The following is a 72089-nucleotide window of genomic DNA, read 5'->3' as shown; positions in this document are numbered from 1 at the left end:
TAAAAGCAATTTGTACTTTAAAAAAAATCCTGGGAACCTAGAAAAGTACTGCAATTTCAAATGGTTCCTCTTAAATAGAAGCGACTGAATTTGGAAAGGATAGTTTTGAACAACTATGGAAAACATCCTGTATTATTGTCTTATAAAAACAAAAAGATACATCAATATTTTCTCACTTTTAGCAAAATACATTTACATTTAGTGTTTAAACATTTTATTACCACCTAAGAAAATAAAGCCAGTGGTAACTGAATATGAGGAGCTAAACTTCAAACTTTTTAAATGCATGTCATTTTGTAATAAACTCCATTAACAGGCTATTAGTCAATTGGGCTGCCATAACAAAGTATCACAAACTGTGTGGCTTAAACAGCAGAAATTTATTTCTGAGAGTTCTAGAAGCTAGGAGTAGAAGCTTAAGGTTCTGGCAGGCTTGGTTTCCTCCTGAGGGCTCTCTCCTCAGCTTGTGGACGGCTGCTTTCTCACATGGCTTTTACTTTGTGTACATACATCTCTGGTGTTTCTTCCCATTATGAGGACCAGTCATATTGGATTAAGGCCCCGCATTTATGACTTCATTTAATCTTAATTACCTCTTTAAAGGTCCTATCTCCAAATATAATCGCATTGTGGGGTACAGCCTCAACGTATGAATTTGGGGGAACACAATTCAGCCCATACCACATTTTAGTATGGAATAATAGCACTTAATTAGAAATTGGTGTGGGCTATTTAGATTGCATGGAAGAAGATTTTAAAAAGTGAAATGTAGAAAAGCTTTTCTGGTTGAAATAAATTTTTTAAGACATTTATTATTCTATATTTGCCAGTCAAAATGAATTAGGCTAATGACATGACCTATTATGCTTTGGGTTAGCTAGAACATTCTATATTTAATTTTTTTAGCAAATTTCATTTGCTAATTTCTATTTTCCTAGAAATTTAACTATTTTATTTTTATTCTAAAATTTAAATATTTATTTTATAATGAAAAGATTTCTCATCTCGTTAATTAACTTATCCATAATCTCACATATTTATCTATTTTATTGATAACATTTAAGTTCTGCTCTCTTAACAAATTACAATTACACAGTTCAGTGTTATCAACTATAGTCACTGTGTTTTATATTAGATCCTCAGACCTTATTCATCTTATAGCTGAAACTTTATATCCTTTTACCACCTTCTCATTTTCCTAACCCCCAGACCTTGGCAACCACTTTCTACTCTCTATCTAATGAGTTGAACTTTTTTTTTTTTTTAAATTCTACATATAAGTGGCAGCATGCAGTGTTTCTGTCTGGCTTATTTCATTAGCATAATGACCTCAAGGTCCTTCCACGATACAAACGGCAGGATTTTCTTCTTTCTAAAGGCCAAATTATATTTTATTGTTCATATATAAGCCACATCTTCTTTATCTATTAGTCTGTTGACAAGCATGTAGGTTTTTTTCCATCTCTTGGCTATTGTGAATAATGCTGCAGTAAACATGGGTTTGCAGATATCTATCTCTTAAATATCATGTTTTGGTTTCCTTTGAATATCTACCCAGAAGTGGGATTACTGAATCATACGCTAGTTCTATTTTAAGTTTTTAAGGAACATCTGTACTGTTTCACATAGTGACTACACCAATTTATATTTCCACCAACAGTGCATAGTATTCCTTTTTCTCTGCATCCTCACCATTTATCTCTTGTCTTTTGATGACAGCCATTCTTAGCAATGTGAGGCAATATCTTGTTGTGGTTTCGATTTACATTTCCCTAATGGTTAGTGATGTTGAGTACCTTTTCATATATCTGTTGGCAATTTGTACATCTTTAGAAAATGTCTATTCAGCTCTTCTCCTCATTTTGTAATTGCATTGTTTGTTTGCTATTGAGCTGTGTGAGTTCTTCATATATTTTTGATATTAATCTATTATTAGATAGATGGTTTGCAAATATTTTCTCCCATTCTGTAGGTTACCTTTTAATTTTGTTGATAGTTTCCTTTCCTGGGCAGAAGCTTTTTGGTTAGATGTAATCCCACTTATTTACTTTTGCTTTTGTTATCTTTGTTTTTCGTGTCAAGTTCAAAACTCATTTGCCAAGGTTGATGTGAAGGAGCTTATCTCCTACGTCTTTTCTAAGACTTTTACTGTTTCGAGTCTTATGTTCTAGTCTTTAATCCACTTTGAGTTAATTTTTGAGTATAGTACAAGATAGAGGTCTAGTTTCATTCTTTTGCATGTTCTTGTCCAGTTCTACCAACATTTTTTTTTTCCATTGTATATTCTTGGCTCCTTTATCATAAATCTATTGGGTAAATATGCATAGGTTTTATTTTTGGACTCTCTGTTCTGTTTTATTGATCTATGTTTCTGTTTTTATGCCAATACAATGCTATTTTGATTACTACAGCTTTGCAATACAGTTTGAAAATAGGAAGTATGATGTCTCCAGCTTTGTTCTTCCATCTTACAATTGCTTTGACTATTCAGTCTTTTGTGGTTCCATAAAAATTTTAGGATTGTTATATTTCTGTGAAAATGCCATTGGTATTTTGATAGGGATCACATTGAATCTATAGATTGCTTTGGGTAGTATGGACATTTTAATAATATTATTTCTTCCAATCCATGAGCACACAATATCTTTTCATTTATTCGTGTCTAAAATTTCTTTCATCAATGTAAAGATCTTTAAACTCCTTGGTAAATTTATTTTGAGATATTTTGTTTCAATATAATTATAAATGTGATTATTGTGTTAATTTCTCTTTTGATAGTTCATTACTAGTGCATAGAAACACAACTGATGTTTGAGTTATCAATTTCTATCCTGTAACTTTACTGAATTTATTAATTAGTTCTAATGGGTTTTTGGTGGAATCTTTAGGGCTTTCTATGGATAATATCATGTCATCTGCAAATAGATATAGTTTTACATCTTTTCTGTTTGGATACCTTTTACTTATTTATCTTGTCTCATTGTTCTGGCTAGAATTCCTATACTGTGTAATTGGAGAGTGGCATCCTTGTTTTGTTCATAATCCTAGGAGAACGTCTTTTAGCTTTTCACCACTGGATTGGTATTAGCTGTGGGCTTGTCATATATGGCCTTTATTATGTTGAGGCCTCTTTACTCTGTAACCAGTTTTTTTTAGAGTTTTTATTATAAATGAATGTTGAATTTCTGCATCTGTTGAAATGGTAATATGATTTTTATTCTTTGTTTTATTTATTAGTATTTAAATCATTGGCAAATGAGTCTTTTGATAATGTAATTATTTGTATATATTACAGATTTCCTAACAACTGTATTTTATTTTAGTTTTCAGTACATTTATTGGTTAACTTAACTAACATTTTGTATTTTATTATTCTCAGATCATTGCATTTCAATTCACATATTATTACCATCATATTCTTGTCTTGTGGTTTGCTATTTTTTATCTTCATCTTTGGTTGCTTCCCTATTTTTCTTTAGGTTATAGCTGTCTTTCTTCTTGTTTTCCTTTGTTAAATATTTAAATCCATGCATTTCATTTAAAAAAATTAAAACAACAAAGATATTTAATACTGTCATTGTTATTCAGTATTCAGGTTTCTGTATATCCCATTAGAACTAATATTTAGTGTTTTACATTTGCATGTGTGTTTGTGTATACATGTATGTGTATATTCTATACATTCTTAATTTGATTCATGAATAATTAATATTATTTTCAGTGTTTTCAGTGTTATTACACGATAATTTTAACTTCCATTTTTTAAATCTGGTTATGTTATTGGCATTTTAATGTGACTAGTTATATAGTCTTGTCTTCACTATTTTTATATTTCAGAAATTTGTTATAATTGTGCCTTGTAAGACTACATGTAATTTTTTCCCTATGAACACTTAAAATAAACATTGCTTTTATATTTTGGGGGTAATTTTATTTAGTCTTGTATTTTATTAGAAGATTTTTCTTTATGAGAACTAAGCTGCTATGGGTGAAGGGCAGTTTATCAGGACGTTTAAACTGTAGAATTCATAGTACTATTCTCTCTTCTTTTACCAGCTCCCTTAGCTCACTCTCTTAGCCCTTTCTTCTCTCCATAAATCACCTAGAAACACATGCACGCAAATTAGTAATTAGATATGCTTTTCCAATGTCAATCTATACCTGAAAAAACAGTGAATTTCACACAATGACAATTCCTAGCTCAAAATAATAATTAAACCTAATGTAATTTTACACACTGATATCTTTAACTAGAATGGTTCATTCTGGTGCTTGATGTTATATCAGTAGAAAATTCTTAATTTTCACAAAAGTGTATTATATTTCTGGATTTACAAACAATAAACTAAGAAATCACTTTTTTCCCCCTAATCTTTGGTAGAAGTTAAAGAGTTCTCTATTCATGGGTAGAGAGCAATAAGGACAAAGGTAAATGAGGGAAACCTGTTTACTGGCATTTATTTAGGTCCATAGATAGTTTAATGATAATGACTTTGTTAGTTGGTGGATATAGTTAGGTTATTGTGCCAATAAACTCAAAATTAATGATCCTTTTTTAATTTAAAAAATGTTCAAGTTTTATTTTTCATCTTCCATTTTCTAAATGCATTGAACTTTGTTGCAGTTAACATATTCTTTATAGAAACAATTTGGTGCAAGTTGATTTTTCTTTTATGATTGATATAAACACTTAGATTGAAGAAGCAGCTCTCTCCACCAACTTTGATTTAAAAGGAACATTTCACAGAAGACATTAAGTGAAATGGAGAGTGTGATCTTTATAAGCTTTGTGATAAGCGTGAAAGTGTTCACAAGAACCTGTTTGTCACAATATTTATTTGCAAAACATGTTGTTTTTAGATATGAGACGGTAGCTGAAAAAACTAAAACAATATTATTGAAAATTAATATTTACAAGTTTAATAGTGACAAAATACCGAACATATAGCCAGTATCTTTTTATGAAATATAAGCACCAAACTACAAAAATAAAATTTCCAAAAATAAAATTTACACACTAATCAATTTCCTAAAATATATGTCCTTTTAAATTTAGGAAAATATAGATATATTTCTTTTAAAAAATTGTCAAGTTAGGTAGGGAAAGTATAGAAGTCATAAAATTTCTCTTTATTCATAATTCCAGTTGGTTGACTTTAAGATAAAACAATAAAAGTACAAAAGTGAAAATAAACTTTCTATTTAGGGAATTGAAAGAAATCTCACACTTTTCTTGCCACAATGTTTGATCCTCTGTCACCAATATGTGCTCAAAATTTTTTTTTTTTAGTCATGGTTATTGTTGTTCTTTTTTCTCACATTTATTTTTCTCTTCCCAAGACTAAATATATTGTCTCTAACTTAAGGGAAACATAAGACAAACATTAAAAAAAAAAAAAAAAAAAAGGAGTAAAAGCTTTGGAACTCTAAAAATTACAGCAGGTCCTTGAATAATTCTCTTTCAATGTTATTTTGTTATAATGTTGATGAGATGCTGCAGGAACTTAATTCTTGTTTATACCAATTAGCCCGTGGTAAAATTGGTTTCATTATATGTTCTCATGTTAGGTAGCTAGTCAGACATGAGAGATGGGGGCCAGCCTAGAGACAGCCCAAAGAATACCCCAATGATAGTGGAATTCTGGGTATGCACATGCGCACTAGGCAAAGAGTTATATAGCAGCCAGGTGTCAATCAAAATGACCTCACTTGCCAATCACTTTGGAATGCCTTTGGAACCACCCATCACAGCCTAAATATAAGGCAGTAATTCCCACTTCTGGCTCCTCTTCATTTGTGATCCTTTTCTTTTGTGGCCTTTTTGTGTTGGTTACAGTGCTGGGACCATGTACCTCCTTGGGGCATGCTTTGTCTTTCTAAAATATACTTTTAATAAAACTATTAAATCTCAATAACCTGTGATTCTTCTCTGTGTCATTTGAGGAAGAACTGAGGGAAAATGCTAACTACACTTCTCCTCCACTATTATCCCTCTCCCTCCCCGCTGCTGTTGAGGCAACACTAATCTCCTGTCTGGCTCCAATGATGACAGTTTCACTTAAAGTCACAGGACCTATTGATGTTTTTAAGTAAAGATTTACTGTATTTGTGCTACTGTTCCTTTAAAATTGGAATTGCATTGTATTATGATATACATCTGCCTTTCGCAGACCTAATTTACTATTATTTCCTGGAGTGGCATAATGTTTAAAACTTCACCCTTTGGAACCAGAATTTTGGTTCACACCTGATATGAAATATACCAGTTTTGTAACTTTGGACATGTCACTGCTTTCTGTGTATCTGTTTCTTATATATAAAATGGGAATGATAATATTTATTTCATAGTTTTATTGTGATATTACATGAGCTAAATCATATGACGGAACAAGAAAAAAATGGCCATTGCATAATAGGCCTGCAGTGATGGTCAGTGTTATTTTTTATATTGGTCTACATACTCTTCGGAGGCAGTGAAGAATAATATAGTACTGTTCTCTATTTAATGCTTTATAGACATTTTTATCTGTATGGCTATAATTGCTTTCAATTTCAGATCGCCTGGCATGTATAGCTCGTAACAGATTGTATATATGGAAGTTAATATTAAAACTCAAAGAACGATGCTATTGAATTTTGATGTTTGTAACATTTTGTATTTGTTGTTTCAATACTATCTAGAATTTCAGGTAACATTAGTAGATAATTTATTTTGAGAGAGATTTTTTTTTAGGCTATCAGTCAATGTAAAGAAAAATAAAGAAGTTTTTATCATTAATATTGAACAGACACTATTCTATATTATAAGTTCGCTATACTCTAACAAAAAATTAGAAAGTTATATAATGGCTACTAATCTGGCAGTCCTAACAGTAATTAGGTTCTAATTTTCATAATTGATCAAAACATACTTAGACTTAAATTCCCAAATACATTCTCTGAAGAAAATATATTTCGAACTTAATTATCTCATTAATGAGTCAAGGGGAAGAAAAGTTTCTTTGAGTTAATTTAACATTATATTCTATGATTTCCAAAGATATCAGAGCTCACTACTTTTGGAGAAAAAGGTAGAGGAGTTCTAGGCCCTTATCTCAGCTTAAAAAAAAAAAAGTAAACGAGTATTATTTTTAAATATTAGGTATTTACGTATATTTTGGCGAGGAAAAGTTAACATGGGTAAAAATATTTGAAAATAGATAAAGAATTTCTATTCAAATAGACCATAGATGACATTGTTATTTTAAAATAATTGTGTTTGGTAATGTGCTTTGCCAGTTTTCAGACAATAGGTGACTTACCTCAACATTTTTTACAGCATCCACTGGTTGATTTTAGGAAGCTATAGATAGCAGATCATACTTAAGGTCATAGGATTTGACTTGCAAATTCTGCCACTAGGCAGTAGTAGACAGGGGAGGTTACTTAACCACTAGAGGTTCCAGTTGTCCTGAGATAATTGTCTCAAAACAGCAATGGAGAAAGGAAGAATATTTTTCCATATGGGCATGTTGACCATTTTACAAAGCAATTCTTGAAATACGCTCAACATAGGCCTATTGTGTAAAAATAGTTTTTAATTATGTGTTATCAATTCTTATTTTGATTTATTGTCAAAGTAATGTGAAAAAATAGGTTTTGTATACAGAGTTAACTTTGGACTAAGTTTTTATATAAAATGTGAAACAAGGACAATCTAAAAATAACATAAAGTATAATTTAAATATAATTTTAAAAAATTTGGAGTTTGCTCATGAGTCAGGTTGTGTCATCTTGCCACCCCCAAATTCATATGTTCAAGTTCCAACTCTCAGTCCTCAGAATATAATCTTATTTGTCAATAGGTAGTTACAGATGTAATTAGTTAAGATAAAGTCATATTGTATCTTAGAAAGGGGCCTTTAATCCAAAATGATTCCTGTCCTTACCAAAAGGGGACATTTGGACACAGACACACACAGGGAGAATGTCACCTGGAAATGATGGCAGAGATTGGTGTGATGTTTTTATAAAGCAAGGAATGTCAAATCAGTAAAAGCTGGGGGAGAGGCATAGAACAGATTCTCCCTCACAGCCTTCAGAAGGAACTAACACTGCCAACATCTTTATCTAAGAGTTTTAGCCTCCATAACTGTAAATTAATACATTTGTGTTATTTAAGCCATCCAGTTTGCGGTACTGTATTATTGCAGCCGTAGCAAACTAATATAGGGTTAGATAATTTTGGATTCTAATGCTCACAAGTCTTTTGGATTATCAAAAATATAAATAATGTAAGCAGTGAGCATGTGGGGTTCTTAATATTCTTAATATCCTCAAAGGAAAAGAATTACTAATCCAATTAAGAATCTAGGAGAGTCATCTTCCTTGACTGAATGAACTATTCTGGAAGGTATATACATGCACTAGGGAGGAAAGAAAAATTTTCAGGCACCATTCCAGATAAACTACTTAGTGGGATCACCTATTTCACAGCTATATCACTATCACATGTACAAAATGAAATTAAAAAATTGCACATGGATTCACCAAGTTAGTCTTCAACTAATATGAAATTAGAAAATATGAAAGGTAACTTGAAACTATCCTTAGTGTTGATTCAAGAAATCTCAAGGTAGAAAACAACAAAATAAATGGCTACGGGTTTATCTAAAAAGAAATAATCTCTACTTTTCTGCCTGTTACCCACAAAATAAGGTAATAAGGGAGCATATTTTAAAATTACCCTAACTTTATTAATTTTATTCTGAAAAAATCAATTATTTTTCACAGATAAATTTATGATCAAACATTGGTAATCACTTAAATATGTAAGAGTCTTATTGCAAGACTAAAGCTTGTACACTTAAATACTACCAAATTCAGCCTTTTAAATTTAACAATTGAGTGGTTTTTGTTTTGTTTTGTTTTGTTTTGCTTTGCTTTGCTTTTGTATATTTCCAGAATTATGTAATTATCACCACCAACTAATTTTAGATCAGTCTTATTACCTTAAAAATAAGTCCTGTATTTACTAATAATCCATCTAGATATATCTCTCTGCTTGTTCCCTAGAAACCAATAATCGGTAATATATTTTTCTCTCTTTTTATTGTTCATAAAATAATATATTTTAGGCCTTTTCTAGACCTCTCATTTAAATGGAATCATACAATATATGGTCTTTTATGACTGAAATTTCACTTAATATAATGTTTTCATCCACATAGTGTATATCATTTTTCTTTATTTTTGTTCTAGAATATTCCATTTTATACATTGTATACACTTATTCATAAATTGATGAGCATTTGAGTTGTTTATCTTCTTTTGATTATTATAAATAATGCCTATATGAACACTTGTGTGCATGTATAGTTATATTTTAATTTTCCTAATTATATATATAGGGATGGAATTTCTATGTCATATAGTAACTTTAACATTTTGAGATACTGCCAAAGTGTTTTCCAAACTGGCTACACAATTTGAAAATACCAATAGCAAGGTATGAGGGTTCCCCTTCCCTATATCTAAGCCAGCTCTTATTATCTATTGTAGCCATCTTGGTTGGTATAAAGTGATATTTTGTGATTTTGATTTGCATTTCTCTAATGATTAATATAAAGTATCATTCCATATGCTTATTGGCCATTTGCATATTTTTTGAAGAAATGGCTATTCAAATGCTTTGCTCAATTTTTAAATGAGTTGCTTCTTTTTCTTGCTGAATTATAAAGGTTCTTTATAAATTCTAGATACAAGTACCTTGAATAACATTTAATTTGCAAATATTTTCTCTCTTTCCATGAGTTGTATTTTCTTGATGGTGTCCTTTGAAGCACGAGAGTTTTTAATTTTTATGAAGTTCACTTTATTTGCTTGTTCTTTTGTCATTTATGTTTTTGGTTTCAAATATATTTGATATCACACAAATGTACTATGTTTTTTTCTAAGAGTTGTCTCGAAACCATATGTTGAAGAGACTTCTTTCCCCCATTGAATCATCATAATAACCTTGATGAAATTAATTATATAATGTCAGAATTTATTTCTGGACTCTCAATTTTATTACATTGATCAATAAAACCAGTTTTAATCCTGTTCTCAAAGATTTTTTTGTGGATTACTCAACATCCTGATATAAAAGATCACATCATCTGCAAATAGAGATTAACTTTTCTTTTTCAATCTAATGTATTTTTATGTTTTTACTTCTTAATTGTTCTATCTAGAACCTGCAGCTCAATGTTGAATAGAAGTGTAAAAGCTGAATCCTTATCTTGTTCTTGATTTTAGGGGGGAAGTTTGCAATGTTATACCATTAGGTATGATGTTAGCTATGGGTATTTGATAATGCCCTTTTTCAGACTGAGGAAGGTCCCTTTTCTTTGTTTGCTGAGTGTTTTTATCATAAAAGGGTATTAAATTATTTTCAAATGCTTTTTCTGCATCTATTGAATAGAATTCATCTTTTTGTCCTTTATGTTATTTGTATGTTGTATTTAATTGTTTGATTTTCTTATGTTCAATTATTCTTGCCTTCTTGTGATTTGGTCATAGTGTATAATAGATGTATGCATATGCTACTGGACTTCATTGACTTATATTTTCCTGAGGGTTTTTTTCCTAGTGTTTTAAGGCAAAGGGTTAGGTTATCGATTAAATATATCTTTTTTTTTAATATAGCCATTTATAGCTATACATTTCTTACTAATGTTTTAGCTTTATCACATAATCTTTGGTTTGTTGTGCTTTTATTTTCAAAAAGTATTTTGTTTTCAAAGTATTTTCTAACTTCCCTCGTAATTTCTCTTTGGACCTTTGAATATTAAAATAATGTTGTTTATTTTTCATCTACATATGTTTGTTCTTATTTTTTTGTGTATTTTCAGTTTAATTCCTTTGTATTATAGAACATACTTTGTATGTTTTAAATTCTTTTAAATATATTTTTTAAAGGACCTGTGGGAAGAAAGGAGAGAACAGAGGAGGGAAGGAGAGAGAGAATCAATGATGATGGTATTTTAAACTTAAGTCTAACACATTCCAAATCATCTAGTCCTAACCAGTATGCTATCAAGTCCCTTGGATAGCTATCGAATATCATAATTTTTCTACTTATTTTCCATTCTGTACTTTATACTAGAATTGTGTATTTCTTTCTTTATTTTTTTCCTGTGTTACCACTTCCTACTTGATTCTCTGCCTTCCAGGCATAAATCTGCTTAAAACATATACATCAAAGCGAATCATTCCCTAACCACTAATTTCCTCTATGTCCCCAAATCCCCAAAACTCTCTTCTCTCTTAATGTTACTCAATTACTCTTAATTCCCTGGACACATGAAGTGCTTTCTTGACTAAATTTCAATGCCTGCAACACTTCGCTTCTTCATTATCACCTGGATAACAACATCTCATGCTTCAGGTCAAAGCTCTAACATCATTTATTTTCAAAAGCTTCCCTTATTTACAAAAGTCTTATCTGGTGCTAGTTTCTTCACAGACTCTGCGTTAGACAGCATCTAGCAACCTTGATACAAAATACAGATATTTAATCAAAATTAAGATAATATGGGATATTTCATGGAGAATAGCTGCCAGACATGGGGCACTTCATAATATTTTCTCATTTCAGGAATTAAAGCTGACATCTTTAAGTTCACTAGGCTTCCTCACTAGCAATTTCTTTTCTGTTGAGCTCAGATTTTACAGTATTTGACCTACAAACAAAATCAAATAAGGGATTTAAACAGTGTTAAGAAGAGAAAAATTGAGTCATGACTGTTCCATCATTATGGATAGTTTATTCTAGGCCTCCTTATTCTAACACACAGTTTATGTTAATTAATCATTCTTGACACCTGGTATTTTAAAATAACAGTCCATTCGAGAGGAGGTAGACATAAAAGATAAAATGATTTAGCTTCTTCATCCCTTCTTTCTCCATGCAGCAGTCCATAGTTCACAGGTGTGGTCAAGGCTTATTGCTGCAGTTTCCAAGGCTTGTGGGTCCTCTGATGAAAAGTCAGATACCTGCCTAAGTATTAATAGTGTATGCTTGATTTCAACAAAGCTCTCACACTGTCCTTGGGATGTGTGTCTCTCAGTAAGACAGGTGATATCATTTGCAAAGTCCTTTGCCTCTAAATTTGGCATGGGAAATACATGTTTTCATATATGGTTTCTTGATGTCAGAGATGGGAATAATTCTGTAGTTGACCAGCAGACTTAGATATTATTCCAAGTTAATGGGCCTCAATTCGGCATTTCAAAGAGAAAGCTCTTCTTAAAGGTCATGATGAAGAATCAGATATTATTGGATCATATTTTTGAAGGGCCACAGAAATAATGTAATTACTTATTAATCACACCTGATAATCACATCTCTTCCTTATAGGGCTCTCAAAAGACTAGTAAGTGAAGAAATAATGTTAACTACCAGACTCATGCTGATATTCCCAAAGCAATACTTGCTGGAAATTAGGCTTGGATATCAGCTTAGTTTGAGGAACCAAGGAAATCTCTTTCTTCATCTTGAATCATAAATCTTAAAATCAACCAGTAATTAAAGAGAATGAGGAAAATCTACAGTGGGTCAACTTTCAGAAATATGGTATTAACTAAATATCTGAAGCACATTATGTTTGAAAGAGGAGCTGTTAAGTTGAATCATGTACCCCCAAAAGATGCTGAAGTCCTTCCTAATCAACAGAACATCTGATTGTGATCTTTTTCGGAAATCATGTATTTACAGATGATTGAGTTAAGATGCAATAATTAGTGTGAGCCTATATCCAATGTGACTAGTGTCCAAAAAAAAACAAAAAAAACAAAAAAAGGTGGGGAGGTGGAATTTGTATAGAGGCAATTGCACAAGATTGCTTTGTGAATATTTAAGTGAGGCTGCCACAGCCAAAGATTGCCAAATATTTCTGGCAAACCACCAGAGGAGCTAGGGAGAGGCATGGAACAGGTTCTCCCTTACAGCCTTCAGAAGGAGACAGCTCTGTAGGCACCTTGATCTCAAACTTCTAGCCTCCAGAACCGTGAGACAATAATTTCTGTTAAGTTACACAGTTTTTGACAGTTATGACAGTCCTAACAAACCAATAGGAACTATCCATCATTTTAATTAATAAATTAACCTATTCATGAGTAATAGATTTAATTTCCATATGGATGATTATTTTAAAAAATTTATTCCAAATTCAAAATTGTGGAAGGATTCTATAAGAGACATATGCTACTCCTATTGAATTTATATAACAAATAAGCAGATCAATATGCATTGATGACTTGAATATTTTTCCTTCACAATTTATCATAGTATAGATTTATTTTAGAACATAATTGTTTAATACACTAAACCTTTGAGTCATTTCAAAATAGGCAGTAAAACTGAAAACAAATAAAAATAGCAAATGTTCTATTATTTGCCCTTGTCATAAGAGAATTAGAGTGAAACACAAAAAAAGTAATAGGAAAACTTGCCCTGAGGTTAAAAAGTGTTGCCTAATATATCATGTAGAATTTTTTGAAAATAGATTTATATTGTTAATAAAGTTTATCAATCTGTCATAATATGATAAACCATTTGTACTCAGCAATTTAAAATGTATTATATAATAGTAACAATGTATTAGGTAATTAAGTTTATAAAAATAAAACATACATGATGTTGAAAATCAACTTAATGTATACATTATTACACAAATAATTTATTATATAAATTATAATTTACGTAAATAATAATTTACTTTTACAGCAAAGGTTTTTTGGACAAAAAGACAAGTGCTAGTTTAGTGAGTATAACATTTTTAAAAATAAAACCTCAAATATAAATGGAAAGGAAAGTAATTTTCTATATTTCGAATTAATGAATGTTAATTATAGCAGGAGAAAGAAAGTGTAATTATAAAACTCGGGCATTTTAAGCATTTTCCCTACTTCCAAGGATCAGTTCTAAACACTGAAGGCTTCTCAAGACATGTGGCATCATTGAGTAGAAGGTGCCTATTTCTATGTCTTAATGTGTCTTGAAGTGGCTGTTAATGAGATATTAAAGCGTTCCTCTTTTTTCTCAGGTACCATCATATCTCCATGTTAGTAGCTGTTCAGGCTACTACTGGAATGTATATCTGAATAAATGGTTAAACAGTTTCAACTGAGGCTTCCCATCTTCTGAAAGTATAAGGCCTCTCAGTCAGTATCCTCTCTCAGCTTTCACACCATTTGAGCATGAGAAGCTTCACTTACCCTCCATTTTTTTCCCCCTCAAGGCTCTTGGAAAAATTTGAAGATCACTCCACTTCTCTTATTTCACAAAGTGGACTCTACTTTACCACTTTGTCACCCTTGAAGAAAACCATGTGTTGCACTGTGGCCCCTTAGGGAGAACCATGATGTCGGTCTCTTCTATATTCATTTCTTCAAATTTGTCTGCTACACCTGTGTCATTCATCCTCCTTGAAGCTAACTTTGTAGTCAGGGAGGACCTTTTGCTCAGAGATTCTCACCAGTGGCTATCTTCTTGCTTTCTTTCCACTTCAATTTTCTTTCACTCTTCCTACAACAAGGGTTCTTTATCAAATTTGGTCATTTGGGGGAAGTGGTCATTCAAGGTATTGTAGATGTTTAGCAGTAAATTCTCAATGTACCCCTTTTCTTCTCTGTTTCTATCTTTCTGCCATAATACCTTTCTCCCTGAGCAGAAGTGACTAATGCTAGATGCCTGAACTAGAGACATAAGCCTTAATATCTTAAAACAAACAACAAGAACAAACAGAAACCATCCTGAAGCATCAAATGAAATTCAATGTAGATTATTTTAAATATTTATTGGCACCAGGATAGCTTCCTACACACGTCATTTGTCTGGTTGTATAGAGCCCTGTGATCAGAAGGACTCCACACTTGGATTAATGCTCTACTATCACCGTCTTGAAATTCTTAATAATTTTTGAACAAGGGGCTTCACAATTTCACTTGAACTAGACCCCACAAATTATGTAGCTTCTCCTGTTTGGCATACCAGGAATTATAAAACAACAAATTAATTTTCAGGCCAAACTAGAATAAACCATGGGAAATTATTACTATAAGTAAAATAAATAACTTTTCCATTAAATGTGCAATTATTTCCTGAAACTGTAAATTGAACCCATCTAATGCATCGGAAATGGAAAACACAGTTAAAGATTGTAAATACAACATGATACCAACCAAAGTATATACAAAAAAACAAATAATAACTTTTATGGTTAAACTGTAAGGTTTACCAGCTCAGCTGCTCATAATCCCTAACCTGTATTCTGCCTTTATTTAGTGGCATTTAATTCAGAGTTTTTGTTCCTATACTCAGTTTCATTGTCCCTGGGAGACCTTAATATCCATGTAGATAAACAAAATATTATCTTGAGTCCTTAGATTTTGAGATCTTTATATCCTTAGTTTTTGAGATCTTTATATCCGGGAATATTTTTCACCATGTCATTTTAGCAGCCCATTTAAAACTAGACCTTAGAATTTATCAATTCCTGACACTTCTATTCTCAGTAAAATAATTTAGAAACAAATTTTTTATCCAAAGTGCCTTTTGTTCTCTTATGCTTGCTCAATTACCCTCTATTTATTTTAAAATAATTAACCAAGGCATCAAAACATACCCATCATTACACTAAATGCTCTTTAATTAAAATGTAAATTAAAATACAGTTTTTGAAGTGGATTAAAAAAAACAAATCTCAAGTCTATTGTGCATGTAAAAACAGACAAAACAATATGGTAAAAAAAAGTATTTATATAATCATGGGCAGAAGACATGAAGTCAATCAAAAGAAGAAAAAATAGGGATGATATTTTTTTCAAAGAAAATAGAATTTCAGAAAAAAATTAAACAATTAGAGATTTTTCAGAGTAATAAAATATATAATGAAAAATTATAAGCAAGACACCTATAGGTACTAAAGAACTAGAAAAAATTGACTGACTAATAAAAGTAATATTATTTCCAATTATTTTTGGTCCAATAGAGGCAGATATATCAAAATAAGAATGGTCAGAATTAAAAGAATCAAGTTAATATTAGAAGTTATTTGAAAATGATTAACTATCCCCTTTACCTTACCTTTAAACAACTGAACATTCTAGTTTTATTTAAAAAAATTCCAAACTATAGCTTTAGAAAAATGCTGATATTACTTATACAGAACAAGATAAGAATAAAATGAATTACTAAATATCAAAGATATTTTAGTAATACTAATGCATAATTATTAACTTAAAATATTAAATGTTTAAAACATGTTCTTAAAATCAGGAATTAGAGAACACTTGCTATTTCAATAATTTCTGAGTATTATCAAGATAATATAGTTAATTGAATAAACTGAATAAAATTGAAATGACTATAAGAAAGTCAACAAAGTACCTCTGACACTGGAAGAATATTTAAACACTTTCAGTTAAAACAAAATACTACAATTAGTAAAGGATTTGGTGATATGATTAAAGATAAATATTCAAAAAATAATTTTCTTCTGTTCCGATAATATGCACCTAAATAAAATAATAGAAACATTATTACCTTTTCACTAATCAAAATAACAACTCTATATCTTGGCTATAAATAAGAAAGACAAAAAAAATCCATATTAATAAAATGATCAAAACTTATTGAAGAAAAAATCAGAAAAATAAATTTAATTAACATATGAAGGATAAAATACAAATATGCTTGAGGTTGGATAGATTTAATACCATAACACAGTACTTCTCCCCTAATTTGCCTTTTACTATTGCTTTCTAAACAATATTCTATTAATATGATACAAATTGGTCAAGTTTAAAAGGAGTAAAAATGTACATGCAAAGGCAGGGCCCACTAGACAATAGACTTTACTCTTTAAAATGTGAAAATATGTCTGGTAATCCAAATTAGCCTAGGAACTCCCAGTAAGCAGACAGTTCAGTGAAGAGGTTGTAACTGCTCTGATAGTAGTAGGTCAGAAGTGTTCTCAACCCTTTGGATTCAGGAACCTGAAATCTCTTAAAAATTATTGACTCCAAAGTGACCTTGTTTATGTAAGGTATATCTATCAATACATCTATCAATATATGCTATCAATATAGCATCTATGTCTATCAATATAGAAAATAAAACTGTGATATTAAAAAATATATTTATCTATTTTTTAAAATGACATTTCTTAAAATGAATTGTATATTTTCTACAATTAAAATTTAGTATGAAAATTAGCACTGTTAAAAAGGAAGCATAGCCTAGGGAATGCAGTTAGTATTAATATGATGGCTAGGTGGAGGCCCAGTGGAGGGAGGGAGCAATCGGGGGGATCATTTTGTGAACTATATAGATGTCTAACCAATGTACTGTATACTTGAAACTAATTTAAATAAATAATTTAAAAAATATTTGTAACATTATAAAATGTCTGACATAATAGTAACCAGCTGGATTTTCATAATCTGCTTCTATATTCAAAATGTTGCATTATGTTATTTGTTTGAACTATATGGATAAATATAATCACAAATGACATTGAATAAAGGAGTATTTAAACAGCTTTTTAAAGTAATTCCAAATTTCATTTTAATACTATACAAAGACTGACTGGTTGTAGTTTCTTAAGGGTTAGTTAAAATGTGGAGTCTAAAACCATATCTGAGAAATTTTTGTACTGTTTCCTTAAAATATATTGATCTGTTTTGCTCTGTTAGGGTTTATTTTGTCTATACATGATTTTGTAATGTTATATATTCATAATTTGAAAAATATCATTCCAATGATCCTGCAGATTTTTTTAAATCTTGGCATATTTCATCAAACAACATAAAGATCATGTTCATTAATCATATCATCAGAAAATTCTTTAAGTGTTGAGAACATGTTAAGCTTAAGATGGTAGTTTCAAGTTTTCCAAAATGTTAAGTTGTACTTGAAAGCTCACATATTATCATTGGAAAAGTTGGTTGTTTTCCTTGAAATGATAGGCTCACTCTTTCATTTTCAAAAATATGCCTGCCAAATACCCAAAATCGGAATAATCATAGTTTGTCTTTTAGTTATTCTTTCAAAAGTGCTTTTCCTTGATACACTGCTGTACATGAAACAGAAGTGCTTCATGTGTATTTCTCATTTTATCAGATGGGGTTTTAAAAAACATTGAGATTTAAGAAAATTAATATTTACTGCCTTACTAGGGACATTAGTTACTGAAAAAGGCTTTTAAATTTTCTTTTTTTTCTGTATCTAGTATTGAAGATTACAACTACTTGGTCAGCTTTTTTGTGATTTTCTTACTTTGGGCACCAGTTTTACCTCCCATTGCTTTGCATCATCAAACCAAATTTTGACGTAGAGATGAAGGCAAATAATACTAATGACATCTCAGTATCATTATGAAGTAGTGTCGGTTTCATAGACACTTGCCAATCTAGATACCTAAGAATAATCACTTTGTTTTTCTCTTCTCCCAGTCCCATGACCTGCTTGATTCTAGTCTCACAACCTGTACTTTATCAGGCCTTGAACACTGTTTATTCTAAAGGCCTGCCTTCATCAATAATATCCCAAAGCAGTTATAAAATGCTCAATCTGGTTTCTAACTAGAAGTGTGTCAAAGGGAGAACCTGCCAGGCTAAGCTAGAGTTCCTTAGAAAAAGTATGGCAGTACACCCTAACTATGGGGCAGAGAGGACAATCTGTTCCTTCACTTTTGGAAGCTCTGTTCAAAAACATGATCTCGAACACAATAGAACATAAAGTTGAGTGAGCACCTACAGTAACAGGTATCAAAATACAAGGTATATAATAGTTCAGGTGCTGTGAGGAAGTATACAAGAGCTTAAGTAGATTTTAATCAAGGGTGATATTGTTTTCATTTCCGACCTGACAAGAGCAAGGAAATATAATAGATATTTAATATTGTTCCTAGGGAGATTTGCCTTTATCATTATATTTTAATCTCTTATGTACTCTTACATGTACTCTTTGGACTTTCTTAAGGATAATGGCTAACTTGCTTAATCACTTTAATCTTCAGTTTGCTACCTAAATATTGGGACTATAGCAACAAACTATTAGTGTGCAGTAGTGTTAATATTAAAGACTAGTAATTTATGTGAACAAAATTATTTATCAAGGAATATCATTTTTGAAATAGTTTTAAAATAGTTTTGTTATCTAATGTTAATGTATTTTAGAGAAGAAATAATCTTTGTTTTAGCATACTTCACACAAAGAATGCATTCCTGCAAAATCCATTTCATGAGGAAAAAGTACTTGACCATATGTTCACTTAGTTCATTAAGCTTAAAAGTACACAATTGGCTATTCTAAGCTTTTTTCTTTCTTGCCTATATAAACATATTTATTAATAAATAACATATCTTTTAATTTTATTAAATTTATAGCATAAGCTGATATATCTTTCTTGAATCCCTATTATCTTTAAAGAAACTCCTTTTAATTAGGTTAAAGAAAACCTTGTCTTTATTCTGCAAGTGTCTGATTTTAAGTGGTTTAAGCTGATTAAATATCTTTTTTTTTGTCTTTTTTGCTGTATAATTATCATATATTTTCCATTTATCTACCTCCACATGAAAAGCAACTAGGATATTATTCTATAATATACACTTCCTGTTGCAATTTAGTTTACACATTATTGCTATGTTTTAAGAGAAAACAGCAGGCTTCACAATAGCGATCAATTTTCAGAGCTACTAAAATTTTCATATATCTTTAAATGTTTTTGCATTAATCTGTAGGAGTTCAAATACTTATTTTCTTCACATTCCTTTAAGATTTGAAATCCACATTCACTTCACCCAAAGTGTGGGCAATCAGATATCATATTCAGACATAAGATTTCTCTTTGATTTGTCACTTAGAAGTATTCTGTCTCCCCTGCCCCCCCAAAAATTTTCCCCAAAGATCAAGATAGAACTCAGTTTCCAGTGAGGTAAGATTATAATGCCATTTTATAAAATAATTATTCCAAATAAAAATTAGTTCTTAACATTATAATCAATAGTTGTCAATATGCATACATTTCAACCTAAATATGCCTTCTTCTCAACTTTCATATTATGCTTTTGCATTCAATCTGCCATAAATATGTTTATATAATTATAAATCTGTAAATAATATGTATTGTTATCGTTTCTTTATTTGTATTGGCTGAATTGATATACATTGCTAACTTGTGCTGAAATACTTCTTCAGTTTTTCATTTATTTTACTCAATTTTTCTTTAGACCATTAAAATTGCTCTGTGAAAAACTAATCAATTTATTTTGAAAGCTATGATATTACATGGTGTGCCTATGCCACATTTTATCTATCCTTTCAAGAACTGATGAACATTTATGTTCTTGCAAGCCTTTGCTATCACACATAATTCTGTAATGGATATTCTCACGCGCCTTTTTTCATGACTATGCTAGAGTTTCATGAAGTATACTTTCGGGAATAGAATTGTGCAGTTTAAGTTCACTAAATAATGACAAACTGCACTATAAATGTCTATATCATTTCATAGACTCTTAGAATCAGTGTCTAAACTTTTCCATCTCACTATTTTTTGTCAATAATTTTATATATATACTTTTTTTTTCATTTTTAAATTCACTTTATTTAAATTAAGAAAAAAAAACATAAACAGTTCACCCATTTCTCTCAATTCCTATCTCATATCTCTGGCAACCATCACCTGTTCTATGTATCTATGAGCTCTTTTTTTTTTTTCCCTTTAGATTCCTCGTATATGAGAGATCATGTAGTAAGTCTTTCTTTGACTTATTTCACTTAGCATAATGCCCTCATAGTTAAAATGTGACATGGTATCACATTGTTTTAATTGGCTTTTTGCTGCATAAAAAGGTGTTTTTTAAAATAAATATCCTAATTTTTATTCGTAAAATACTACTTTATATATTTTCCCAATTTATTTTTGTCCATTTGGTTGAAACAATTTGAATTTTCAATTTTCCAAACCCATGTGTTAAATAAGTAATAGAAACTTCCTGTCAATCCATCCACTGCCCAGCTTCTTTCTACCATCTCATGTTGACCACATTTTAAACAACTGTTTAGAAAATTATGTTGTGTTCAGAACGATTTAGAAAATTCAGTTGCATTGGTAATTATTGCATGTCTTTATCTTTGAACATTTTTTTCCTAATATAATTCATATTTTGGATGTAGAAATTCAAGTCACTTATTTGGAAAGTTTACCTGGTTCTCTCACATCTTTTTCTGTAAGAGGACCTAAACCACTTTTTCTGAGCTCTATAGATGTTGCTACATTTGCTTCTATCTAGTGATTCTATTCCATTCTGGTTTTTTTTTTGAGTTTATTGGTTGTTTCTAGGTGATATTTTTAGATATTTTGTCATTATATTGCTTTGATTTGTACTAAACTGCAAGTATACAACTTTTAAATTTTAAATGGCAAAGTTTAACACTTTATATATTTTATTTCTATCCCGTTTTCTATAATTTTCATTATTTATAGATTGGACTTCTGGTTTGGTTCTGCATCTCACTTTAGTCTGTCTCTAAATTGTGATAAGATTTTTAAATAGCTTCTACTTAATTATTCAATACAATGATTATTTAGGAAATGATACGTTTTACTAAGAAAGAAACAATTTCAGGATTTTAAATATTATTAAAATGAATAAAGGCACCAAAGCCAGGGGCCTGTGTTATAATCACCAAATCTTGCAATAAAAACAAAAGCAAAACAACCAGGAGGTATAAAAAACAAACTTTAAAATGTTGCACTCTGTCAAAGACAAAAATGGAGGTATAAGAGAAAGTGGGATATTTAAGAAATAACTTTGAGTCCCTTTTGGAGTGATAATTACTTTATAACAGCAAAAAGCAATGTAAAATAAATAAGCAATTATTAAGACAGCAACAGATGGTCAATTTGGTTCTAAATAGTAAAAATTTAGGTAAAAGTATGAGAAAAGATTGTGACAATTAAAGCATATGAGGAATAAATAGGTATGCATAAAAGAAATTCTAAGTATAACATTTTTTATACAGATTTGATCCATTATTTCACTTCTATATTATCTCATAGATACTATTTATTGGCCTCACAGGCTGCAAAAATCTTTGGTTAGTAAATTTGTAGACTGCTCTAGAACTTTTTGCTTTATTGGATGGTGCTTGGTTATTTTAATTTGCATGTAACCCACTAGTGAATCCTATTTTTTTAAAAAAAGGGGGAGGAGCTTTTGATTCTGTGGAGTTCGGTCTAAGATTTTGCATTTCTGAGTAGTTCCTGAAGGAAACCAATGGTGTTGTCGTACCAAGCCTCTACATTATTGGTTAAGTTGTTCTATTTCTAGGAGTGTTTGCATACGTCACAGGTATGGTTAATAGTTCAAGATTCTGCAGTGATATCTTTTGTTCCTATCTTCATCATAATTTAAAAGCAAATCTATGTATTCTTTTTTTATTCTCGTGTGCTCGTTCTTCATTTATTTTTATAAATGTTTACTCATTTAATGTGTACAATATCTCCTTGAATCCTCTTGAAAATATGAGTCATACTTTCAAAATTAATTATTTTTTATCATTAAATTAATTTCACAATGAATTATCTGTGATTTTTTTTTTTACTTTTAATGAAATATATTCAATTTTTGACACCTTTTTTTCCTATTTGATTAACTTTTTGAGGCCATCTCTGCATTCACAATTAATCTGTATTCATTTAAATTAGATGTGCGATCAATCACAGCTCAGTATAGCTACTACCTGAGAATATATCAAAATTTCTATATGTCACATTTAAGGAAAAAAGTTATTTCTATGCACAATACATTTCTTTTACATTTTAGACTCCAATAGCTTGGTAATAAAGAAAGGAGATTATGCAATATATTTTCAAAAAGTAAGATTTTGTTTAGATTATACATATTTATTTAACACTCCCTTTCCTCACCTGTAAGTGCACTTTTTTTTTCTTGGTTTGAATAGTGCAACCTGGTACCTACATTCACTTCACAGTCTTACTAGTAAATTTAAATATTTGTTAGATAGGTGATGTAGTTTAAATTTAGTTTCCCCACATCCTTGGAGTTTGTCTTACATGGGATCCTCAAAAATCCATGAATATTAAACTCAAATTCCCTCGAGCTCATCTTTCATCACTGTTTTGATGGACAGGGAGCTTGTGCGTTGTATTTATAATGATTCCATCCTTGCCGTTAATAGCAAAGATTCTCCATACGTGGTATGTTTCTGAATCTATAAAACATTTCCAGGATGCTTGCAGAGATTTCCAGATTTTTATATTCAATTTCTCATTTCAAGAATAAAATGTGGTAGGGAGAGTGTACCAGATATCTGTTAACTTGTCCAATTAAATTCTGTTCCATATTAATCTTACTAGAGTGATTCTAAAGAAAGCCAAATGCCTGAAGGGTAGAGTTAACTTTAATTAAATTTTATTGTTATAGTAATAATTGTTATATCCTAGCTATCTATATTTTGAACCAGATACTTCCATTTAAAACATCAGAAACAACTCGTTGCACTAATATATCATACACAATTAATCACCAATTGTTCTTAGATGTTTCAATTGCTCTTTCGAAATTTTCTTATTGCATTATTTTGCTAATCATAGAGTATTACTGGCCATGCTCTATATGCTATTTCATTGAAAGCCTTTCTTTCCAGAGACTTTCATATCATGATAAATTAAATATCTTGCCTAAGGAGCGTATTAGTACTCCTTGGCTTTTCTTGAGCTATTCATGGTTGCTAGTGTGATTAGGAAATAATTGTTTGGTTTATTTACTTATCTGTGCAGCTTATGGGAAATGCTCAGCGTTTGATCATAACACCTTTACTAGAAAAATATGTGAAAGATAAGTTGCTATAGTTTGTCAGTCTCTTAATTATATATTACAGCCATGAATATTTTTAAGCTATTAAAAACAATGATTTATTTTTTTTTCTTAGCTTTGTCTATTTATTGATTTTACTATAAATCAATAATATTGCCATTTTAGATAACCCAACTTGAAATATAAGGATATTTACTCTTTAGGATTCATATAGATATAGATATAAACTCTTTTTAAATTAATGAGTTTCATTTATAAATTCAGTAATTTTTATTTTCAACGCATTTTATTTCAAATTTAAAAAACTGCATTTTTGAAAATTTAAAATTTGTATATTTAGAAATTATAAATATAAGTATTGATATAATTATTGACAAACGTCTTGTGTGAGTTACATTCATAATGACATAGTATGGTGAATATTTTCCTATACCTTTCAACCTATGCATATTAAATATTTCATATAAAGTTCTGAATATTATGTCATCCCTACAAAGAGCCTTCTCAATTAAACATAAATGTTTTCTACTGGCCATTATTGTACTCATTTTTGACAATTTTGTATGTTTCAAACAGAAATTACCTTGAATACTGTGTTTACAAGCTTGTCAGTTGGGGTAAATTGCCTATTTAGAAAACAGTTAAAAACAATGTCTTCAAATAATCAATAATCAAAGTTGTAAATGGCCAACATCAATCAGAATTACAGCTATTTTTTTATTTACCTAATTGGCAAATTATAAAAGAATGAATCATAATAATTTATTCATATATTAATTGACTTACGTATGAAACAACTAGCAGAAATACACTTCTGATGGAGATGTAAATTGCTATTTATATTTAAATTAAATTTCCTGGGTTGCAATTTAGAAAATTTTATTTTAAGTTATAATGCATTAAAACCCTTAATATCTCTGAAAATGGATAAACATTTACTTCTCACTTTCCGGATAATCTATAAAATTAACAATAACAAAAAAAAGGTGCATTACCACTAAAAACTATAGCAAGCTGTCATCTACACACACACTAAACATATTTGAGGATGTTCTGCTAGATACAACATGTATGAAATAATATTAAAAATTGTATGTTTTTTGCAAATTTTCATAAACTATCAGATAATATTAGTCATTATGAACAAATAATCTGAAGTTATTAAAGAAAATCATAGTTTGCTCTGATTTCAAATAGAATATATTTCATACTTTAATATCCCATCATTATCATCATCATCATCACCATCTCCTCTTGGTGTTTTTTACTGCAGTTGTAACACATTACTATAAACAGTGAATTAAAATAATACAAATACAGTGAGGAGGAAGGGATGAAAAGGCAGAGCACAGACAATTTTTAGGGCAATAAAATAGTCTGTATGATACTGTAATGATGGATGCATGATATTATACTTTTCTTCAAACCCATAAGTATATAGTGTATAGGAATGCTATGGATTTTTGTATGTTGATTTTGTATCCTGAAACTTTACTGTATTTTTTTATTGTTTCTAATAGTATTTTAGTGGAGTCGTTAGGGTTTTCTATATGAAAAATTATGTCATCTGCAAAAAGTAACAATTTGACTTCTTCATTCCTAATTTGAATGTCTTTTATTGTTTTATCTTGCTTGATGGCTCTTGCTAGGACTTCCAACACTATATTGAATAATAGTGGTGTTAGCAAACAGCCTTGTCTTGTTCCTGATTTTAGAAGGAAAGTTTTTAGTTTTTACCATTAAATATGATGTTAGCTGAGGGTTTGTCATATATGACCTTTATTTTATTGAGGTGCATTCCTTCTATACCCATTTTATTAAGTGTTCTAATCATAAATGAATGTTTTATCTTGTCAAATGCTTTTTCTGAATCTATTGATATGATCATATGATTTTTATCCTTTGCTTTGTTTATGCGATGTATCACATTAATCAATTTGCATATGTTAAACCATCCTTGTGCCCCTGGAATGAAGCCCATTTGATCATGATGCATAATCTTTTAAATGTATTCATGTGTTCAGTTTGCTAGTATTTTGTTTAGAATTTTTGAATCTCTATTCATCAGAGATATTGATCTGTAGTTTTCTTTGTGTATGTTATTCTTACCAGGTTTTGGTATCAGGGTAATGTTGGCCCCATAAAATGAGTAGGAAGTATTGCTTCCACTTTAATTTTTTTTAGCAAAGGTTGAGAAGAAGAGGTATTAAATCATCTTTGAATGTTTGGTAGAATTCACTAGTGAAGCCATATTGTCCTCAACTTTCAATTTGGGGGAGTTTTTTAATGATTATTTCCATTTCCTTACTCTTGATTGATCTAACTGGGATCTAGATATCCCAGTTCTTCATAATTCAGTTTAGGAGGTAGTATATTTCTAAGAACTTGACCATTTCCTCTAGGTTATTGAATTTGGCAACATATCATTTTTCATAGTATTCTTGTATGATACTTTGTATTTCTGTGGTATCTGTCATAACTTCTCCTGTTTTATTTCTGATTTTGTTTATTTATGTCCTTTCTCTTTTTTCCTTAGTGAGTCTAGCCAGGGGGTCATCAATATTATTAATCTTTTCAAAGAACCAGCTCTTTGTTGCACTACATTTTTATTGTTCTTAGGTTCTCATTTTTATTTTATTCTGCCCTAATTTTGATTATTTCCTTCTTTCTGCTGATTTTAGCCTTCAATTTTTTTTTCTAGTTTTTTAAAGATGTAATCTTAGATTGTTTATTTGAGATCTTTCTTGTTTCTTTAGGCAGGCATGTAATAATATGAACTTTCCTCTTATTGCCACTTTTGCTATATCCTAAAAGTTTTGATATGTTGTATTTTCATTCTTGTTTGTATTGTTGATCTCTCCTTTTATTTCTTCTTTTACCCCGTCATTCTTTAGTAGCATGTTGTTTTATCTCCACATATTTGTGGTTTTTACTATTTTCTTTCTGTAGTTGATGTCTGATTTCAAAGCATTGTGGTCAGAGAATGTGCTTGTTATGGTTTTAATTTTTTAAAATTTGTTCTGGCTAGTTTTGTGTCCTAAGTCTATCCTTGAGAATGTTTCATGTGAACTAGAGAAGGATGTATAATCTGGTATTTGGGGATGAAAGGCTCTGTAAATGTTGATTATGTCCAATTGGTCTAATGTGTCATTTAAGGTTGACATTTACTTATTGAATTTCTGTTTGGATGATCTATCCATAGTCGAGAGTGGGGTATTTAGGTCTCCTATTGTAATTGTGTTTTTGTCAGGTTCTTTCTTTAGTTCTGTTAGTAGTTACTTTATATATTTTGGTGCTCCCTGATGGGGAGCATAAATATTAATAAGTATTAGGTCTTCTTGATGTGTGGTTCCTTTTATCATTATGAAGTGTCTATAATTTTTCTCGTTACCTTTTCTCTCTTGAAGTCTGTTTCATCAGCTAGCCCCACTTTTCTCTGGATGCTATTTGCCTGGAGGGTCATTTTCCACCCTTTCACTTTAAGTCTATCTATTCCTTGCTGCTGAGATGTGTCTCTTGAAGACAGCATATGGTTGGTGTTGTTTTTTGATCCAATCTGCAGCTCTGTGCTTTTTCATTGGTGAGTTAAGTCAATTTACATTTAGGGTGATTATTGAAATGTGAGATTTCAATAGCCATTTTATCTTTTGTTTTCTGGTAGCTTGATATCTCCATTGTTTCATTGTCCTTGTGTTTCTGTCTATTATTTTCATGTGGTGGTATTCTATGATTTTCTGCTTTGTTCCCTCTTATTTTATGTTATGTGTCTCAGTTAGGGATTGTGTGTGTGTGTGTGTGTGTGTGTGTGTGTGTGTGTGTGTGTGTGTGTGTGTGACGGGGTTACCATTAAGTTTATGTAAAGAAAAGTCTAATATGTACTGCAGTCTTTTTTCTTCAGCTTGCATCTTATATTTAAGTTTATAATACCCTATTCTTAATAAGGGTTGTACTTTCCTGTTTTTCTCTGTTAGTCATCTTACTCATAGTTTTGTATTTTTTTATTCTTTTGTTTCAGGTAGAATGACCTCTTTCAGTATTTGTTGAAATGCAGACCTTGCCATGGAAAATTCTCTCGGCTTCTGTATGTTTGAAAAGGTCTTTATTTCTCCTTCATATCTAAAGGAGAACTTTACTGCATATACTGTTCTTGGCTGATAATTTCTCTCTTTCTGTAGATTGAATATTTGATTCTACTCTCTGCTAGCTTGTAAATTCTTTGCTGAAAAGTCCAATGATAATCCAATAGGCTTTCTTTTATAGGTTACCATCTTTTCCCGGGTGCTTTGAGAATTTTTTTTGTCATTAATTTTTGATGTTATTAATATAATGTGTCTTGGAGAAGGCCTTTTTAGATTTAGATAATTAGATGTTCTCTTTGCTTCTTGGATCCGAGATTCTAGTTCATTCCATAGGTTTTAAAAATTCTCGTGGGCTATTTGTTTGGATAGGCTCTCTGATCCCTTCTCCCTCTCTTCTCCTACTGGTATACCCATTATTTTTATATTGCTTTTTCTGATAGTGTCAGATAGTTCTTAATTTTTTTCTACTCTCAAGTATCTCTCTTCCTCCAGATTTTCATCTTTGCCTGATTCGTCTTTGATATCACTAATTCTTTCCTCTATCTGCTCAGCTCTATTTTCTAAACTTGCTATCTCATTCCTCATCGCTTTTATTGAGTTCTTCAGCTCCAGAAATTCTATTTCATTCTTTTTTAGACTTTCCATCTCCTTGGTAAGGTATTCCTGTTGTTCATTGATTTTGTTTTCTTAGTTCATTGAACTGTCCATCAGCATTTTCTTGCTTCTTGCTTAGTTTTTTCAGAAGTGCAATCTTGAATTCTTTGTCACTTAAAGCTTATATTTTATATCTTTAAGTTTATTTTCTGGAATTTTTTAATTTTCATTTTGAGCTGTCTTGTCTCTTTAGTTGTTCATGATGTTTGATGGATTACTTCTCTGCCTAAGCATTAATTGGAATGTACTTTGCTTTATTTTTAATTTATTATTATTTATAGTGATCTTTCTTTTGCAGATTGATAAGAAGAGGTTTTCCTTTTGCTTTCCAGTACGTGGTGACCAAGGCTCCTTCATGATCCAGACCTCTGGGATCTCTGGTTTTGGGGGTAAAAAAAGTTTTTACTCCCTGGGAAGATGTGTGTCTCTATTGTGTCTAGGTTTCCTCAGTCCCAGGACTCTACCACCTTGAAAAAATATGGAGGTCAATGGGGATTTGAGCCTCTAAAGACCCCCTGAAGTCCCAGTGCTGGCCCAATAGCCAGCTGCAGTGCTGGGGCCGATGCTAGCTCTGGAAGGATGGAAAGAGGCAGCCAAGCTCCTGTGACTCGGCTTTCTGCCTGGCTTGGCAGTTGCGAAAACATAGCTGTTATCTCTCTGTATTTCATCTCTGCCCTGTTCTCTGCCTTGTTCACTGCTTCTGCTGCATGGAATATGCTGATCACTCAGGCAGGACTCCTTGGGGATTTCAGAGTGTAAACTGCCACCTAATGCCCTCTCCTGCATATCCTGCAGGGAGTTCTGGGCTGCGTCCGCAACACTAGTCTCCAGCATCAGTCTCTGCTCCTTTCTCTTTCATCCTCCCTTACTTGCCAGATTTGCCCACCATAAGATGCTCTGATGCACAGATCTCTCAGACATGTTTGTGTCCTAGGCTGTTTTCTTTGAATTGTAGCTGTTCAATTTGTTGTAGTTTCAAGTGGAGAGATCAAGGAGGGTGCTCACTCTGCCAGGCTTCTGAGGTCACTACTCTCTCACATTTTTATATTGGATTGTAAAAAATAGGTTAATATTTGTGCTTATTTTTGCCTTTCCCCTGTTTTTGCATGTTTCTGGAGTTGATACAGTGAACAATAATTATTTTGATATTCTACAAAAACCTTTACTAATGCTGGACCTAATTTTTAAAATATTTTCTCTCAAATGTCTTAAAAATTAACATAACAAAAATCAGATAAAATATAAAATTCAAAGCAAGTTAAAGTTAAATTATTGTTTAAATGTGACACTAAGAGAAATAAGAATCTGTATCAGTTAAAATATTAATACTTTCTAATATGAATATATTATAATGTCCAAAATTGATTACTTCAAACTCCTAAAGCAGAGGGAAAAAAAAAGATGATAAAAGTTAGAAACATACTTAAGGCATGTACCTTTTTAAAGTCTTCATTTTGATCAGATTCCACTATAACTTTCCTCAAGAGAAAAAAATGATAATACAGAAGGACATAATTCATAATGTCTATAAATTTGAACTTGGTCGGAGAACTTTTACAGAATATCTTTGATCATGGGAATAAGCAAGTTCTGGAGAGAAAGTGCCGGTAAAAGATAATATGATTAAAGAAATAAAAATAAACATGTAAAATAACATTTTTACATGTTTACATGTAAAAATTACAATAAACTTAGTCACACTATATACTTTCTCAAATGATATAAAGTATGGCAAAAGTAATGTTATAATAGTAACAAGTAATAATTTTATATATGCTTTAATATATAACATCACATATAGGATAGTATTTGTGAATATTGTTTCAAAGGAAGAATATTGGAATACACAAAAATTGTCAAGGCTACACTACTCTGTTGGAGCAGAGTTGAGAAGAAAATGAGTTATTCAAAATGCGATATTCATAATGTGATAATCATTAATATTTTCTGAATATTGTAATATTGTCAATATTACATATTTCCTGTCATCTAAAAGCAAAAGAATTGAATTGCTTTCACTTTTTTCCCTACTTTTTATGGTTAGTCAAGTAGATCAGCAGATATTGGAAGTTTAATTTCTAAGAAGTTGGAATTAATTTTATTAAAATTTTAATTAAAATGCCAAACAACTCTTTATTAATGTATAATTAATTGATTACTCACTGATTGTCTACATGTCACTTTTTTTGTTTAAATAGAAGATATGTGACAAAAAATAGCATGCATTCAAGTTATGATTATAAAAAATTCATCATTTGAAAAAGGTCACTTGAGTGTGGAGTTGTATATTGTAAAAATGTGATTTGTGATAATTCAAGCAGTACATTATGAGTTAAATTACTTCCTTATCACCTCCTCAGTGTTGATTTGCTTATTTTTCCATTTCCTTTTCATGACATTATAGATTATAGCCAAATCACAAAATAAAATAAAATAAATTAATCTGGGGTTAGAAAAAAAATTTGTAATTATTTTCCTGTGAAGTAAATCCAAATATAATAAGAAAGCTATTAGGTGCAAGTAAAAATATTAATAGAAACATAATCATTAGGTAATATATTTTAAGTAGCTATTTTTCAGAATCAATTTATCTCAAGTATAAAAGTAAAATCACGAAAACTATTAACATACAGTTTTCTCCTGGCCTTGAACCAAATCTTTATTTCTAAACTACAATGTTACTGTAACTATCAAAATAGACTCACTTTCCTTAGATATGTCACCTATTCCCATGTTACCTTTCTTTTTAGGATATTTTCCTTCACAACACGATCATCAATTCACTGTTAAAAATATATACACTCAGTCATCTTCCATTAAAAACCTTGAGAAGTTTTTATATCCATGGAAATGTTTTGGTTTATAGAACTTGCTCTGCCAAGCTAACTCTTAAAATTATCATTTGGATATAGTTAACTCTTTTTCACCATCTGTTCTAAATTAACATGGCTTTAGTGTTAGGTAACCCTTTGAAGAATGTTTAAAAAGGACCTAGGAAAGAATTGAGTCACCAGCACCTTTTAGCCATGTAACCACTAAGAAAACTGACTATTTCTGATGCTTTTTGTATTAGTTCTTCCAAATAGTATTATACTTCTTCCTTCAGAGGCCAGATGCAGATTGATTTAAAAATGATGAAGTATATTAGAGATAAATGAATAGATAAATCTTTTTTAAAAACAAGTATTATTTTGACAATTTTGTATTTTATTTCAAACACTGATAATGAATTAAAGGAATATTTATAATTGATATGTTTGTGAAAATAAAACTTCTTGGAACTCTGTTTCTGGTAATAATGGCATGAGGTTAGGCAGTTCCCCTGTACAGAAAACATGTGTGAACCTGGAGTGCAGTTTTAAAAACAATAATTTCAGTGTACTGGATTAATAGAAAATTATTTACTGATAAAAAATTGCTCCTGTCTCTAAACGATATGGCAAATTATCACTTTCTTTCCATTTACTTCCCTAGCATGAGTGGTGAAAACTTTACAAGCAAGGATCAGGTAGCTGCAGAACAGCTGGAAATTTTAGAGTAGATTTTGGAGTCGAGAAAGCCATAGAAAGGTTGATATAATCTCTGATCATTGGCAGATATTGCACATTTGTGGGCAGTCCAGAGCCCAGTGAAAAACATAAGGCCTGAAGGTAGTTGTGAACTTGCTACAGATTTGAATATGTTTCTCAACTCATTCACAGTTGGAGAGGCAGACACCTTAATAGCCTTAATATTTCAAGGTTACTGCACATAATCATGCACTAATAGTTATACTATAAAAGCACAGAGAAAACCTTCAGGGAGCCAGGCAGATAGATTGACAGATAGAAGATAAAGGCAGAGACAGATACACAGAAAACTGAGCAGATAAATCAAAATCAGTGTTTGCTCACTCACTATACAGAGGAATGATTTTATGGTCTGACTGCAGTCAAGTTAATTACCTCCTAAAATTAAATTAAACAATGGAAAGAACTATCAGAAAAAACAAAATAAATTCCAGAGCTGCTACAAAGTAGTATATACTGTGCCCAATTTGTAAACCATATTACTGGACAGAAACAACAACAACAACAACAACAACAGTTATATATGGGGGGAGGGGGAAGTTAGTAAATAAATTAATGAAAAAAGAGAGAACCAGATCTTTTATTAAAATGCATATGACTTTTAAAGAAAAATCGTAACACTATGATTGGGTTCATGTGCACTAAATGTTACATTAACAGTGCAAAGAAATTGACATGTGGAGCTACATTAGTGGAAATACAAATTGTAGGTCAAGTAGGTTAGTATTAATTTGAAATAGGTTTAGATGAGTATGGCAAAATAATTGCTATATCCTCCGAGGTGGGGGTGTGGAAATAGCTTGAGATCTTCAATTTGTTTATTTGTGCAATAGAACATTCATGCAAATCTCTAACTCTACTACACATTTTTTTTTATTTCTTATCCAAGAAATTATATATAGCCTGCTCTCTTGAAATTTTGTTCACTCTTAAATAACATTATTTCATCATAAATTAGTTGAACAGTTTAGAAGCATAGTAGATATACAATATACTGAACATATATAAAATCCATAATTTGATATATTTTTAGATATCTATGCCCCTGTGAAACATCACCAGAATAAAAAAAGAAAAATCAATATGTGGACAATTACTTACAAAAATTATCTCATGTCCTCTTAAAATACAGATAGGCACCAATATGATTTCTGCCACTATAGATCCATCTGAATTTTCATGCATTATGTGCTCATTTTTCATAGATTCTTTCACTCAGTATAAGTATTTTAAGATTCATCCATGTAATAGCATGTTTCAATATTTCAATCATGTTTACTTATGAAGAATATCCTGCAGTATGGCTACAACACAATTTGTTTATGTGGAAATTTTTGAGATAATCTTAAATAAGTTAGCTAGATATAAAGTTATTTCTTATGAGTATCTAGAAATTATTTTATTTATTCAAACAAATAAACTGTCAATGTGGATTTTTTGATTGACTTTACCAAAGAATCACATAAACAGATTCTGAAATGCTTAGAAAAATCAATATTGCCAAGGATCTGTTATTTGGCTATTAAGTAAAAATACTTTTTCAGAGAATTTTTAATTCATGCACACTATATTTTAGTTACAAAGTAGTTACATGTGCTATTGAATCAGGATCATTATAAATAAAACATTTATTTACACAGCCAAATTCACCTATAGAGATTGTGAAATCTGAAATTTTAATGGAAACACATCTTAAAATTCAGAACTATTCCAAATAAAAGCAAGGATAATCTACTAGCAAAAAGTTGACTTCAGATCATTAAACTAATCTGAATAATTCTGAAGTAGAATCACTAATTGTGTATAACAATAATATTAGTGATATCTAAGGAATGAGAAATTAGTTTTATTAAGTTAATAAACACATTTGTGGAACACTTTGAAATATGTTTCGTCTCTTGCCTGCTTAATAGAAAAAGGAAAATGGAAATAATTGTAGGTGGTTTCCCTCAAATTAAGGTGGTATTGTGACCGAAGAAAGGGAGAGGAAATGGCAGGCCAAGTAACATGTCTAATGTCAGACTGTTGTAAATTACAGTGCATTAAAAGGTGATATGGCCTTTATTTCTTTATCTCTAAATGTTTTGCCAGGTTTTCTTACACTAATATTAAATATATATCTCCTTTTTTACATCTAATTATATTATTATTGAAGGATGAATCATAGGCCTTAGCAATATTTATATATATTCTATATACACAAAGTTATGTTGTTAAGTACCTGGTATAATGGAAAAGATTAAAATTGAACTTTCCTCAATTTTTAAATCATGTAATATATATTTAAATTTTTGTCTTTTATGAATTTCATATACTTCATCAAAATTATCCGTCAGTTTTATTACTCCACGTATATAATGATGAACTTTATAGAAATAGTATGAATACTGACACTAAATTGATACCTTTGAGAAGACTAAATAATTTTTGTCCTTAGATTATTATTATTACAGAAATATTTTCTTTTCCTTTGTAACTATATATGTATATGGTCTCATTTTTCTATATATAATTGAATTATTTAATTCCATATCACATTTTAAGGGAAATATTACAAACCAAAACTTTGCTGCATAAAAATTGAAAATAACAGCTTTTCTATTGATTAATGTTTACATATCTCTATTTCAAAAAAGATAAATTGTTTCTGTCCAGCATAAACATAAACTAGGCAGTTGTCAATTTCCTCAAGGTATAAATTGCAAATTAAGGTTCATAAGTAAAGTGATATGTCCAAAGTACCGGTAAAATATCATAGGGAGCCTTATTTGTAGTTACAGATCACTATAGAAATGTATCAAAAACGTATTACTAGATTTTATAAACTGGACCTGCAGATAAAGGAAACATATCTCTTTTGTAATAATCTGACAACATCATTTACTTTCAAAAATATGATATTCAGCCGGCACTTTAGTAAATATTTAGACCAATATAACCTCAGATATTAGAATAGTGGCACAGTTACATGGCAATGGCACATGTAGAAACTGGCTCTCCCTTGATTTGAAACATATCCTATTTTTCTTTTACATCAGTAATGATTTTTAAATATTTACCTTTTCTACAGTAGCTTTGATGAAATACTTTTTAGTGATCCTAAGTAGATTAGTAAAGAAAGATAAATACGTGAGATTCTGCCAACTTCTAACTTATTTCAGTTAGAATCAATTCCAAATGTAAACCAGATTCTAACAATACCAAGAATTTTAAAATAATCCAATTTATTTTCAGTGTTCCCACAAGGATCTACCCTCTTCACCAAATAACTCCAATCTGTTTGAAAATCACCCAAGCTTTGGTTCCAGGCTGCTATATTTCATTGCTGGAGACAGCTGTAGAGTAAATCAAGCATCAAATAGACTGTAATTCACCCACCTTTACACTGGTGTGCTTTTTACTGCAAGGTTATATAGATGTCATAGAATTACTTGATTAGCATTCTTTTAGGGTGAGCAATACTTCAGTGCCAACCCACGAAGCTGAACTGAATCAATAAAGTTTGGTTGACATAAAAATGAACTTTATTGAACCCTACAGAGTAGTGCCTATGACAACATTCAGAAAAGGAAAGAAATGAAAAGTGTATTTCTTATTTTATATTTCACTGTGAGTAATGCTATTTTGAGGAAGAACTTATCATACCTACATACTATTTTTGTTGCAAAAGAAAATTTTTTACCAGGCCCAGCCTGGTAAGAAGGTGGAGGTGATTATATGCCTGCAGTATTTGTGGAATATTGGATGATCAAAACTCTTAGAGATAAAGGAAGACAGAATGTAGGAGGATCATTTAGAATAAGAGACTGCAATTCCAACCTTTTTTTTTTTTATTTCATATGCTTACTTTTTTTTTTTTTTTTTTTGGCTTTATTCTCTTCTATTTCCAACCAGCTTTGGGAACTGATGGGACTCACTGCTACCTATAATCTCTAAATTTGGCATATTAGAAATTCCAACAGAGCAAAAGACAATCTCAGCTTTAATTTAGAAGTTTCCAGGAAAAGACTCCCACCTCTTTCTATAATCAACTTTGCCCAATAAACAAAACAGTGAATTATATCAGAAATTAGCAGATCATGTAGGAAACATATTTGGAGTAGGAAGAAAGTGAAATTACTACACTGAAAAGAATACTGCTCCTCCAGAAAAAAAAAAGGATATAGGATAAGTAAAAGAAAAAGCATTTGTTCTGAATGGGGGGAAAAACAGCTATGTACATTGGGGATACTACAAGTTGAATCTACAGCTCAAATGGACTTGTCAATTCTGTCTAGTACACTTTTAAGTATTTTTATTACCTTTTTTTCTCCCCATTCTCCTTAGAGGATAAAGATGAAATCTTTCCTTACACTTATCCCACATTTATCATTCTTTATGGAGTTTTATTTGCATCCTACTTTATAGAAAATGAGGAAATGAGATAGAACGTGTTAATTAAAAGTGTGATGGCCATACACTGTTTCTCTCCTTACAACATACCTCCCAACATTAATTCATCTATGGTATAGTTCATCTATTTCTCTAGCAACCTGCATTCTTCTCTTTATATATGAGTGAGTGTGTGGGTGTGTAAGTGTGTGTCCTGAAGGCTTTGTCTTAAACTCTCCTGCCATTTTCTAGTAATGAAACCTTTAGTAATTTTGACCTGTGTTGCTCTTAATATGGTTTGATGACCAGCAGCATAAGTACCACCTGGGAGCTTATTAAAAATGCAGATTATCAGGCATTACTCTAGACCTATAAAATCAGATTGTAGTAAAATCCACACATGAATTTGATGTCTACTAACTTTGGGTTAAGGGAGAAGAAATGTCTGCACTGATCTATCACCCTTTCAAATAAAAAGCTTTTAATTATCAGAGCTCATTTTCTGAATATCTTTCTTATGTGATTCCTCATCTGTTTTACAGAAATATATCTTTCAAATCTTCAAAACTTCTCACTTGGATAATTATAGGAGGCCTCTACATTTTGTGCTTATAATAGTCCAAATTCTTCAAATCCTTTCACCCAATTTATTCCAACATGATATCCCTAAATATTATAATGAATGAATTGATTAATTAACTTGTGCAAGTGCAATTTACCATAATTAGGAATAAAATTTTCGATAACATTCAAATAAAAGGATTAAATGGCTTCTTTTAGCAAACACATTCCTTCATGATCTGGCCCCTTCCTAACTTTTAAAACCCATCCTTTGATATAGTCCAGTGACCTGCAGTTTCCAGACAGTTTCAAGTTATTTTATACTTCTGTGAATCTGCCTCTCCTAGTCTCATCACCTGACAATCTTCATTTTTCAAATACACTTTAAGCTACACTAATGCTCCCCAGTTCTCCAGGATTTAATTCTAATGTTACCTTAGCAATGACTTTAGTTAACTTGATACATTGTTTCTCAGTATACCCATAGCAAGTTATCATAATTGCTAATGGAAAATATTTACTTGTTGACCTTCATCTAGAAAATTCAAATTCATTTAGAATAGGAGGAAATTTCATAGTTGTGTTTTAATCCTAACTCACATCATAAGCAAGCATATTTCAAACTCAATGACCATAAAATGCATGCATGAAGGAAAACATGCTTCTTATAATAAGCAGACTTTGTTTATTCTATGCTTGGGAGTCTAAACAAGGTATGTTGATTTTACTTAAACTGCCCTTCAACGATCCCTGTATCTTGATACTCTCACCCTTTGTGTAATCATCTCCTGTTGAGATGGGGTGAGTTGGCTGCCCTAGTGACTTACATCTAAGCAATAAAACTCTAACAAAAGATTTAAAATGTTACTCTGTGAATAGGCTACATAAAATGTGACTTCTGTCTTTGTAGCAGACTCTCTGTTTGATGAAGCAAGCTGTCATGTTAGATATGCCCTCAGTCCAAGAGTTATCTAGAAACTGAGGCCACAAACCCAATAGTCCCTAGGAAGTGAATTCTGTCAGTAGCCACGAACACTTAGAAGTGGGTCCTTCTCAAGTCCAAACCTTCAGTTTAGATACTAACACTGAATGACAAACTGATTGCAGCTGAGAGACCCTAGAGCAGAAGACACAGCTACGCTGTTCCCTGACCCATAGAAGCTGTGAGATAATAAATGCATGTTTTTTTAAGCTGCTCATTTTATGGTAATTTGTTATGCAATCATAGATGACTAATACAAATTCTCTAAAGTATTACCTTACCAAAATATTGTGATGCCCTAGATAATTCAGAAGTGATACTCTAATGATATATGATATTTCAGATGCATTTGGAGCTCAGGGAAACTTTCTTATTTTACTTCCAGTCATGGGTGCCTTGGATCCTGACAGGAATTATGTATTTAAACATGTAGTTTTATGATTGTGTGTGGCATGGATATCATCACTATTTCCCCTGATCTACAGTTGTGAGCCTTTATAATTGTCTGTATGCATTACTGATGTTTTGTCATTATTCCTATTTGAAACTATTGAGGTTCAAATTTTACATCTAAAGATTTAATTCATTTGTTCTCAAACATTTTATTCTCAGAAACATTTTATTTCTAAGAGACCAGAATAATTAAAAATTAACAAGGATCCTAAAATATTTTTTGTAAATTATATCCACCAATAGTTACTGAATTAGAAAGTAAAACTAATAATGAAAATTATTAATATTAATTGATTTAAAGATAACAATGAGAAGACTATTTCCTATAAACATGAATGACAATTTTTTTTTCCTGAATATGGTTGCATTTACAAAATAAAATAATTGAGAGTAGTGGCATCTTTTTTACATTTTTCAACTCGATTTTATATATTGCTTATTATAAGAAAGATAAATTCTCAAAAGTCTTTTTGCATTAAATCACACATTATTGCAGCCTCTAGAAAAGTTCACTGACACTAATAAGCGAATGAGAGCATAAAAAATAAATAATACCCTAGTATTATTGTGACTATAGTTTTGACCTATTGGACCTATTGAAGGGTCTTAGGGTAATGAAGTACTAACAAGACCAAGATAGGAGAGCTATTGATTTAACTAGTCATCTATTATCTCTTTTATTCTGAACACTAGCTAATAACCACAATATAAGTGAATAATTATAAAAATAATAGTAACAGTGTTTTAAAAGTTTATATCACAGTTACCACATTATGGAAGTCTCCTTTCAGTTTAATATTAATTGTCTTACCTTTCTTAACCAGTCATCATACTGTTCTGGCTATTACCAGTTTAAGTTTGCCATCTTGCTCTGGAGGATAGAAAGAAAAAATTTCAAGTGTACTGAATAAATGAGTGTCATAAATACTTTCTGGTCTCTTTATTTTTAATTTAAAAACTGGATTAGAAAAGAATAACTGTTTGATGTTGTTGCGTGCATTTGAGTACTACAGGAAAACAATGGATAGATAGATGATAAATAGATGATCGATAGATTGATTGATAGATGATAGATAGATAGATAGATAGATAGATAGATAGATAGATAAGAGATTTATTGGAGAAATTGTATTATGTTGGCTGAGATGTCCCACAATCCTCTGAGACCCAGGTAGCAGGTGGTATAATTTGGTTTGAGTCCTAAGGCCTGAGAACCGGGATTGGGGCGATACTGTAACTCCCAGTCCAAGGCTGAAGACCTAAGAACTGAAGTGTGGAATGGAGGACAGGGTGGAGTTAAACGGGTGTCCCAGTTTAAGAAGAGAGAAAGAATTCACCCTTCCTACACCTTTTCTGTTCAGTCTCTCAACCAATTTAATGATGTCCCCACATCGGTGAGGGTGGTTCTTTACTCAGTCTACTGATTTAAATGGTAATCTTTTCTCGAAACACCCTCAGACACACAGCCAGTCAAGTTGATGCATAGAATTAACCATCACGTTGGATTTTAGCATATTTATTATAGTTCCTGGTGATTTCTATTTATTTTCTAAGTCATGCTTTATGAAGTGATGCTAGTAACAATGAATATTTACTTCCATAATTGATACTTGTTTTTTGATTTCTGAAAATGAGAAGTTATTTGAGCATTCACCCTCTTTTGATAATTGTCTAAGTCTCAGATTTTTTAGTTATTACCAAAAACAGTTTTATTTTGAATGTCTAGCTTAATTCTCAGTACAAAGATGTAAGGATAATCTGGCTGTAATTGTTATTGTTTTAGAGAGTAAGTCTGAACCAGAAGGAAACAAAAATGAAGTAAATTTTATTCTAATTTTCTGTTTACGTACCTGCTATTACTGTTATTGTTATTATTACTATACATAATACAAAAGAATGTAAATTTTTCTGAAGATTGTTTATACCGATTATACAGCTCTGCTAAAACAAAAATACAAAGCTAGGTCATAATATATTAAGCATATTACAGCTCACTATAATTATCACTAGGGATCTAATTTGTTCTTTAATGTATTCACTTAACTTGCATTCAAACTAATTGGTTACATACTTCTTTACTTATCCAGGAGTTTAATATATTCTGTGCCAACTATGACACTCATTTATTTTCACACATTAGTTTAAAAGCTTTTAAGAGAAATTGTGAAATCTATACCTATTATTTTAATTAGGGAATTTAAGTCCAATTCTTAATCAGCTAGTATGCTTGATAATATTCCTTAGATCCTGATTTTGTGATAAAATGAATTGCTTTGTTTCAGTACTGAGAAACCATATGCTATTCTAAAAAATACACATATTGTACCTGTACTTGCTATTTCTTTGGTTGCATTTCAGAAGTTCAATATGTTCTTCTCATTTCAGAAGTTCATATGTTCTCATTGTATAAAGTAATTAATGAAGTAAATAAATATCTCAGAACTTGTGGGCAGGTAAAATAACACAAATATGAAAATATTGAAGGGATAACTACATAAACATTCACTAATAGAAATAATTGTTCAAGCAACCCAGACACTTGCCAAATATTTATCATAATTCATTGTGAATTAAATACTCAAAATTAAACAGAAACATGCTTATGGATATGTCTTATAGATATAATCCATAAGCTTAAAGTAAACACATTAACAAAAATAAAAATATGACTGACAGCAAATAAAAGAAAAATTAAAATCGTGAAAAATATGTTTAATAAAATAATTTCTTAAATATTGAAGTTGAAATTGCACAGTAATGTTTAAATGTGCTATAAAGAAAATTTGCATTTAAAATAATGATATAATTTAATTTTTAAAATAAGTTTTATTTATAATTAGAGAATCATTGTATTATCTCCATATTTAAAAGTATGGAAACTTATGCTCAGTTTATAATATCAAGTATGAATATTTTATTGTCTAAGATTTTGATTACTTCTGACATTTTATCAAACATGTTCTAAGCATGTTCAATTTTGTACATCTGTTACATTTCCAAATTATAAATTGAAATGGGGAGGAAAATAAGTGATGACTGAATGAACCATATTCTTAATTAATAAAGCATATTAGAAGATAAAATAACCATGAGGCAAATTTTATATATTTTATATAAAACATTATGGTTACTGACAGCATATTTTCAACATTTATGTTGTGAAAATTAAAAGGTCTGATTCTATTTCTATAGAATATATATGCCATGGTATATGCTGTTAATCCACATATATTATATAGTGAAACATATAATATTTTTATATCTTTCTTATTTCCTACTTTCTCTAGGTGCCATCTCAGAATCTGCATGAAAATTACATAGTTGAGAGATCTCAATAAATGCCCTTATATCATTATAGTTATATTACCGCTGGGTTGATGTGAAATCCAGTGTTGCCCCAGCCTTATGGGGGAGGAGGATGGTGATGTTGTGTGTTGTCCCTCGGTTCTTCTCCACCTACGTAGCAAAGAATTACAGGTTGGCGAGATTTAGAAACAATAAAATTTATTGAAAGTACATTTTTAGAAGGAGACAGGCCATGTTAGGGAAGGCTACAGCCTGTGGAATTTGGTATGTGAAGAGATAATATAGAAAGCCCCAAGGGAGGAGTGGGTTTTCAGCAAGGAACGCTATAACAACACAGAAATAGGAAGGTCTGCATTATATTTGGGCCATGATGGGAGGTCCTAGATGATCTGTGTGTGAGGTCACCTTGACTGACAGTTGGTTGCTATATAACACTTTGCCTACTGTGCAGGTGCTTACCCAGAATTCAGTCTGTTATAATTAGATTCATGAACTTCCAGGCATAGTCATGATGTTATGATGATGGTATAATGAGGTCAGGTTAGGGTAGTACTTTCTGCACATGCATTTGTAGCTGGTTTAGCCAGCAACTTTTATGGCCTTTGTGTTCTAGGAATTGGGATAATTTATAACCCTAAAAGAGAAGTTTTTCTGGGAGGTCCTTAAGAAGTTCTTCAAGGGAGGTTTCTATGGTTATAGAGCTGGGCCTTCACTCCTGTCACTCATGCCTGGCTAACTACCTAACAGTTACAAGTTACTAAGGAAGTAATTACAAAATAGCCATGGGGATTTAGAGTATATAATAAGATATAAATTGTAGAATATTTTTTAATTAAGTAGAAAAATAAAAAAAGAAGGAAAATGCAAGAATAATCACTTATTGTGGTTACTGTGTATGTCTGAGTCTAAATAAATGTTAGCCTTGCTATATTGCTAAGGATTTTCATAATTTGGAAATTTGACATACAAATACCACACATAAGAGAAGAATGACATGGGATAAAAGTTATACAGATGGTGAGAGTCTGGGAATATTGAGGCATCTGGAAATTGAATCAATATTGTAGTTGTTAAGTAACTGAGTACTATCTGCATGGCCCATCAAGAAGGAGTACTCCTTAAACTTAACTCACAAGACAACCAAAAGGGATATTTGGCACCCCTCTCCTCAAAAGTATATAGGGTGGGATTCTCAGCCTGCCAGGAGGGCCATGTCAGGTGTTCCTCTCAGGGGGTGTGTTGCAGCAATTCTTGTAGCAATACGTAAAGCCTTGGTGAACTCTCATCTCCCCAGGAAATAGCTCAGGTATAAGGAGATAAAATACACAGTCCACAGGTGTGAAAAACACTCTGGATAAAAAGCCTCATATCTACAGGAGTCATACTCCTTTGAACCAGCTCCAGAGAGAGCCCTTTCATAAACCCCCAAGATACATGCCCAATTATGAAATCCTCCACACTCAGGGGAACCTCACAATAGAGCTTCCTAACAAGTATTTATTGTCCACTGGCTTAATCCAGCGTACAACTAAGGAATCATTTTACCATAAGCAACGTTGTTTAGTAACTTAATTGACAAATAGCATCCATACCTGTTTCTCGGGAAACAAAGCTAAGGAATTGAATTGAAGTTAAAATTTTAATGCAGAAGAGAAACAATTTTGTTAATCCGTTGCCAAAACCATTAAAATGTAAAAACAAATGACTTGCTGACTTACTTAACTATTCATTATCTTGATATACAAAATGAGCTGAATAGGAAGGTTATTAACAAATAGCACAGGGTAGTCATGATCTGAGACTTATGTGACAAACATTTTATGTAGGCTTTCTTAGAATCAAGCAGTAGATATAGTCCACCTTGATTCTATGGTGACATAGGATGTTATGTGGTCAATTAAATATATGTTAGACTGGATTCATATACTGTTGCCCTAAGAAGCTCAATCAACAAAAGAGTTATTATCATTGACATGAAAACCAAAAGAAGAGAGAATTTGAAGATGAAAAGATATGCTCACTGCAGAGCATCTGCTTATAATTCAAATAAATTTTGGAAACCCGGAATTTGTTAGTGACCTTAGAGAAAACTACTTCAGTGGCATATTGCAAGCATAATGGGATTGCAATGGATTGAGATGTGACTGAGAACTGAGGCAGTGAATATTATGACTAATAATGTATGAAGGTGATAATCTGAGCCATTAAAAAATTTGATGGGAAGAATATTGGTTAAAACAAAGTTAAAAAAAAAGAACAAACCACTAAGAAGGAATAATTGTACCTAAAATTTATAGATTATTATAAATCCCCAGTTCCAAAAATAGCTATAGGGAATTGTATAGGTGTTGAGCAAAGAGCACAGATTTAATAGAAAGTTAATGCTTTGTGGTTAGAAAATTTCACTTACTATTTAACTCTCTTATAAATAAAAGCCTAGGAGAAATAAATTTTATTTTTGGTTATCAGCAATAGTAAAAAAGTTAGAGATTATCAATATTTGAATTTCTCAGGAAATACAAAAATAATGAGTGTGAAAAAATATATACAGTATAAAGAATGGAAAACCATCAAATAAATATTTATGCATGCAAATATGTATACATATGCATAAACATGTATGCATATGTATGTATAAATATGTAATCATAATGAAAAAATGTAATTAATCATACATACATTTTATTACTTCATCTAAATAAAACTGTTAACATCAATTTAAATACATTCACCTAGGCTGTAATAATCACCCAACTTTACAAATTTTATTTATATCTAGTATAATAATTATTGTTTAGTGTTAGATTCTTATTACACACATACTTCTCTCAAATCACTGAAGAAAATCTAGTTTTCAAAAATTAATATCTAAGTCATTGAATATCTTATTAAAAATTGAAAAAATCAATAGATACTGGGAAAGCTGTATATGTGTGAAAACTCTGAACTTTCCACTTATTCATGCTGTGAACCTAAAAAAAACAAAAGATATTAATTTAAAAAATGAATAAAATAAAGTAATGTTATTATGCTCTCACAGTAAGTAAAAATGGAAATATATGCTGTTAAAAGGATCTACAAAACTAAGTGAATAATTTTCCATGTTAATAGACATACTGCTGAGTATCATGTAAACAATATTTCAGAAAGAAAACTTTAAACAAATATCACAAAGTATAAAATAAAAAACTAATTCCTATATATTTTTAAGAATGCTTTTATGTGTATCATATGTTCAATATTTATACGCAATTATATTTTCAAATTTTACACAAAATTTTAAATATATAAAACATATTAAGAAATATATTAAAACATTATATATGTGCTACTTTTTCTATTGCTGTTTTATGAAGTCTGCACAAAAGCCATAAGTTTAAAATTACTCTATATGATTTTAAACAGATCATATACTTAGCCTAATTAGAAAATCAAACCGTTTATAAATAAAAAAAAAGCATAGCAAGAATCAGCTTAAATTAACACTCCATCTTAAAAGCCTGATCTGAATTCTCCAGGCTAATTTAAGTGTATCCCTATTGATCCTTTTTGTTGGTCCCTATAGATCCTTCCCTTTATATTTCTGTTAGGGAATTTATGTTTTCTGAAACTGATATAGTCTCTGTTCTCATCATTATCATTTACCTAGCCCATTTCCTAATATGTGAAATATGGTGGAGAATTAATAAATATTTTGAAAGAATGAACGCAAGACTGATGACAAAAATCTGATTCAAAAATGATGCTTTTGTTGGTGCCAAATTAATATAATTAGACCTGATTATTTAGGTTCCAAGGGAATAATAATACTGAGACTATAGTCATTATTTTGGTACTAAATGGATTCATTCACGAGAAAGTGAATATAGAATTAATAATGAACAAAAAATTACCTAATTCTACTGGCTTCCCATTCAGGGGAAAATAAGCTAGAGTTAATATTGTTTTTAAAAAGATAGAAATTATTATATGTGTTAAGAATTCTAATTTTTAAAATATGCTATACTATTTTTAATTGTTCAAATTTGTTTTCAGTGTTTACAGATTTTTTATTAATATTCTTATTTAAACAAGTCCATCTCAGTCATTTCATATTCGCAAAAATAATAGCAGGGTGACACATCCTCAGGAATGACTCTTACTTGAACTCAATCCATATAATAGATCAAATGTTGGTGTCTTTTTGAATGAACATTTTGTATAAGTATATTTTGTTACAATAGAATATTATATCTTTCATGATAATCTTCCTGTATCTCTCATATTGAGCTTATGTTAGGTTACTAGTCATTCCAGGATGTGTGGGTCCACAGATCTTTAAAGTGTGCTTATTTTTAAATATTTATATTATTTTTATAGGAAACTATTCTTTGAACATATAGTTCATGCTGTAAAATAGAAACAATTACTCTCGTCAAATTTGCTTTAAGAACAGAAGAGCAAGAATAGAATTAAAGTTTCTTATGAGTTTATTTTAAGTTTATTAGAAATAGTATCAGGAAAATTTGGCATACTATCTAAAGCATGAAAAAATAATTGATGTGATTTATTTTGAAATGACTAAATGTTATGCTCCATATATTAGTTGTATCATTAGGCTGGTTTCTGCTTCAGAATCCATGGTATTTTGAACAGAAATGATTAAAGAGGTTATTAGTAAATCTACAAAGAACAGAGCACACAGTGATTAAACATTACCCTATCATCTGGGCTACAAATGTTCAGCACCATTATGCTTCCACAATAGCAATTTACCATAACACTGAAAAGTAAGTAATCAATATAGGCAGGTAGTGCTTGTTACAGTTACAGAAAAGAATACAGCCTCTTCTCTTCCAATTTTGCAAAATCAATGAGCAATCCTCTTTATAAGGCAGCCTGTTAGTCTCAGTTTCAGATGATGGGAATGATAGGAGTTATAGTTACCAGGCTAAAAACTGTTCCAATACTCACCTCACTATTTGCAAAATGTGATTTGATTTGTAACTCAATGAAAAATAAAAATAAGATGCAACACTATAAAAGAAACACCACATGAAATCATGATGATTGTGAGTACATCAAAATGCTGAACAAACGTAGGTGCTTAAACCAATATTGAAAATATGTATATTATAGGTATTAAGACCAAAAATAAATTACCAAGCCTAAAATAAATATTTATTCCTTAATGCACAATATTCTAGTTTGCACTGTGCCATATCTTCCAATAAATAGAGTTGTTTGGTTTTCAATTTGGAAATACTCAGCTGGATAGCTATATCACTAACATTGATAAACACCACTGTATGGCATAAAAAATCAAAGAGGTCTAAATGTTACTGCCCTAAAGTTTAGAGTGTGTGCGCTTTTTGGAAAAGATCTTAGAGATAACCAAGAACATATTTTCATTGTATACATGAAAAACCTAAGGCCCTGAAATTCTAACTAATAGGCTTAGGATTCTTATTGCTTATTTCTATGCCTTGACTGGAAACCCGAATCTCTTGATTTCCTGTGTTTTCCTAATATTCTCATGTTTTGTGGTGATGTCTCTTAAATTATATTCTCACCATCATAGTTTTAGTTGTACTTAATGGCTATTAAAACACCATCTATACCATGCATATGAATAAACATTATTTAATAAGCTGGAACTATACCACGATAAATTCTGGTAACCCCAGAGGCTCCAGATTTTATGTATGGTTTTATTCCAGCCAAGAATGTATGGCTCGCAAGACAAAACCTCTCTTTGAACATGAGGATGAAAATGTTGAATTTTCTGTCAATAATATCACGACTCTGGTATCCATTATTGTATATATTATTATAATGAATTGATCTTTGCTTAAACTCTAATTTTGCAGATAATTGTAGCTACTGTGGAATAGAGGACAAATTAAGTACTAATTGGTGAAAATATTTATACTTAGAAACAAAAGATTTACAAGTCTATTAGCAAAGGTATATCAGATAAAAATCCCATATCAGGATCTCCCCAAATGTATGCACATCCTGGTTAGAAAAAAATTAAGAGGAATTCTTGCAAACATGCTGAATGATCAGGGGAGATTTTATTTAAGGAAACAGAGATGACCATAAGCCTTGAGTGAGAAGAGTGTAAATAAACAATAAATTATTGAGTAACGATCTAATTTTACCAATAGACAAAGTTTTAAAAAGTATTTTGGTAGTAAAATGAGGAGTGAAAAGCAGACTAAATGATCTATTGTAGTGAAGTTTATTTTCTGGAATTAAAATTTGAGTTTCAATGTGTTTATTTCAATTAAGTGTTAAGTATTAATTAATTTATAATTCTTACAGAGCACTTTTGTCTTCAACTGAATATAAATTTGACTGATGAAGTTCATTGATTATATGTGCAAAAGTACCAGCATTTCCTATATGGTTTTTAATGTAATCAGTGTTAATTAATAATTCTAAAGTTGCAAGGTTTCTTCACAAATTTTATCAAGCTTGTACTGTTAATGATTTTCTTGGCAGAGAAAATCAAATATCTGATTCCCAGTACATTCGTATTTACAACAATATTTCTAATTGACATTTTCCGAATTAATAAGGTCACATATTTGATAGCAGATAGGCTTTTCTAAGATATTTATTATGAATCCATTGATACTCAAAGTGCTACATCTCAACTTGTAGTCTTATGGAAATAAGCACAATTCTTGTGACTTAATGCATTTTGCTAGACAAAGATAAAAATGAATATAAAAGTCTTCATTGTGACATCCCAAACTCAAATCCTTTGTTTAATACTAATGACTTATTTCTTTTCCGTATGATAGTCATTTAAATGACTGAATATACTAGAATGAAAAAAAAAAACATGGTAGAATATGAATCATAGTTATTCATGGTTTTAAAACATAATAGAAAGAAAACAAAAGGCATACTGACTATGAGTTTGAATTCCATTTTAATTTCTGCAGATGGGGAAAGTCTAGGGTTTTATTTTTCCTTTTAATAGATCTATACTGTCATTATCACTATATATATCACTCTGATCAAGGACAGCATGTGTTTCCAATACCTATAATGAATTTTGATAGCTATAATCTCCTTTTTGAATTACTCATAAATTTTGATTTTTTTATATAAAATATACTAAATATATTTCATGCCAAACTTATTTATCTGAGTTTTTGTTATTTACATATGTAAATACTAGATATTAATTAAATTAAGTATACATTTAAATATTACTTGTGTTTCTTATGTAGCATGCTTCTTAAAGGTAATCTAGATGTAATCACTAAATTATTTGGTTCACTTATGTAATAATTAAATAATAGCATGGAATCGAAGAAGACTGGCCAAGGCACAAAATATTTTGCAATCTAGAAAGATTTCAAGTTTACTGAACCTCCATTTCCAAATCAACATAATGGGAAAGAAGAGACTCAGAATCTTTAGAAAACCTGAGAGTTTTAAGACTACCAGATTTTTATGAATAGTAGGCACCTATACCAATTTTTATTATTACAGTAGAAGAAGCTTACATGTTTGGCTATATGAATATTTTAAAAAATGAAATCTTATCTATACATTCATTTAAAAATATCACCAATGATATTTTATGTCAAATGCTCTCACATTTCTGATGAAAACACCTACAGGTTTTTTTTTCTAATTTCTGCTCAGCAATTTCTCTCTTCTTTCTGTAATAAAATCTGTTGTCCTACATATTATCTTTGAATCTGTGCATTTGAACAAAACCACTGACTGAAAAATGTTATAATTTCTATAACAATATTAAGGGTTATAATTTTCTTATCTCTAGACTTCCTTATTGAGACCTCAGTCATTTCATTCTAGAGTCTTTAACATCCCTCCTAGTAACAGTACACTCTGTCCATTGCTTGACCTGTTTCTCACTAAATGTTCTTTTTTATTTTTCCTGCCTAAAATTATTGATCTTGGGTCATCCAAATCACCTGCATAAATCTTTTTCCTCTGCCACTGAGTATTGCTGGAGAAAAATATACTACCCTATTTATTTTTACCTAAATCAATGGTTTTTCTTTAGCAGAAACATCAATACTTTTTATTTTCCTTAGTCAATAAAAGTTTTTTTAAAGCAATTCTTCATCATCATACTTTTTAAAAATTTCTGTTTCACACTCAAGCCCTTCACTATTCAGATGCTCTTATTTACTCTATCATATATAAAATAATGGTAAGGCAATGTCTCCTAATTGCCACTTCAACATCTATTTGATATTATTGGGGAAAATTAATGAGTGAGAAATAAATCATACTTTATGAAGTATGCAGTCTTATGAGATGACACATATTTTAGAAAACTCACTATACAAATAAATATATATATATATATATATATATATATATCGAATATATATATATTTGATAGGTGCTCTGAAGGAAAATTCAAGGTGTGATAAGATTAAGTAATCAATATTCCATAAGAGTAAGGAAAGGCATTTTTGAGCAAGTGATATTTGAACAAAGATTCAAAATGGAGTAAGAGTTGTAGATAAGTAACAACTGAGGGAGGAGACTCTCAGATAAGTGGTGGGGCAAGGAAAGAGGTCCTAGGTTAGAAACAGTAGTTTCATAGCTCTTCTGGGTGATACTCATCTATATAGTGTCTCTTAAGAGTAATTTGCTGGAAATTCTGTATTTATCTATCTGAGAACAGAGGAACAATGAGGGCGACTATGGAGGACATCATACAAGTAACTTTATGGACACCGGGAAGTGCAGCTGCAAATGACATAACATGGCCCAAACTAACTGCAAGGGAGCCTAGGACAGTTAGATGTTCCAGAGTGACCTCCAGAGTAATATGCAATGAGATGTGTAAACATTTAGAAAACCTCTGCACAAGCCTGGTACACTAAAGGGACCTAAAGAATACGAATGCACCTGGTGGCTAGAAGGTAAATAGAAATGTGACATAATGTTAGCTGGAATATCAGGAGAAACCAAATGACATATGACCTTACAGTGCATATGACCATATGTGTCAGTCTGACCACAAAGCTCTAGTTTATATCAGACTTATACCGTAGCTCCTCCATTACTTAAAAACATGTCCTGGTTTGATCAATAAATTATATGATTCCTCTATATAGCATAATAAAAATTATTTTATAATCATAGAGAATAAACCTCCTAGATTTTCTGATATATTTTTCTAGGCTCTGAAATGGCCACAAATTTAAAATACTGAGTTTTGGATATTTAACATCTTTATAGAAAAGTACTACTGTGTAATAAATCTAGTTTGATGACATTCTATTTATTATAAATATATTTAATACATTTCTGGGAAAAAATGAAGAAATCTGTTAGTCAAATTTTGTACAGCTCTTGGGAACACTCTACTGTTTTAAGTATTCTGGAAAAAAAAAATTATTTTAGCTGTAAGTAGGCCTTTAGGAGCGCTAAAATATCCCTAAGTAATCAAATGGAATTTCCGTAAAAATTTACTTTTAAAAAAATTGTCAAGGTAGTAATGTGGGGCCAAAGCATGTAGTATGTTGAGGTCGCTGTAAGAAAACTGGCTTTTTTCTCTCAGTGAAATAGGAGCCCACTGAAGTTTTAAGACAAAGAATAATTTTTTCTTCCTTATATGTTTTAAAAATTAAACTATAAAAAAATTGAGCTAATTGTATATTCAAATAAGATTGTAAAAAATATTACAAAGAGAACTCATATATTCTTAGCCCAGTTACCTCTAATAGTAAAATCTTGCAAAATATAGTATAATATCACAAGTAGGATATTGACTTTTATTTTGACAATATACAAAACATCTATATCCCCACAAGTAATTACTAATCTGTTCTCTATTCCTATAAATTTGTCATTTCAAGAATGTTGCATAAATGAAATCAGACAATATGTAACAATTTGAGACTGACTTTTTTTCACACAGCATAATTTCTTCCAATCTGTTGTGTGTATCAATAGCTTATTCCCTTTCATTACCAAGTAATATAGCACTGCAGTTAGCTTAACCATTCATCCATTGAAGTGTATCTGAACTGATTTAAGTGTTTAGCTATTATGAATAAAGCTTCTGTGAATGATCACATTCAGGTTTTTTTTTAATTTTTTTATTCAATTAGAATTTATATTCCATATTATTTTATATTAGCTAAACGTTTGCAGCATTGTGGTTAAACATTTATATAATTTACAAAGTGATCCCCCTGATTAGCCTAGTACCTACCTGGCACTATGATTATTACAATATTATTGACTATATTTCCTATGCTGTACTTTACAACCTGGTGACTAATTTGTAACTGTCAATTTATACTTCTTAATATCCTCACCTTTTTCACCCAGCCTCCTAACTCCCCTCCCCTCTGGCAATCACCAGTTTGTTCTTCATATCTATGAGTATGTTTTTGTTTTGTTTATTCATTTATTTTGTTCTTTAGATTTCACATGTAAGTGAAATCATATGGTATTTGTTTTTCTCTGTCAGACTTATTTCATTTAACACAATCTCTAGGATTATCCATGTCATTGCAAATGATACTATTTCATTTTTCCTGGCTGAGTAATCTTCCATTTTATATACATAGTCCTTTTTTATTCAATCATTGATTAATGAGCACTTAGGTTGCTTCCATATCTTGGCTATTGTAAATAGTGCTGTACTGAACAGAGGTGCATATATCTTTCAAATTAGTGTTTTGATTTTCTTTGGAAAAATACCCCAAAGTGGAATTATTGGGTCATGAGATAGTGCTATTTTTAATTTTTTGAGGAATCTCCAAACTGTTTTCCATTGTGGCTGACACAATTTGCAATCCTGCCATCAGTGTATAAAGGTTCCTTCTTCTCCACATTCTCTCCAACACTTGTTTGTTGATTTATTGATGAAAGCCATTCTGACAGGTGTGAGATGATATCTCATTGTGATTTTAGTTTGCATTTCTCTGATTATTAGTGACATTGAGTGCCTTGTCATATGTCCATTGGCCATCTGTTTGTCCTCTTTGGAGAAAAACCTTTTTTAGGTCTTCTGCCAATTTTTCAATATATTGGATTGTTTATTTTGTTTTGTGTTTTTGGTATTGAGTTATATGAGTTCTTTATAAACTTTGCCATTTTGTAAATCTATTGGTTTATATTTTTTTTGCGTTTTTGGTGTTGAATTGTATGAGTTCTTTATAAACTTTAGATATTAACCCTTTATCAAATGTATCATTGGCAAATATTTTCTCCCATTCAGTAGGTTGGCCTTTCTTTTTTTTTTTTTTGATGGTATCTTTTGCTGTGCAAAAACTTTTTAGTCCCAGTTGTTTATTTTATTTTGTTTCTTATGATAGAGAAGATATATCAGAGCAATATCAGAGAATTTACCACCTATGTTTTCTTCAAAGAGTTTTGTGGTTTCAGATCTTACATTTAAGTCTTTAATTCATTTTGAGTTTATTCTTGTATATGGTATAAGAAAGTGGTCATTTCATTTTTTTTTTTTGCATGTATCTTTCCAGTTTTTCTAACATCATTTATTGAATAGATTGTCTTTACCCCATTGTATATTCTTGCCTCCTTTCTTATAGATTAAATGAACATATAGACATGTATTTATTTCTGGGCTCTCTATTCTGTTCCATTAATCTATATGACTATTTTTATGCTAGTACTATTCTGTTTTGATTACCATAGACTTATAGTTTACTTTGATATAAAGTAGCATGATACCTCCAACTTTGTTTTTGTTTCTCAAGATTGCTGTAGCTATCCAAGGTCTTTTATAATACCATACAAATTTTTGGATTATTCGTTCTAGTTCTAGGAAAAATGCTATTGTTATTTTGGTAGGAATTGCATGGACTCTATGGATAGCTTTGGGTAGTATGGCATTTTTATGATGTTAATTCTTCCTATTTATGAACACGTACATGTTTCCATTTATTTATATCTTCAATTTCTTTCTTCAATGACATAATTTTTCAAATACAAGTGTTTTACTTCCTTGATTCAATTTATTCCTAGGTATTTTTGATGTAATTTTTAATAGATTTTTTAACTTCTTTTTCTTATAGTTCATTATTGATGTATAAAAATACATGCAACCAATTTCTGCATATTAATTTTATATCTTGCTACTTTACTGAATTGATCAGTTCTAACAGATTTTTGGTGGAATCATTAGGGTTCACTATTTATAGTATCATGTCATCTGCAAATAATGACAGTTTTACTTCTTCCTTTCCAATTTGGATTTGGATTCCAATTTTATTTCTTTTTCTTTTTGGATTTCTATGGCTAGGACTTCCAAAATTATGTTGAATAAAAGTGGTAAAAATGAACAGCCTTGTCTTGTTCCTTAAGGAAAATGCTTTTAGCTCCTCCCAACTGAGTATGATGTTAGCTGCAGGTTTGTCATACATGGCCTTTATTATGTTGAGGTTTTTTTCCCTCTATTCCCACTTGCTGAGAATTCTTATCATAAATGGATGCTGGATTTTGTCAACCGCTTTTTCGGCATCTATTATGACTATTTTATCTTTCAAACTGTAAACGTTGATTATCACATTAATTGACTTGTGAATATTGAACTAAACTTGCATCCCAGGAATAAATCCAAATTGGTCATGGCGCTTGATTTTTTTAATGTATTGTTGAATTCAGTTTGCTAATATTTTGTTGAGGATTTTTGTATCTATGTTCATTAGGAATATTGGCCTATAATCTTTTTATGTAATGTTTTTATCTGGCTTTGAAATCAGGGTAATGGTATCCACATAAAATGAGCTTGGGAGCATTCTCTTCTCTTGAATGTTTTAGCATAGTTTGAGAAGAATAGGTGTTAATTCTTCTTTGAATGTTTGCTAAAATTCACCTGTGAAGCCATTTGGTTCAGGACTTTTGTTTGTTGGGAGTTTTTTGATTACTGATTTGATTTTGTTCGTAGTAATCAATCAATTCGGATTTTCTGTTTCTTCTTTACGGAATCTTGGAAGATTATATGTTTCTGGAAATGTGTCTATTTCTTCCAAATTTTCCAATTTGTTTGCATTTAATTGCGTGTAGTATTTTCTTATAATTCTTTGTATTTCTGTGGAGTCAGATGTTACTTCTCTTTCATTTCTGATTTTATTTATTTTGCTCCTCTCTCTTTTTTCCTTGATGAATCTGGTTAAAGGTTTATCAGTTTTGTTTATCTTTTCTAAGAACCAGCTCTTAGTTTTACTGATCTTTTGTATTTTTTTTTTAGACTCTATTTTGTTTATTTACACTCTGATCTTTATTATTTTCTTCCTTATACTTACTTTGGGCTTTGCTTGCTGTTCTTTATATGCTTTCTTTACGTGTAAGAATTTGATTGTTTATTTGAAATTTGATTGTTTATTTTTCTTGTTTCTTGAGGTAGGCCTGTATTACTATGATTTTCCCTCTTATGACTGCTTTTGCTCTGTCCCATAGATTCGGGATCATTGCGTTGTCATTTTTATTTGGCTCACGTTATTTTTTGATATCTTCTTTGTTAACCCATTCACAGTTTAGTGTCATGTTATTTAGCCTCTATGAATTTGTGTTTTTCATTTTTTTCTCATGATTAATTTTTAATTTCATACCATTGTGGTCGGCGAAGATGCTTGATATGATTCAGTCTTCTTAAATTTAGTAAGACTTGTGTTGTGGCCTGATATGTGGTCTATCTTATAAAATATTTCCTATGCATTTGAGAAAATATATATTCTGCTGCTTTGAGGTGAAATGCTCTAAAAATATCAATTAAATCTATCTGGTATAGTGTGTCATTTAAGGCTGATGTTTCCTTGTTGATTTTCTGTCTGAAAGATCTGTCCATTGGTGTCAATGGGGTGTTAAAGTCCCCTACTATTACTGTATTACTGTCAGTCTCTCCCTTTATGTCAGTCAATATTTGCTTGATATATTTAAGTGCTCCTATGTTGGGTGCATAAATGTTTACTAGGATTATGTCCTCTTGTTGAATTGATCCCTTTATTATCATATGATATCTTTTTTTTTGTCTCTTATTATAGCCTTTATTTTAAAGTCTATTTTGTCTGATATAATTATTGCCACCTCAGCCTTTTTTTAAATTTTGATTCGTATGAACTATCTCTTTCCATCTTTTTGTTTTCAGTCTGTGGGTATCTTTTGATCTGAAGTCGGTCTCTTGTAGACAGCATATGTATAGATTTTATTTTCTTATTCATTCAACTACCCTGTATCTTTTGATTGGAGTATTTATTCCATTTACATTTAAAGTGATCATTGATCTGTACATAGTTATTCCATTTAATTATTTATGTTTTTCTCCTTCTCCTTTTTAGAGGGGTCCTTTTAATATTTCCTATATTACTGGCTTTGTGGTGATGAAATCCATTAGCTTCTTCCTGTCTGGGAAGCTCTTTATCTCACTTCAATTTAATCTCTTAGACTGGTTGGGTAGAGTAGTCTTGGTTGTAGATTCTAGCTTTTCATCATTTTAAATATTTCCTGCCAATCACTTCTAGCCTGCAAAGTTTTTGTTGAGAAATCAGCTGACAATCTTATGTGAGCTCCCTTGTAAGTAACTGCCTTTCTCTTGCTGCTTTAAGTATTTTCTCTTTGTCTTTAAAATTTTCTATTTTATTTATATTGTATCTTTATATGGGCCTATTTTGTTTCCTCTTGTTTGGGATTCTGTGTTTCCTGGACTTATATGTCTATTTCCTTTGCCATGTTAGGAAAATTTTCAGTCAGTATTTTTTCAAATAGATTTACAATCACTTACCCCCTCCATTCTTCTTCTTGTACCCCTATGATGTGAATGTTGTTACACTTGATGTTGTCCCAGAAGGCCCTTAAACAATCCCCATTTTTTTTTCTTTTTGCTCTTTCAATTGAATATTTTCTGCTATATTGTCTTTCAAATTTCTGATTTGATTCTCTGCTTTATCTAATCTACTATTTATTCCTTCTAGTATTTCTTCATTGAGCATTTTTATAACCAGTATTTTAAACTCTGTATCTGGCATGTTGTTTGTCTATATTTTGTTTAGTCCTTTTTCTGGAGCTTCGTTCTGTTCTTTCATGGGGCATGTTTCTTTGTGTTCTCATTTTGACTGCCTCTCTTTGTTTGTTTTGATGTATTAGGTAGATCTGCTATGTCCCTTTGTCTTTGCTGGGTGGCCTTATATTGTAGGTGCCCTGTGTGTCTCAGTGGCCCAATCTCCCTCATCACTGTGCTGGTTGCTTCAGTTTACCTTGTGCGATTGTGTGTGACCTCCTTTTGTAAATGAAATTTGATTGATGTTGTTATATCAGTGGGTGGGATTGATTCTCAGGATAATTGGCTATGGAGATTGGTCATGCCCACTGCATATGTGTCCTTCTGCTGTGTGGGGGCTGACCCCACAGAGAGGGATTCACCCCAGTGACATCATATGACTGTTGAGACCACCCTTCAGTTTGCCATTTGTGAGGCTAATCAGATGGTGCTCTGTTGTGTTCTGATGCCAGCTTCTTGGAATGTTAGTTCCGGGGACCCTTGGGAGGGACACATGTGCAGGTCAAAGTCAGCTGCTGCCTGAGACTGCTTGGGGCCTATCTGTTTTTTTGAGGTTGGTTGCTACCTATGTTGGACCTGAAGGCATGTGGGGGAGACCAGGCTGTGAACCGAGGCAGGCTGCCACCAGTACTGGGGCGGGAGCTGGGGCAACTCAGCCAAAGGCCAGGAGGCCTCAAGGCTTAGGCTGCCTGCCATATGTCTGTAAGGCTCAGCAGCTGAAAGAATCTCAGATGATATGCAAATCGTGTGAAGTGGGGTCCCAAAGAGTCACCAAAGTGGGGCACGTTGTGTTTCCAGGTTCGTGCAGAGTCAGATTTGTTGCCAGTGCTGAGCCTGTGGCCACTCTCAAAAGTCTCAGATCATACTGGGGGCCAGATGTCACCCGTCTTGGGCCTTCATAACCCCGAGATTTTTTTAAGAAATACTGCCCATTATTGAAAATAACCAGAGGCATGTGAGCCAAGGCCTATTGACTGCCGCTGAAGGCACTTCCTGCCAAGAGCTCAGAGTGGGCTTGTTGCATAGCCATGAAAATATTTCTAGTAGTGTGTAAGCTGGATGGGGTGAGGTTGCAGGGAGTCACAAGGGTAGAGCGAGAAGAGTTCACCAGGCCAACGCAGACTCAGATTTGGCCATGCGAGAGTAGGACACAGTCAAGATAGCGTCTGTCTGTAGGCTGCACAAGAGGAAGACCCAGCAAAGAGAAAATGGAGGCTGTCTCTCCAGCCCTCACCCTGAAGCCACACAATTCAGTTTTTCCCTGTATATCTCTGACACCTCCTGAGCTGCTGTCCTTCCGCCAGAACTCTGATAGTGCCTGTGAGTGAGTGAGTCTGTGCACGGAGCTTTAAGGGGACATCTGGGTTTCCAGCAGCCTTCATCTCAGAGATGGTCAGAATCTCTGCTGATTTTCACAGTCAGATTTTGTGGGACTCCTCTTCCTAGCACTGGAACCCTCTGCTTGGGAGCCCCCATGTGGGGCTGGGGCCCCTCGCTCCTCTGGGGGGACCTCCACAGTTGAGATATCTCTCCTGATGATCAACCACTGCACATGGGTACAAAGCCAACCTGTTTCACATCTCCATTCCTCCTACCAGTCTCCTCATGACCTCTTCTTTATATCACCAGTTATAAGAGTTCTGTTCAGCTAGTCTTCAGATGGTTCTCCAGGTTGATCGTTCTATAATTTAGTTGTAATTTTAACATGGTCATGGGAGGAGGCAGGCACATCTACTCTGCCATCTTGACCAGTCAATCACATTTAGGCTTTTAGATGAGCCTAAGTTTTCTTTGTCCTGGGATAAATGCCAAAGAGTAAAATTGTTGAGTTACATGGTATTTGCATGTTTAGTTTTATAGTAAAAAGCCAAAATATTTTTAAGAGTAATCGTACCCTTTACATGCCCACTAGCAATAAACAAGTTATCCTATTTTTACATTATCACTGGTGTTGTCACTAATAATTATGATATCATTATCATAATAGTTGTGCAGTAATATCTCTTTGGTTTTAATTTGCATTCCCCTAAATTAATGATGTTGAATATATTTTCACATGCTTATTTGCCATCTATATTTTGTCTTTAGTGAGATGTCTGTTCATATTTTTGGCCCATTTACTAATTGAATTGTTCTTTTCTCTTGAGTTTTAAGAGTTCGTTATTCATTCTAGTCTTCTGTCAAATATTGGTTTGCAAATAGTTTCTCCAGTTTTAGCCTTCTTTTTTCATCCTTTTCACAGAGTCTTATGCAGAGAAAAATTTGTTGCCTAATTTGAATAATGTCCAACTTAGCGTTTTTTTATATATAGTACTTTAGTATTAAATATGAGACACTTCACATAGCTCTAGATCACAAAGATTTTTCCTATTCTTTTCTAAAACTTCTACAGTTTTACATCTTACGTTTAAGTCCATTTTGACATATTTTGAGTTGACTTTTATGTAAATATAAGGTTGAAGTCAAAGTTCTTTTATTTATTCTTTTATGCCTATGGATGTCCAATTGCTCCAGTATCATCTTAAAAAGGCTAATATTTCCCCACAGAATTGTTTCACACCTCTGTCAAAAAACAGTTGGACATATTTGTGTGAGTCTGTTTCTGAGCTCTCTTTTCAATTTCACATGTGTGATTTAGGTGTCTATCCCCCCACCAGTATAAACTGTCTTGATCACTGCAGCTATGTAGGAGACATTAGTATCAGGTAGAGTGATTCTTTCCCCTTTGTTCTTTTCCAAGATTGTTTTAGCTATTCTTAGGGTTGTGCCTTGTTGTGTAAATCATAGAGTGAACTTGTTTATGTCTACAAAAATCCTTGCTAAGATTTTGCTAAGAATTCATTAAACATCAATACATTTTGAGAAAATTGACATTTTACTATGTTGACTCTTTTAATTCATTAATGTAATATGTCTCCATTTATTTACATTTTTTTTTATTTCTCATTGGGCAGATACCTAGTATGAATGCCAATCTGTGAAAAACAAATAAATTTATTAATTGCTGATAAACTTATAAAAGCATCCAGATAACCATTTTTATACTTGTGTTTTATAAATCTATCACTGATGAGAATTTAGTATCACTTTTCCTTTTTCAAGTTCAATAGTCTCCTTGAGGAATAAAAAATTTGAAAATTTCAGTTATATTAGTTTCCTAGGACTGCAGTAACAAAGTGGATGGCTTAAAACAATTACGAAATTATTGTCTCATGGTTCTGGAGACTAGAATTCAGAATCAAGATGATTCTGAACATCATGGCCATGTTTCCCCTAAACCCTATAGAGGAATCCTTCCTTGCTTCTTCCTAGCTCCTGGTGGTTTGCTGGAAGTCTTTGACATTTCTTGACTTGTAGCTGCCAAACTGCAATCTCTTTCTTTGTCATCACATGATGTCCTCCCTGTATGTGTCTATCTTCGTAGGCCGTCTTGTAAGGACACCAGTCATATTGTATTAGAGGTCCACCTATTCCAGTATGACCTCATCTGAACTTAACTAATTACATCTTTAATGACCTATTTCCAAATAAGGTCACATTCTGAGGTAGTAGGGGTTAGAAATTCAACATATCTTTTCTTTAGGGGCAAAATTTGATCTATAACAGTAGTCATATTTGAAATAAAATATGTTTTTTTGTTCAAAAAATGTGTAAAGAGATATGGGAAGAAATAGTTTCATTTTTGTATTAATTTTCAAGGACCATTTATGCAAGAAATCCTTCAGGCAGTTTTGAAGATTTCAAGTGTTTTGATGATTGCACAATACATCTGCTACAGAGCCTTTTCTCTTATTATAGATGGAAAATTAAAATAACTTAATGACTGACTGCTTGTAAAATCATTTTAATTATGTCACAAATTGCAGCAATGTCCCTTAGTACAAGAAAAACTACTTATTTCTGTTCAATACATTCATAATTTAGTGTCTCAACTAAATTAAGGATTTTCTCTTAGAGACAATAAATACTTCAAATAATTCATTGGTGATCACAATAAACATGCCGATATTTTAAAGTGTTTTATTCATAGTCAATGCTTTCTGAACTGATTCCTGATTCTGTGATGAAGCTAGTTATTTTAATTATTTTGATGATTTCAATTATTTTAATATGTAGCATTATAAAGGCCTTTATCAAATTAACTTTCACTTATTCTAAGATTTAATGTCCTTTAATATAGTGTACATTTTGTCTATTGAAGTTGTAATTTATGTTTTATTTTTGAAAAAGAAAATGAGTTGAACTGTATAGTACATAAAATAAACATCCTGTGTAATGAGATAATAATTGTGCTAAACTATAGACAGTTAGACTAAAATTGTTTAATAGCAAAGTAATGGTTTGTATCCAAGTTTGCAATAGATATTCTGTGTGTTTTCAAGTTACTATGCTGAGGATAGTCTTAATAATCATTTTCAATTTATTTTTTTCCAATATTTAGGCAATTGTACTCTATAATCTAATGATGCTGATCTTTATCTGTATCATTATTATAAAAAATGCTGTTTGTTCAGAAATCAGTGTTTGCAGCTTCAACAATCTGAAGAAAAATCTGCTGAACTAATTTTATTTTAGTCAATTACATTTGGGCAATGAGGAATAAAAAAGAGATAAGAAAGATTATGCAGTTTATGTTGGGAGTAAAATACTGAATTCATTTCACTAAACCCAAATGATTTAAAGGCTAAACATGAAGTCATTCTTCAGGGAAGTTTTATTTTTTTCCCCCTTTAAAAATGGACTAGGTAAATGAGAAAACTATCTTTCCAGAAAGATAGATTTATTATATGCATTTCCCATATGTTGAACATGCAATTTGTCAGCCAGTTTAACTCAGGCAGAATTGAAAATCATTTACACAGGTGTTTTGAAAGAACACGAAATTGGAGTTAGGTGCTATAGATTTTAGTTCTCTGTCCCTAAATAGAGAAAATATAATTTAAATCTCTGGTCTTTATTTTCTCAATGGACAAAGGAATTAGTATTAAGTAAGATTATATTTTTTCAAGTGTAATTAGCTGTCTAACATTCTATGATTTGATACTCAGAGATGTTCAGAGCATTGTTAGCCATTGAGATAGATTCATGTTTTATTGTCTTTGTTTAAATCAACTTAACTACACATTAATTTGAATTGCTGTCACCAACTACAGAGTGATCACTTCCATTTTATTAACAGAATATGTGTTTTTTCCCAGGAGGTTTTCAGACATTCTAAAATATCTTGGTGATCATTGCTGTTTTCTTAGCTTGAAGTCTCTTTTCTCTTTAAAAATTTCCTTAAGGGTATTATTTAAATAGTAGCTGAACAATTCTTTGCCTTATGTTAGTCTCCACAAGCTTGGTAAAGGGGTATACTAAATAACTGGGAACTGATTACATAGTATATTGTGAATCCACATCTCTTTGATTCCTTCTTGGAAATGAGTTAAAGATTTTATTAAACCTAGTAATTGGGCAAAAGGCTAGAATTTCAGATAATTTTAAGAATAATCAACTCGTCCAATTTTTTATCTATATGTACGTGTGTACATCAGTACACTTAAAATATTTACTTTGTTTAAAATTGTTAGTTATTTGTGATAGTGCAATATATTATCATATAATATACTGTCTTTTATAAATTGCTTGTATTCATTATAATAAACACATATCATTTTATTAAGTTTCTTAGTCTCAGAAATAGTAATAATATAGACAGTTTCATTAAACTGAGGAATGAAAATAAAAAATCTTTGTATAATTATCAACTTTACCTTCCAGAAATAATTTACATTATTTTCACATGTCTTATTTAAAAAATTTATACATATCATATTTACACACAAGATATTTTCAATAAACCTGTAGTTTGTCTTTCTTTCTCTCTCATTCTTTTTTCTTTTTTTCTTTTAAAAAATCTTTTGTGTACTTTATTTTGAGAAATACAGTTTTTCTTAAAGATATTTTTATTTTATTATTTTCTATTCCACCATATCTGTTGAGTCTCAGATAGTTTCACTCACTTGTTTACCGGGACTGAAAAGGTCAAAGGCAAGTGTAATAGAAAGAGATGACTTTTTATAACACCCCACCAATGAGAGTGTAATTTCTAGCTGTGTTTTATCACCATTTAAAAATTCTCCCAATCCCTGCTAACGTTATCTATAAAATCTATAGATATCTCTTGATTCTTTAGGTGTAGCTAACGTTATCTATAAAATCTATAGATATCTCTTGATTCTTTAGCCGTAGAAAACCAATGTTTACTCTAAGCCTATTTCTTAAAGTCAGATAACATAAGAAGAAAACTATGATTCTAGAATAGATACAGGAAAAGGGACAGTTAGAGGTTGATATGTTTTCTTTAGATCCTCATGTTTCCCCTTGGCTTCCAAATTTCATAGCCTGTAATAAAAAATTATACTTTTTTCTAAAATAAAAATGTTTTAAAATTTGAAAATAACACCCTTCTGAATTTTGTTTTATTATACTAAATACCATCATACAATTAGTATAATTGTTATAGAAAAAATTAAAAATTAAAAAAGGGTTAGTGTAACCCAATTATACAGAAATAACAACTTTAAAGTAATTGATACATATCCTTTAGACATTTCTTCATGCATATCCATGTAAATATATTTAAAAAAGAAGATTTTACACTACATGTTTTATAAATTAATTGTACATTTGACAATACATCATGAATACCTGTACTATTATGTAGAAATCATTACATAGATATTATTTAAATTGGTACATTATAGTTTTTAATTCTCTGCCTATAAAAATAATGATACATATTTGTTTTTATTAAATTATCTGTTTAAAAATATTGGCATTAATACATATTTTGAAATAGACTGATATTAACATAATTGTGCATATATTTTATTGCACTTAGACCTTATCTACTTCACAACAATTAATTCAAAATGGATTACAGATCTAAATGTAAAATACAAAACTTAAAATTTCAAAAGAAAATTTAGAAGGGAATCTACATGACCTTGTATTTGCTGATGACTTTTTAGGTATACCACCAAAGGCATGAGCCATGAAATAAAGAATTCATAAGCTGGACTTTAATTAAAATTTAAAACTTCTGCTCTGCAAAGACAATATCTAGAGAGTTAAAAACAAGGCACAGATTTGGGAAAAAATATTTGCAAAGGCACATCTGATAAAAGGCTATCCAACATATACAAAGAATTCGTAAATCACAAAACAGTAAAACAACCTCATTAAAAAGGGGGCCAAAGACCTTAATAGATACTTCACAAAAAAAGATATGCATGTGGAAAATAAATATATGAAAAGATACTCCACATCATAGGTCATCAGGGAAATGCAAACTAAAACAACAATGAAATATCACCACATACCTGTTAGAATGGTCTAAATCCAGAATACTGACACCACCAAATGCTGGTGTGGATGTGGAGTAATTGCTGTTAGAAATGAAAACTGATATAGCCACTTCGGAACATAGTTTGTCAGTTTCTTACAAAACTGAACATATTTTTGCTATATGACCCTGTAATCATGTGCTTGTTATTTACCCCAAAGGTATGAAAACTTAAGTCCACACACTAATCCACCAATGGGTGTTTATGACAGCTTTATTCATAACTGCCACCACTTGGAGACACCAAGATGTCCTTAAGTAAGTGAATGGATAAATAAAATGGTGCATTCTCACAATGAAATATTATTCAGCATTGAAAAGAAGTAAGCTATCAAGGTATGGAAAGACATGAGGCAAATTTAAATGGGTATGACTAAGTGAAAGAAGCAAATCTGAAAAGGCTGCATGAGTCCAAATATACGACATTCTGAAAAGGCAGAAATTATGGAGACAATAAAAAATTCAGTATCTGCTAGGGGAGAGAAGTAAAGTGGGTAGAGATTAGTAGTCCTCCCCCATTCGCAAGAGTTATGTTCCAAGATTCACAGTGGATGCTTGAAACTGTGGATAGCACCTATATATACTGTTTTTTCTTTATATATACATACCTAATGTAAAGCTTAATTTATAAATTTGGCACAATGAGAGATTAACAAACAATAAGTAATGAAATAAAACAATTATAATATATGCTATAATAAAAGTTACATGTATGTGGTCTCCGTCTCACAAAACATCTATTGTACTATTATTTTAAAGGAAGCATTTTATGGTTTCTCTTTGGCATATCTGAATTGCCAACATCACTACTCTTGTACTTTGTGGCTATTATTAGTATAATAAGGGTTATTTGAACACAAGCACAGTAATACCATGACAACTGATCTGATAACCTAGATGGCTATTAAATGACTAATGGGTGGGGAGCATATACATTATAGAAGCGCTGACAAAGGGATGAATCACATCTTGGGGGTGAGGGAGCAGGATGGTGTGAGGTTTTTTCACACTACTCATAATAGCTTACAATTTAAAACATGATTTTTTTATTTCTGGAATTTTTCATTTACTAATTTTTAATCATAGTTGACTATGAGTAACTAAAATCATGGATAAGGGTGGACTATCATAATAGAGCACAGATTATTAGGGCAGGGAAAATACTCTATATGATATTATAGTTAAAATATTCTATATGATATTATAATTACATATATGTATATATGTGTGTGTGTGTGCGTGTGTGTGTGTGTAATTATACATTTGTCCAAACCCACAGAATGTGGAACACATAGAGTGAACCCTAAGATAAACTATAGACTTTTGGTGATTATGATGTATCAGTGTAGGTTCATCCTTGGTTGAAAAACAAAAGAACAATTCTGTTGAGTGATGTTGATAATAGAGGAGGCCATGTTTGTGTAGGGGCAGGGTCTACATGGGGAATATCTGTACTTCCTTCTCAATTTTGTTGTAAACCTATACTGCTCTAAAAAAAATAAAGTCTTACAAAACGATTTTTTAAAAAGAGGAAAAAGTAACTGTGTAATGAAGAAATTTAGACAAAATCATCAATCAGAGCTTAATGTTAACACTGTCAGAAATGGTATGAGGCAATGTTATGTGCCACTCTGCTAGAAATGCTTACTTTGGACCTACTTATAAGGCGACAGTAAACAAATCCAAATTGAGGGGCATTGTATAATGACTAACCTGCAATCATCAGAAATGTAAGGGGGCAAGGGAAGACTGAAGACTGTTACAGATGAAAGAATACTGGAGAAACACAACTGAATACAGCACGCAATCCTGGATTAGATCTTTTTCCTGAGGATGCTGTTGGGGCAACTGATACAATCTGATACAACATTTTCTTCAGTAAGCATACATTTATTTCAAAACAAAATTAAAATAATAAAATGCCCCAAGTACCAGCCAAAAAAAAATTGGAGCAGAATACTTTAAGAACATGTATAATATAAACAACTGATTGTAATTCAGAATTTCTGAAGTAGAGAAAACAATATTCCAGTTAATCAAGAATTCATGTATGAGTATTCAATGAAAGCAACAATTAAATATACAAAAATAGACACAGAAGAAGAACAGTTAAGGTAAAATGCAACTATTCAAAGATAGATTTTGTGCACTGAGTAATGAGTTACAAAAATTTACAAATGTAGATTCTGAGGACAACTTTAAATATGTAACTTAGCTGACCAATGAAGTTAATTCATTTAATCAATATTTTTATTCTTTGTACCACTCACTGTACTAAGCCTTTTTCATATATTTTCAAATAATGTTCATAAGATCCCCATCAAATAAATATTAATATTCTCATTTAAGAGAGTTGTGCTACAGAATAATGAATTAACTTATTGTATACAAACTTAGATTTACTCTAAACAACTTTACCCATATGGTTAGTAATAATTACCATTATTGTGTGGAAAACTGACATATGAAAAATTCCAAAAACTCGATTTTAACCCATAATGAATGACAATACTATTAAATGGCTATTAGTAATATACAGGTAATTGATACCACAATTATTTTAATAATTGCTGTTCTGAATTAAAATAAAATGTAAACTTGACTAATTTTAGTGTTTTTGAATGAGTGAATAGTAAAATCTACAATTATCTACTTGTAAATATATCAAATATATAAAATAATTTTTGTATCTATGTATTTAATGCAAAAATAGACACTATTTTACAATTAGTACATTTTAAAAATTATTTAACAACACAATCTCTTTGATTCAGTAGAGCAAAATTTTTTTATAAAACAAAAAATAGTTTTCACTTTTGAGAAGAGGCACACCTGATGGCCTTGCTTTTATTTTTGTTTAGCATCTGTAACATTTCTCTTGATTCTGCCCCCTCCCGCCAAGATGTTCTTAATGAGTTTAAGATGCACAATTTAGCAGCTGTGTCTTACCACCTGCTCACTAGATTTCTGTCTTACATGGCTATTAGAATTTTATATAGAATCTTCAGAACCTGTCACTACTGATATTGTCAATCTTTTCACAGAAGCCATGTGAATTGACAAGTTGTTTAGATGCAGATGTTACTATGAATCAGTTAAAGGTTTAGAGGAGAAAGTAGATAAGGTAAATATAAGGCACAGGTTTTTTTTTTTAAAACATTAAGTTATAGTATGCAATTAATCTACATACAATATATTTCAAGAAGAAAGAAAATTATAACTTATTATAATTGTCGACCTGATAAATTATAGGATCATAGGATCAATTGAAAAACAGTAAATGTAAAGTTATTTTAAAAAGATAATATGTTTAAAAATATACTAAAATAAATAGCATTTCAATATGCCAGGTACGGTATGAAAGTTTATGAATTCTAAAATCTTCAGCAAGATGAGAGAATACAGAAGATAATTATGGTACAGTGAGTGAGTTTCATATCACTACTTCTGAAAATGTAACTTTCTACATCTCTGTCTCTCTCTCACACACAGACACTTGTATTCTGAGTGTTATGGAAAAAAAAATGACTGCAGAATACAGTATGAAATGGTATGCTGAGGCATGACCACCATCCTTGTTAATCATCCTAGCTGATACACTTTCTTCATGTGCTTTCCTAAATTTTGAAATGCAGAATATATGTAAGAACCACTAAAAAGAAAACTTTGGAGAATATTGTTCAAAGACTCTTTGGCTGGTCTACGGTTCTTTCTATGTTATATATTTTTTGTTGTTGTTGTTTAATAACATAACTCAGTACAAAACTAGGATCTGTGTCCTTGGTTTATGATTTAAAACGGATGGATTTACAGAGAATCACTTTATGAATGATTCTCTTTTATGTAGGGCACAAAGTGAGTGGTTACTTTTCTATAAATAATTTGGTGAAAAGACATACAGAAAATTATTTTGGTTGATAATAGAATATGAATATTATGCTAAAATGAGGTAGAGGAAAAGGAGAGTCATATGGTTATATGATTGCCGAAATCTATTTTCAATTTCCTGATAGATAATAGTTAATAAAAAGGTGAGAAACAAGATGATAATCCTTCCTTTTATTCAGTGCATTTGCTGTCAAACAGACATAGGATCTTTTAAAGTGAGAGAGTCACAAATTCCTTTTTTTCTTTCTGTGAGCTAAATTAATTCATCCACAAATAATTTGAAAGTTCTCTTTGGTCTACTAAAATGACTGATCCAAAATAAGTTCTCATTAACACTAAGCAATATAAAATAAAAATAAATAATTTCAAAACTACCAATTTTTTAAGACAATCATGTTAAATGCTTCTTATCGCCAAATCCTCTAACTTTAATTTTCCAAAGAGAGAAGAGTCTCACCATCTGAACATTCTTTCTCTGGGAGTATGACCTCATTTCAACCCAATATTGGCTATTCTTTGATTCCAAATCTGACTGCTTCGCTTGCTTCATGTGGAACTAGAAGTTTGCATCTGGACTTCAAAGCTGAAGATGTTTAGTATGTCAGGTAAGCACCATCAATCTTTTAGAGAAAGCTGAGCTTTCTTACTTGGTTTCTTTCTATCACAGAGTTAAACTCTCACTGTATAATGTTCTCAAATGTGGTGAAAGTGGTATTTTTAATCAAAGCATAGATTGGGGCAAAGTATTTTTCTTCTCACATCTTAAAATACAATGTTTTCTGGAACTCCTTGTAAAATTTCAATCTAGGATATATACCTAACTCAATCCTCAAAAGAAATTAGTCAAAATTTCTAGGGAGAGGGAGGCAATAACAATACTGAACACTGATGTAGCCTCATCTTCCTTCTTACCTTTACTTGTATTGGCCAATAAATTATCTAATCTGTATATAATTATATAATTCTTAAAATTTCTTGCTTTTTATTTGAGCCAGAAATAATTAGAAAAATTTACCCCCAAAATGTTTTCTTCCCTCTTCTTTCTCTACACACACACACATCTCTTTTTTTGCTCTCTAGCTTATAGTCTATGAACATTTATTGAACTTGGAATATGCTAGATGATGTAACTGCTGCTGAAAACAGAGATGAAAGATGAATACTGTGTATCTGTGATCTCTAGAAGCTATTATTTAGTAAAGCAGATACAACTATCTCTTGAAGACCACTTTCATTTAGATGAAGACAAATTTTTTCTTAGAAAATATTGCTATTTTTAAAATATAGGTCTTATTCTTATTTTTCTTCTTTCTCATCTCTTTTTCTTTCTGTTCTCTCAATCCTGTGATTTGAGGATAGAAAGTAAGAGAATTGAGGGCTATCTATTTTAATAGATATTCCAAGAAAGAATCACAAAAACATCCTTTCATTTAAACCAAACTTGTCTATGTGGAGTACATTCTTTTAAAGTGTTCTCTGATTGAAAACAACACCTTTTGATTATTTTGCAGATTGTCTCTTTCCTTACTTAACATTTATAGACATGTTTCTTGTAAAACATACAGAAAGCAAATTTTAAATGACTTTTCCTGTTGCAAACTTGTTAATGAGAAGATATGCATAACATAAGAGGGATAATGTCTTTGGATTAATTCTAGATACATAAAAACATTCATACAGTGCTAATCAAAAAGTTATTTGTATGTGTGGGCTTAAAATTAAGTAAAATGAGATACTACTATATGCAAATTTTGTTTATATAAAATAAAAGTATGCTGAATTTCTAACAAACACATTTCAGTGTTTATAAAAATGTAGCTGGCAGAACAAATAGTTTGGAGGACTATTTATATATATTAACATGTAAACAGAGTCTTCTGTACACTGGCATAGAAAAAATGTTTTAAGCAAGATTTTGTAACTTTTGTAACTCTTCAGAGCCTATTACTTGCTAATATTGATTATAAATATTTGAGAGATGAAGTTACATTCAAATTTCCCCAAAATTTACCTTTTTCTTATCAATTTTCCTTATATTATAAAACCACATAAAATTAAATGTTTCTTTTTTATTATTTATTTGGGTAACATGGGTGAATAACATTATATAAGTTTCAAGTGTACAATTCTGTATTATCTGTATATTGCATTGTGTGTTCACCACCCAAAATGTAGTGTGCTTCCATCATCATATAGTTAACCCCCTTTACACTTTCCATCCTCTTCTCTGTTAACCATCATACTGTTGTCTGTGTCCATATGTTTGTTTTGTTTGTTCATTTGTCACTTTCTGTTTTATATCTCACATATTAGTAAAATCATATGATCCTTGTCCTTTTTCATCCGACTTATTTCACTTAGCATGATACTCTCAAGATTTATCCATGTTGTAAATGGCAGTATTTCATTCCATTTTATGGCTGAGTAGTATTCCACTGTATATATGGACCACATCTTTATCCAATCATCCATTAGAGGATATTTATGTTGTTTCCATTTATTGGCTATTGTGAATAATGTTGCAAAGACCATAGAGGTACATAAATCTTTAGAATAAATGTTTTCAAATTTTGCGGGTAAATTCCCATAAAAGGGATCGCTGTGTGATATGGTGGCTCTATTCTCAATGTTTTGAGGAACCTCTGTACTGTTTTCCATAGTAACTGTATCAATTCATTTTTCCACCATCGGTGTACAAGGGGTTTTTCCCCCCATCCTCCACATCCTCTCTAACACTTGGTATTTCTTATCTTATTCATAATAGCCATTCTAACAGGTGTGAGGTGATATCTGATTGTGGTTTTAATTATCATTTCTCTTATAGCTAATGAAGTTAATTTTTGAAGGCAAAAATTCGGTAAAGGAGGTTAGGTAGGTAGATACATAGATAAACAGACAAATATACACATGTATAATTTTAGAAAGTATATTTTCATATGCTTCAAACTATGGTAGTTTCCATACAGCTACAAATCAAATTTAGTATATCAATTGCCCCCAGATAAACTTTTTTCCTAAAACAGTCAAAAGACACATGCTTAACAATCTTTGGTTACTACAACAGAATATGTAGTAGTGTTAATCTTTTTGCATAAGCAATTAGATAAAAAGCAATAAATAATGTGCTAATTATATGTTTCTGAAGTGTTAATGAGAAGATCACAGTGTGGCACATAGTTGTAATTCACAGAAAAGGAAGAGAAAGCCAGCTGAGAAAGCAAATGATTGGTAATTGGCATTAACAAATATCAAAAGTCATCTTGAAAGAAAATAGCAATTTCACTCCTAAATCTTTCATAGAGACTTTTGGTCTATTTAAATTCTTAAAAAATATAACTTGGAGCATAAAGTTCACATGCAAAAATTCTTACAATGTAAAACATATAATTAAAAAATGTTTAGTATAGTTAATAATGATAACAGTATACAAATTTGGGGAAAAAAAAGAACTACAACATAGGATGACTTGAAGAATAAAGAGTTATTTAAGATTTCAGGTTTGAAATCTTTTTAACTTCAATTATGCTTCATTCCTCCTCTACTTTTCATAATTAATGCTATCTCAATTCAATAAATTCACTCATTCCAGCATATATTCAACACCTCTAGAGACCTGGCTTTGCACTAATTTTTTTGTTCTTATAAAATTGTTTCCATGTGTTCTAAAATCATTGATAGTAAGGATTTTTACTTATTGGTATGCTTTGGATTTATTGTTAACATTTCATATCTATCATCCCAAGTAACTTAAGTATTTTAGAACTATTGGAAATTTAGCTAGTGGCAGATGAATTTTCCAATTAGATCTGAGTTGCTATCATTTTGGAGGATTAGGAAAGTCTGTTTTAGAGCCTCCAGTCTCTTTTATTAGTTCTCTTTTACCTTTACTTTTAAACTTTTCTTCTGTTTTCTGTTCAATCTTTCCATCCACAGTTGTTTATCA

General features: G+C 31.0%; 1 long non-coding RNA gene across 1 annotated transcript; it reads left to right on the top strand.

The window, feature by feature from the left end:
- The first annotated feature begins 41962 nt into the window (after positions 1-41962).
- Positions 41963-64605, top strand: LOC120598846 (uncharacterized). The gene is made up of 3 exons (XR_005651762.1): positions 41963-42151; positions 58028-58036; positions 64595-64605. It is a non-coding gene; the product is annotated as an uncharacterized LOC120598846 (long non-coding RNA).
- Positions 64606-72089: the final 7484 nt, after the last annotated feature.

The sequence above is a fragment of the Pteropus medius genome, unplaced genomic scaffold (assembly GCF_902729225.1).
Source record: "Pteropus medius unplaced genomic scaffold, Ma_sr-lr_union100, whole genome shotgun sequence".
NCBI lineage: Eukaryota > Metazoa > Chordata > Mammalia > Chiroptera > Pteropodidae > Pteropus > Pteropus medius.
The sequence above is the reverse complement of the archived record's forward strand: the minus strand, read 5'-3'. Positions and strand labels throughout refer to the sequence as shown.